General features: G+C 44.7%; 1 protein-coding gene across 1 annotated transcript; it reads right to left on the bottom strand.

The window, feature by feature from the left end:
* Positions 1-22,468: 22,468 nt before the first annotated feature.
* On the bottom strand, positions 22,469-24,541 carry LOC116456125 (uncharacterized). Its single transcript, XM_032134720.2, has 4 exons — positions 24,491-24,541; positions 23,528-23,639; positions 23,019-23,207; positions 22,469-22,760 (listed from the first exon to the last, which is right to left on the bottom strand). The coding sequence occupies exons 1-4, from the start codon at positions 24,521-24,523 to the stop codon at positions 22,750-22,752; spliced, it is 345 nt and encodes a 114-aa protein (XP_031990611.1). The 5' UTR covers positions 24,524-24,541; the 3' UTR covers positions 22,469-22,749.
* Positions 24,542-71,930: the final 47,389 nt, after the last annotated feature.

A 71,930-nucleotide genomic window follows, 5' to 3' on the forward strand; every position in this document is an offset into this window, starting at 1 on the left:
ATCTGTTCCAGCCAAACCGCTCCTCATTGCCCCTCTCCAACCCCTGGAAACCACCATTCTACTTTCTGTCTCAATGACTGACTACTCCAGGTGCCTCAAATGTGGAATTATGCAGTATTTGTCCTTTTGCGATTGGCTTATTTCACTTAGCGTAATATCCTCAAGGTTCATCCATGTTGTAGCATGTGTCAGAATTTCCTTCCTTTTTAAGGCTGATATTCTACTGTATGAATATTCATGTATTGTATTGTTTATTCATTTATCTGTAGGTGAACACTTTGGATGCTTCCCCCTCTTGGCTATAGTGAACAATGCTGCTATTGTAACAGGATTTAATCCTCAGACACTGGATTAAAGAAGGAAGAGGTTTATTTGGCTGGGAGCATTGGCAGACTTGTATCTTAAGAGCCGAGCTCCCTGAAAAAGAAATTCCTGGCCTTTTTAAGGGCTTACAACTCTAAGGAGTCCACGTGAAAGGGTCGTAATAGATCGAGCAAGTGTGGGCAGTGTGACTGGGGGCTACATGCATCAGCTAACAGAACCAAAAGTTTTATGGTGCTTTCTCATACAATGTCTGGAATTTACAGATAACACAGTAGTTTTGGTCAGGGCTTAATATTATTATTATTATTTTAACCACCAGGGCCAGGTGGTAGCGCCAAGGTCATCTAGCTATTTATCTTACTTCTGTTTCTTTCCAACTTTTTGCTTTCTCCTTTTTCTCCTGTCTTATAAACTAGGGAAACAGGGACGGGGGGTGTGGAAAAGAAGGGAAGGTCAGCAGAAGTAGTGGTCTCATTCCATACTATTAACATGGGTGTGCAAATATCTCTTTGAGACCCTGCTTTCAATTCTTTTGGGTATATAACCCTGGATTAGTTTATTCTCACACTGCTATAAAGAACTACCAGAGACTGGGTAATTTATAAGGAAAATAGATTTAATTGACTCACAGTTCTGCAGGCTGTACAGAAGGCATGGCTGTGGCGGGGGGGCTCACAAAACTTACAATCATGGCAGAAAGGTGAAGGGGAAGCAAGCATGTCTTCGCATGGTGGCAGGAGAGAGAGAGAGAAGGGGGAGGTGCTACACACTTTTAAACAACCAGATCTCATGAGAACTAACTATCACAAGAACAACAAGGGGGAAGTACAACCGCATGAGTCAATCACCTCCCACCAGGCCCTTCCTCCAACATGTGGGGATTACAGTTTTACATGAGATTTGGGTAGAGACACAGAGCCAAACCGTATCATACCTAGAAGTGGAATTCTTGGATCATATGGTAATTCTATTTTTAATCTTTTGAGGAGCCTCCATATTATTTTCCATAGAGCCTGCACCATTTTATATTGCTACCAACCATATACAAGTTTCCACTTTCTCCACATCCTCACCAACACTTGTTATGTTTTGTTTTTTCAATAGTAGCCATCCGAATAGGTGTGAGATGATATCTCATTATGGTTTTGATTTGTATTTCCATAATGATTAGTGATGTTGAGCATCTTTTCATATGCTTTTTGGCCACTTGTACATCCTCTTTGGAGGAATGTCTATTCAAGTCCTTTGCCTATTTTAAAATTGGGTTATTCGTTTTTTCTTCCTGCTGTTGTTGTATTGTAGTAATTCTTTATATATTCTGGATATTAATCCCTTATCAGATACATGATCTACAAATATTTTCTCTCCTATTCTGTAGGTTGCCTTTCACTCTGTTAATTATATCCTTTGATTCACAGAAATTTTAAATTTTGATGTAGTCCAATTTATCTATTTTTACTTTTGTTACCTGTGCTTTTGGTGTCAAATCCAAGAAATCATTGCCAAATCCAATGTCATGAGGCTTTTCCCCTATGTTTTCTTCTAAGAGTTTTACAGTATTATCTCCCATATTTAGGTCTTTGGTTCATTTTGAGTTGATTTTTGTGTATGGTATAGGGTAAGGGTCCAACTTCATTCTTTTGCATTGCATATCCAATTTTCACAGCACCATTTGTTGAAGAGACTGTCCTTTCCCCATTGATTGGTCTTGGCACCTTTTTCAAAAATCATTTGACATTTTATTCTGGGCTCTCTATTCTATTACATTGGTCTATATATCTGTCTTTATCCCAGTACCACCCTGTTTTGATTTCTATAGTATGTTTTGAAATCAGGAATTGTGAGTCCTCCAACTTTGGTCTTCTTTTCCAAGACTGTTGTGGCTATTCAGTGTCCCTTTAGATTCCATATGAATTTTAAGATGGAGTTTTCCTCTGCAACAACTGCCATTAGGATTTTGGTATGAATTTCGTTAAATCTGTAGGTCACATTGGGTAGCATGAACACCTTAACTATTAAGCCTTCCAAATTCATAAACACAGGATGTATTTCCATTTAGTTGTCTTTAATTTTTTTCAACAACATTTTGTAGTTTCCAGTGTACAAGTCTTTTGCCTCCTTGGTTAAGTTTATTCCTGATAATTTTATTCTTTTTATGCTATTGTAAATGGAATTGTTTTCTTAATTTGCCTTTTGGATTCTTCATTTTTAGTGTAAGAAACACAACTGATTTTGTGGGTTGATTTGGTATCCTGCAACTTTGCTGAACTCATTGATTAGTTCTAACAGGATTTGTTTTATGTGTTTGTGTGTGTGTGTCTCTCTGTGTGTGTGTGTAATCTTATCATCTGCAAATGGAAACAATTTTACTTCTTCCTTTCCAATTTGGATGCCTTCATTTCTTTTTCTTGTTTAATTGTTCTGTGTAGGACTTCCAGCGCTATGTTGAATAAAAGTGGCAAAATGAGCATCTTTACCTCATTTCTAATCTTAGAGGAAAAACTTTCAGTCTTTCACCATTGAGTATGGTGTTAGTTGTTGGCTGTTTATATACAACCCTCATTATATTGAGGTGGTTTCCTTCTAATCCTAGTTTATTGGGTGTTTTTTCTTATCATGAAAGTATGTTGAATTTTAGCAAATGCCTTTTGTGCATCAATTGAGATAATCATGGGGTTGTTTTCCTTCGTTCTGTTAAGTTAGTGTGTTACAGTGATTGATTTTTGTATGTTGAACCATTCTTGCATTCCAAGAATAAATCCCATTTGGTCATGGGGTATAATCCTTTTAATGTGCCATTGAATTCTGTTTGCTAGTATTTTATTGAGGCTTGTTGCACTGATATTCACCAGAGATATTGGTCTGTAGTTTTCTTTCCTTATAATGTCTTTGTCTGACTTTAGTATCATGCTAGCTTCATAGAATGAGCTATGAAGTGTTCCCTCCTCTTCAATTTTGTGGAAGAGTTTGAGGAGGGTTGGTGTAAATTCCTTAAATGTTTGGTAGAATTCACCAATGATGCCATCTAAGCCTGAGTTTTTCATTGTTGTGAGGCTTTTGATTACTGATTCAATGAGGCTGCCTTCTTAGAATGAATGTTATAAATTTCATGGCCAAACAAATTTCCTTTTTGAGGAATAGTTCTTTACTTTGGAAGGTGATGTACCTTTTATAACTATGTGCTTTTCTCAGATTTTTAGAGTATCTTTTTGGAATAATAAGTTTTGATGACTTTATTGCCCTAGTTTGTTGCTATTACTTCACTTCATTGCCAGTTTGCTTTCTTTTTCTTCTTTTTTTAGACAGAGTCTCGCTCTGGTGCCCAGGCTGGATTGCAGTGGCATGATCTCGGCTCACTATAGCCTCTGCATCCCGGGTTCAAGTGATTCTCTTGCCTCAGCCTCCTGAGTAGCTGGAATTACAGCTGGAATTACAGGCGTGCACCATTACACCTGGCCAATTTTTGTATTTTTAGTAGAGATGGGGTTTTGCCATGTTGGCCAGGCTGGTCTTGAACTCCTGGGCTCAAGCAATCCACCTACCTCGGCCTGCCAAAGTGCTAGGATTACAGGCATGAGCCCTGTGTTCGGTGCTGCTGTCTTCTTTTTTTTATTTTTTTTTGAGACGGAGTCTTGCTCTGTCACCTAGGCTGGAGTGCAATGGCGCAGTCTCGGCTCACTGCAAGCTCCACCTCCCAGGTTCATGCCATTCTCCTGCCTCAGCCTCTCCGAGTAGCTGGGACTGACTACAGGCGCCCCCCACCACACCCGGCTAATTTTTTGTATTTTTAGTAGAGATGGGGTTTCACTGTTGTCTCGATCTCCTGACCTCGTGATCCGCCCGCCTCGGCCTCCCAAAGTGCTGGGATTACAAGCGTGAGCCACCACGCCTGGCCAACTGCTGCTGTCTTCTTAAACAGAAGTAAACCCAGATATTAGTCTCTACCTTATGCAACTTGACACACATTACTCTTGGCTCTTGTAGATATCAAATCCACACTTGAAGATGAAAATTTCCTACAATTTCAGGTATGTAACAGCATGTGCTACAGGCTTGTAAATGAGTTCTAACTCACAGTAAATTAGCTTATGACTAACAACAGATGGGTCCAGTCCCAGAATCTGCATTCTAATGGGGGAAGACAAACTGTAAATTTGTAAACAGTTGAGAAAGATCATTTCAGACAGTGATATGCTATGAAAACAGAAACAAGTGGGTAATGGTTTGGCCTATGCTGTCTATTACGCTAGCCACTTGCCACATAGACATTTACTTTTAAATTAGTGAAAATGAGAGATTCCATTCCAAGATGGCTGAATAGGGACAGCTCTGGTCTGCAGCTCCCAGTGTGATCGACGCAGAAGATGGTGGTTTCTGCATTTCCAACTGAGGTACCTGATTCATGTCATTGGGACTGGTTGGACAGTGGGTGCAGCCCATGGAGGGTGAGCTGAAGCAGGGTGGGGCATCACCTCACTGGGTAAGCACAAGGGGTCAGGGGATTTCCCTTTCCTAGCCAAAGGAAGCCGTGACAGACTGTACCTGGAAAATCGGGACACTCCCACCCAAATACTGCACTTTTCCAATGGTCTTAGCAAATGGCACACCAGAAGGTTATATCCCATGCCTGGCTTGGTGGGTCCCAAGCCCATGGAGCCTTGCTCACTGCTAGCACAGCAGTCTGAGATTGACCTGTGAGGCAGCAGCCTGGTAGTGGGAGGGGTGTCTGCCATTGCTGAGGCTTGAGTAGGTAAAGTAGGTAAACAAAGCTTCCCTTGAGTAGGGAAGCTCAAACTGGGAGGAGCCCACCACAGCTCTGCAAGTCCTGCTGCCTCTGTAGACCCCACTTCTGGGGGCAGGGCATAGCTGAACAAAAGGCAGCAGAAACTTCTGCAGACTTAAACATCTCTGTCTGACAGCTCTCAAGAGAGCAGTGGTTCTCCCAGCATGGTGTTTGAGCTCTGAGAACGGACAGACTGCCTCCTCAAGTGGGTCCTTGACCCCCGTGTAGCCTAACTGGGAGACACCTCCCAGTAGGGGCTGACTGACACCTCATACAGGAGGTTGCTCCTCTGGGACAAAGCTTCCAGAGGAAGGATCAGGTAGCAATATTTGCTGTTCTGCAGCCTATGCTGGTGATACCCAGGCAAACAGAGTCTGGAGTGGACCTCCAGCAAACTCCAATAGACTGCAGCTGAGGGACCTGACTCTTAGAAGGAAAACTAACAAATAGAAAGGAATAGCATCAACATCAACAAAAAGGACATCCACACCAAAACCCCAAAACCAGCATCAAAGACCAAAGGTAGATAAAACCACAAAGATGGGGAGAAACCAGAGCAGAAAAGCTGAAAATTCTAAAAACCAGAGCACCTCTTCTCCTTCAAAGGATCACAGCTCCTCACCAGCAATGGAACAAAGCTGGACAGAGAATGACTTTGACGAGCTGACAGAAGTAGGCTTCAGAAGGCCTGTAATAACAAACTTCTCCAAGCTAAAGGAGGATGTTTGAATCCATTTTAAGGAAGCTAAAAACCTTGGAAAAAGATTAGATGAATGGCTAACTAGAATAAGCAGTGTAGAGAAGACCTTAAATAACCTGATGGAGCTGAAAACCATGGCATGAGAACTATGTGACACATACCTAAGCTTCAGTAGCTGATTAGATCAAGTGGAAGAAAGGGTATCAGTGATTGAAGATCAAATTAATGAAATAAAGTGAGAGGAGAAGTTTAGAGAAAAAGAGTAGAAAGAAATGAACAAAGCCTCCAAGAAATTTGGGACTATGTGAAAAGACCAAATCTACATTTGATTGATGTACCTGAAAGTGACAGGGAAAATGGAACCAAGTTGGAAAACACTCTTCAAGATATTATCCAGGAGAACTTCCCCAACCTAGCAAGGCAGGCCAACATTCAAATTCAGGAAATACAGAGAACACCACAAAGATACTCCTTGGGAAGAGCAACCCCAAGACATATAATTGTCAGATTCACCAAAGTTGAAATGGAGGAAAAAATGTTAAGGGTAGCCAGAGAGAAAGGTCGGGTTACCCACAAAGGGAAGCCCATCAGACTAACAGTGGATGTCTCGGCAGAAACCCTACAAGCCAGAAGACAGTGGGGGCCAATATTCAACATTCTTAAAGGAAAGAATTTTCAACCCAGAATTTCATATCCAGCCAAACTAAGCTTCATAAGTGAAGGAGAAATACAATCCTTTACAGACAAGCAAATGCTGAGAGATTTTGTCACCACCAGGCCTGCCTTACAAGAGCTCCTGAAGGAAGCACTAAACATGGAAAGGAACAACTGGTACCAGCCACTGCAAAAACATGCCAAATTGTAAAGACCATCAATGCTAGCAAGAAACTGCATCAACTAACGGGCAAAATAACCAGCTAACCTCATAATGACAGGATCAAATTCACCTATTAACATATATAACAATATTAACCTTAAATGTAAATGGGCTAAATGCCCCAATTAAAAGACACAGACTGGCAAATTGGATAAAGAGTCAAGACCCATCAGTGTGCTGTATTCAGGAGACCCATCTGACGTGCAGAGACACACATAGGCTCAAAATAAAGGGAAGGAGGAAGATCTACCAAGCAAACAGAAAGCAAAAAAAAAAAAGCAGGGGTTGCAATCCTAGTCTATGATAAAATAGACTTTAAACCAACAAAGATCAAAAGAGACAAAGAAGGCCATTATATAATAGTAAAGGGATCAATTCAATTCAACAAGAAGAGCTAACTATCCTAAATGTATATATGCATCCAATATAGTAGCACTCAGATTCATCAAGCAAGTCCTTAGAGACCTACAAAGAGACTTAGACTCCCACACAATAATAATGGGAAACTTTAACACCCCACTGTCAATATTAGACAGATCAATGAGACAGAAGGTTAACAAGGATATCCAGGACTTGAACTCAGCTCTGCACCAAGCAGACCTAATAGACATCTACAGAACTCTCCCCTCAAATCAACAGAATATACATTTTTCTCAGCACCACATTGCACTTATTCCAAAACTGACCACATAGTTGGAAGTAAAGCACTCCTCAGCAAATGTAAAAGAACAGAAATCACAACAAACTGTCTCTCAGACCACAGTGCAATCAAATTAGAACTCAGGATTAAGAAATTCACTCAAAACCACACAACTACGTGGAAACTGAACAACCTGCTCCTGAATGACTACTGGGTAAATAACAAAATGAAGGCAGAAATAAAGATGTTCTTTGAAACCAATGAGAACAAAGACACAATGTACCAGAACCTCTGGGACATATTTAAAGCAGTGTGTAGAGGGAAATTTTTAGCACTAAATTCCCACAAGAGAAAGCAGGAAAGATCTAAAAATTGAGACCCTAACATCTCAATTAAAAGAACTAGAGAAGCAAGAGCAAACAAATTCAAAAGCTAGCAGAAGGCAAGAAATAACTAAGATCAGAGCAGAACTGAAGTAGATAGAGACAAACACACACACAAACCTTCAAAAAAATCAATGAATCCAGGAGCTGGTTTTTTGAAAAGATCAACAAAATTGATAGACCACTAGCAAGACTAATGAAGAAAAGAGAGAAGAATCAAATAGATGCAATACAAAATGATAAAGTGGATATCACCACAGATCCCACATAAATACAAACTACCATCAGAGAATAAACTAGAAAATCTAGAAGAAATGGATAAATTCCTGGACACATACACCCTCCCAAGACCAAACCAGGAAAAAGTTGAATCTCTGAATAGACCAATAGCAGGCTCTGAAATTGAGGCAATAATTAATAGCCTACCAACCAAAAAAAGTCCAGGACCAGATAGATTCACAGCCGAATTCTACCAGAGGTACAAAGAGGAGCTGGTACCATTCCTTCTGAAACGATTCCAATCAATAGAAAAAGAGGGAATCCTCCCTAACTCATTTTATGAGGCCGACATCATCCTGATACCAAAGGCTGGCAGAGACACAACAGAAAAAGAGAATTTTAGACCAATATCCCTGATGAACATTGATGTGAAAATTCTCAATAAAATACTGGCAAACCGAATCCAGCAGCACATCAAAAAGCTTACCCACCACGATCAAGTCAGCTTCATCCCTGGGATGCAAGGCTGGTTCAACATATGTAAATCAATAAATGCAATCTATCACATAAACAGAACCAATGACAAAAACCACATGATTATCTCAATAGATGCAGAAAAGGCCTTTGACAAAATCCAACAACCCATTCATGCTAAAAACTCTCAATAAACTAGGTATTGATGGAATGTATCTCAAAATAATAAGAGCTATTTATGACAAACCCACAGCCAATATCATACTGAACAGGCAAAAACTGGAAGCATTCCCTTTGAAAAGTGGCACAAGACAGGGATGCCCTCTCTCACCTCTCCTATTCAACACAGTGTTGGAAGTTCTATCCAGGGCAAACAGGCAAGAGAAAGAAATAAAGGGTATTCAATTAGGAAAAGAGGAAGTCAAATTGTCCCTGTTTGCAGATGACATGATTGTATATTTAGAAAACCCCACCGTTCTCAGCCCAAAATCTCCTTAAGCTGATAAGTAACTTCAGCAAAGTCTCAGGTTACAAAATCAGTGTGCAAAAATCACAAGCATTCCTATATACCATTAACACACAAACAGAGAGCCAAATCATGAGTGAACTCCCATTTACAATTGCTACAAAGAGAATAAAATACCTAGGAATCCAGCTTACAAGGGATGTGAAGGACCTCTTCAAGGAGAACTACAAACCACTGCTCAATGAAATAAAAGAGGACACAAATGGAAGAACATTCTATGTTCATGGGTAGGAAGAATCAATATCATGAAAATGGCCATAATACCCAAGGTAATTTATAGGTTCAATGCCATCCCCATCAAGCTACCAATGACTTTCTTCACAGAATTGGAAAAAACTACTTTAAAGTTCATATGGAACCAAAAAAGAGCCCACATTGCCAAGACGATCCTAAGCAAAAAGAACAAATCTGGAGGCATCATGCTACTTGACTTCAAACTATACTACAAGGCTACAGTAACCAAAACAGCATGGTACTGGTACTAAAACAGAGAGATAGACCAATGGAACAGAACAGAGGCCTCAGAAATAACACCACATCTACAACCATCTGATCTTTGACAAACCTGACAAAAACAAGAAATGGGGAAAGGATTCTGTTTAATAAATGGTGCTGGGAAAACTGGCTAGCCATATGTAAAAAGCTGAAACTGGATCCCTTCCTTACACATTATACAAAAATTAATTCAAGATGGATTAAAGACTTAAATGTTAGACCTAAAACCATAAAAACCCTAGAAGCAAACCTAGGCAGTACCATTCAGGACCTAGGCATGTGCAATTTCATGACAAAAACACCAAAAGCAATGGCAACAAAAGCCAAAATAGACAAATGGGATCTAATTAAACCAAAGAGCTTCTGCACAGCAAAAGAAACTACCATCAGAGTGAACAGGCCACCTACAGAATGGGAGAAAATTTTTGCTATCTACCCATCTGACAAAGGGCTCATATCCAGAATCTACAAAGAACTTAAACAAATTTACAAGAAAAAAAACAACCCCATCAAAAATGGGCAAAGGATATGAACAGACACTTCTCAAAAGAAGACATTTATGCAGCTAACAGACACATGAAAAAATGTTCATCATCACTGGTCATCAGAGAAATGCAAATCAGAACCAACCACAATGAGATAGCATCTCACACCAGTTAGAATGGCAATCATTAAAAAGTCAGGAAACAACAGATGCTGGAGAGGATGTGGAGAAATAGGAATGCTTTTACACTGTTGGTGGAGTGTAAACTAGTCCAACCATTGTGGAAGACAGTGTGGCAATTCCTCAAGGAGCTAGAACTAGAAATACCATTTGGCCCAGAGATACCATTGCTGGGTATATATCCAAAGGATTATAAATCATGCTACTGTAAAGACACCTGCACACATATGTTTATTGCGGCACTATTCACAATAATGAAAACTTGGAACAACCCAGATGTCCACCAGTGATAGACTGGATTAAGAAAATTGAGCATATACACCATGGAATACTATGCAGCCACAAAAAAGGATGAGTTCATGTCCTTTGCAGGGACATGGTTGAAGCTGGAAACCATCATTCTGAGCAAACTATCACAAGGGCAGAAAACCAAACACCACGTGTTCTCACTCATAGGTGGGAATTGAACAATGAGAACACTTGGACACAGGGTGGGGAACATCACAAACCGGGGCCTGTTGTGGGGTGGAGGGCAGGGTGAGGGATAGCATTAGGAGAAATACCTAATGTAAATGACTAGTTAATGGGTGCAGCAAACCAACATGGCACATGTATACCTATGTAACAAACCTGTGCATTGTGCACATATACCCTAGAACTTAACATATAATAAAAAATGAAATAAAATGTAAAATTCCATGTTTAGTTAACACTAGCCATATTTCGAGTGCTTATAGCCACATGTGGCGAGTTGACAGCATAGACACAGAAGAGTCTCATTGTCACAGAAAGTTCTATGGACAAAGCTGGATTAGACTCTATGGGGTGCCTGCTAGAGGGTGTTGGCTATACTAGCTACGATGGTCAGGGAAGGTTGCTCTGAGAAGGTAAATTTGAACTGGAACCTGACAAGGGAGTCAGCCATGTGAGACGCTGGGAGAGAGCACTGGCACCTGAGGACCAGCTGGTGCAAAGGCCCTGGGGCATAGATGACATCTAACTTAAGCCATCAAAGGAATGCTCTGGCTAATGGGTGGGGGCGGATGCATATGAAGGTGGAATGGGATGGGGTGGGCAGAGGAAGCAGGGATGCTAGTTTTCAGCTTTCATTAGTGGTCTTGGCTGGACATAAATTTGACTTGGGCTATTTTCTCTGCTACGCATTGCTGCTCCTATTGCCCTGGATGATTTTGTGTTCTCATTCTGCTACCGAGACGATACCAACCAGCATGATACTACTGTGTTCAAAAACTGCTGTTTGAATCAGCTTTGCTATGGAGAGGAAGAACCTGTTACAGTTGTGGGCTTTTTCTGCTTTTTTCAAAACTTAACTGACTCCAAAAGTAAAATATTTACTGCACAAACCTTAGCAAGTGCAGGTAAACAAGAGAAAGGAAAGTTAAAAAAATTTATGATCCCATCTCCTAAAGGCAATTATTGTTCTCATTTTGTGTATATGTTTCCACTTTTTTGTATGCATTTTTAAATTTGTTTTTTGTTTTGTTTTTGAGACAGAGTCTTGCTCTGTCACCCAGGCTGGTGTGGAGTGGCGTGATCTTGGCTCATCGCAAAGGCTCCTGGGTTCAAGTGATTCTAGTGTCTCAGCCTCCTGAGTAGCTGGAATTACAGGCATGCAACACCACGCCTGGCTAATTTTTTGTGTTTTTAGTAGAGATGGGGTTTCACCATGTTGGCCAGGCTGGCAGGCTGGTCCTGAACTGCTGACCTCAAGTGATCCACCCACCTCAGCCTCCCAAAGTGCTGGGATTACAAGTGTGAGCCACCGTGCCCAGCCTCTATGCATTTTTTTCATTGACACATATGTAATTATACTAAACCTAGTTTTGCATCTGTGTTTCACTCAACATACTGTGAGCAAGTGGTGGCACTCTTAACTCACTGCCATGGGCTTTATGGATGCTTCTACTGGGGAAACTGCTTTTTTGTTTCATCTTCCTCCATCATAGCATCGTCCTAGTTACCCTTTTGGGGTACCCAGTTGGAGGATCAATAGTTGTTTTAAATGATCCCATATCTCTGATGATTTCCTACCTGATTCCCTTCTCTAATGAATTCTGCCTGTGGTTACCAGTTACTGTCCTCTACATGGGCTGGATCATGTCACATCCCTCCTCAGGCACCTTCAATAGCACTGATATGGTTTGGCTCTGTGTCCGCACCCAAATCTCATCTTGAATTGTAATCCCCACATGTTGAGGGAGGGACCTGGTGGGAGGTGATTGGATGGTGGGGGCAGCTTCCTCCATGCTGTTCTCGTGATACTGAGGGAGTTCTCATGAGATCTGATGGTTTTAAAAGTGGCAGTTTTTCCTTCTCTCTTTCTTCTGCTTTGCTGTGGCAAGACCTGCTTTGCTTCCCTTTTGCCTTCTGTCGTGATTGTAAGTTTCCTGAGGCCTTCTCAGCTATGTGGAACTGTGAGTCAATTAAACCTCTTTTGTTTATAAATTACCCACTCTCAGGTAGTGTCTTTATAGCCATGTGAAAATGGACTAATACACAGAATTGGTGCTGGAAGTGGGGCACTGCTATAAAGATAATCTGAGGCTGGGTGCAGTGGCTCATGCCTGTAATCCCAGCAATTTGGGAGGGCAAGGTGGATGGATTCCCTGAGCTCAGGAGTTTGAGACCAGCCTGGGCAACATGGTGAGACCCCACTTCTACTAAAAATACAAAAAAAAATTAGCTGGGGGTGGTGGCCCATGCCTGTAACCCCAGCTACTTGGGAGGCTGAGGCACAAGAATTGCTTGAACCTGGGAGGTGGAGGTTACAGTGGGCCAAGATTGCACCACTGCACTCCAGCCTGGGTGACAGAGTGAGACTCTGTCTCAAAAAAAAAAAAAAAGATAGACTGAAAATGTGTAAGTGACTTTGGAACTGAGTAATGGGCAGAGATTAGAACAATTTGGAGGGCTCAGAAGAAGACAAGAAGATGTGGGAAAGTTTGGAACTTCCTAGAGACTTGTTGAATGGTTTTGACCAAAATGTTGATAGTGATATAGACAGTGAAGTCCAGGCTGAGGTGGTCTCAGATGAAGAAGAGGAACCTGTTGGGAACTGGAGTAAAGTCACTCAGGCTATGCATTAGCGAAGAGACTGGTGGCATTTTGCCCCTACCTTAAAGATCTGTGGAACTTTGAACTTGAGAGAGATGATTTAGGGTATCTGGTGGAAGAAATTTCTAAGCAGCAAAGTATTCAAGATGTGACCTGGCTTATTCTGAAAGTGTTCAGTTACATGCATTCAGAAATAGATGGTTTGAAATGGGAACTTGTGTTTAAAAGGGAAGCAGAGCATAAAGGTTTGGAAAATTTGCAGCCTGACCGTGTAGAAAAGAAAAACCCATTTTCTGGGGAGGAATTCGAGCCAGCTGCAGAAAGTTGCATTAGCAATGAGGAGCTGAATGTTAATAGCCAATACAATGGAGAAGATGTCTCCAGGGCTTGTCAGAGACCTTCATGGCAGCCCCTCCCATCAAAGCCTGGAGACCTAGGATGGAAAAATGGTTTCCTGGGCTGGGCCCAGGGCTCTGCTGCTCTGTGCAGCCTCAGGAGTTGGTGTCCTGTGTCCCAACAACCACTCCAGCTCCAGCCATGGCTAGAAGGGACCAAGGTGCAGCTTGGGCCATGGCCTCAGAGGTTGCAAGCCCAAGCCTTGGCAGCTTCCACATGGTGTTAGGCCTTTGGGTGTGCAGAAGGCAAAAGTTGAGCTTTGGGAGCCTCCGCCTAGATTTCAAAGGATTTGAAACGTCTGGATGTCCAGGCAGAAGTCTGCAGAGGGGTGGAGCCCTCATGGAGAACCTCTATTAGGGCAATGCAGAGGGGAAATGTGGGGTTGGAGGCCCCACACAGAGTCCCCACTGGGGCACTGCCTTGTGGAGCTATGAGAAGACAGCCACTGTCCTCCAGGCTCCAGAATGGTAGATTCACTGACAGCTTGCACTATGCGCCTGGAAAAGCTGCAGACACTCAATGCCAGCCTGTGAAAGCAGCCATGGGGGCTGTATGCTATAGAGCCACAGGATTGGAGCTGCCCAAGGCCTTGGGAGCTTGCATGAGCATGCCTTGCATGAGCACCCCTTGCATGAGCATGCCCTGGATGTGAGACATAGAGTCAAGAAGGTCATTCTGGAGCTTTTAAGATTTAATAAATGCTCTGCCTGGTTTTGGACTTGCAAGGGGCCTGCGGCCCCTTTGTTTTGGTGAATTTCTCCTAGTTGGAATGGGAACATTTACCCCTATGCCTACCCCCATTGTATCTTGGAAGCAACTAAATTGTTTTTGATTGTACAGGCTCATGAAGGCAAGGCAGAAGGGACTTGCCTTATCTCAGATGAGACTTTGGACTTGGACTTTTTAGTTAATGCTGGAATGAGTTAATACTTTCGGGGAACTGTTGGAAAGACATGATTGGTTTTGAAATGTGAAGAGGACATGAGATTTGGGAGGGGCCGGGGTGGAATGACATGGTTTGGCTCTGTGTCCCCACCCAAATCTCATCTCAAATTGTAATCTCCATGTGTTGAGGGAGGGACCTGGTGGGAGGTTGTTGGATCATGGGGACAGTTTCCCCCATGCTGTTCTCATGATAGTGAGAGAGCTCTCATGAGATCTGATGGTTTGAAACTGGTAGTTTTTCCTGCATGCTCTCTCTCTCCTGCTTCACGTGGTAAGACATGCCTTGCTTCCCCTCCACCTTCTGCCATGATTGTAAGTTTCCTGAGGCCTCCCCAACCATGTTGAACTGTGAATCAATTAAACCTCTTTTGTCTGAAAATTACCCAGTTTCAGTCAGTGTGAAACTGACTAAGACAGCACAAATAAGATGCATCCAGCTCCTCAGCAGGCCAGCAGGACCCTCTGAGGTCCGATTTTGCTTCCACTCCCTCTGCATCCCGCAAGGCCCTTCGTCCTCCCTGGCATCCCCAGCCCACATGGGCCTGCCTCTGCTCTTGCCTGCCTGTGCACTGGCCTTTCCCGACTTCCTCACCTACTGAAGTTCCACCCCATTCCAAATGCCTCTGTCAGTCTTCCTGTTGGAATCACTCCCTCCTCTGGATTCCAAGGACAGCATCTCTGCACTTCTGGGAAGTGTTTTCTCTGTCCTCTCCTGAATCCTTGCAGGCTGCTTGCCTGCATACAATCCTCACCTCCTGCTCCATTGTGCTGAGACGACCACGTCAGCCCAGTGTGCACAGCCAGGCTATGTTCACACCCACCTCCTCCACTTCCTAGTCCCCTTTGCAAGGAAGTGACTGAAACTGCATGCCACAGTTGCTGCATCTGCAAGGTGGGCGAATGATTGTGCCGCCTTTGTAGACTGCTATGAGAATGAAAGGAAAAGACGTGATTCGTTACGAATCTCCCTTTTCATGAATCTGTAATCCCTTTGGGGGCAGGAATGATGGAATATTCATCTTGGTGCCTCCATCTGCACCCCCAACCTAGCACAGCACCTGGTGTACAGTAGTCACTCAATAAACGATTGTGGTGCTGGGCTGTCAGTTAAGGTTATGCACTCCTTGTGTGACGAGCCCTTCCTGTATTTCCACAGGACCTGGGATATTTTAGGTACTCAGTAAATATGTTTTGAATCAAATACGGATGTATGCTTCTCTGGAGATTGAAAACATGCCCTCATTTTTTTCTCACAGGTCAGGATACTGTGGCCAGGTGCTAATTCATGCTGGCTTGTTTGCCCTGAAGGAGCAAAGAAAAGTGGCATGAAGACAAAAAGGGGCCATATGCCCAGCAGATTTCACTGAGACACTTGGCATCTATAATTATTCACTGTTTGCAGGGAAAAGACGGCATTATAATTTATGCACTTGGCATTCTCATTCTTGTCGTGCTGAAAACCTTCTGCCCAGCAGCACACAATGTCCACATGCTGCAGGGACTGATTTCGCCCCAAATATGCTGTCTTTCTCTCTCTCCTCCTTCCTTCCTTTTCTCCCTCTTTCCTCTCTGTTCTCTCCTTTCCCCACTTCCCTTCCCCCTTTCCACTTCCCCCCTCTCCTCTCCCTTTCTTTCTAATAATGCAGAACTCTCAAAAGGCCAGTTTAAAATGACTTTCAAATGAGCTCCTAGAATTATTAAGATCCTGCATGATGCATTACAGAAAATATCTTTTATCTGCAGTTGGCTACACCCAGAAAATGTAACCTCACCTCAAAAATTGTCTAAAGCCGTGATCTGTATCCATGCAAGAGGGGAGGAGGTCATGAAAGCAAACTAGATGCCATCCCTTCGGGCTCAATATTCTACACCCTACAGAACAGGCCAAGCCAGTCATGGCGCTAAATAAATGAGTTTATTTTGGACCCAAACTATGATTAGTTCTTCTGGATGTTGCTGAAGACTATAAAATATTCAGCACACCCACATTCAGACTTGTACACTGAATAATTTGTAGCCATTATGAATCTGTATTAAATCAATTATTTAAGCATTTATTAAGCACCTACAATATGCTTAATGATTAGCTAGGAGCTGTGAGGACTGTAGCAGTCTGAGATGATTCCTTTTACATGGTGGCTGGAGAATAACTTATGTAAAGGAAGCAAGTAAAGGACTTTATATAAGTTGGTGGTGCAGACCCCTAGTGCTCAGGCATGGTCCCTGGCACACTGTCGGTGCTCAATGATTGCTCTTGGCATGAATGAGTCTGCGGCACTTGCCCTTTACACAGCACCACCGTGTGGCTCTCTCATTTCAGGAAGTCAACAGGGCAGGTGGGTTTGTTGCTAGGGCTGCCTTAAGAAAGTCCCACGGATGGGGGCTGAAACAGCAGACGTTTATTGTCTGACAGCTCTGGAGGCTGGAAGTCCAAGATCGAGGCATTGGCAGGGCTGGCTCCTTCTGAAGGCAGTGAGGGAGGGTCTGTTCTGGGCCTCTCTCTGTGGCTTGTAGATGACATCTTCTCCCTGTGTCTCTTCACATCATCTTCCCTCAATGCCTGTCTGTTTCCGTGTCCAAATTTCCCCTTTTTGTAGGGACACCAATCATATCACACTAGGGCCCATCCTAATGACCTCACTTTACCTTGATGACTTCTGTAAAGACCCTGTGCCCAAATATGGTCACATTTTCAGGTTCTGGGTGTTAGGACTGCAACAGATATTTTTTGGGGGAACACAACTCAACCCATAACAGCAGGGGCGGTTACTTGTGCTGTGGGGTCCAGGAAAGTTAAAAGCTTGTCTAGGGTTGCATGACTAGGCTGAGCCCACATTGGAGTCTTTTGGGGGGAGCCTGTGCTTTCCCCACTGTCTCCTGAGGCCCATCCACAAGGACTAGCCAAAGGGACCACAGGTGCAGAGTGGAGGTGCAGAGCAAAGGCCAGCTGTGCCAGGAGGGAGCAGGAGCCACTGGGAGGAGACCCGCAACGGGACCCCCAGTGGGACCCATGTGGCGCTCAAGATCCTTTCCAGACTCATGTTGAAATCGAGATTGCTGGACCAGTTTCTTCCAAGGATGAAATCCTTTGTGATCAGGTTCTAAAATTAGGGTTAGCATTTGGGGGTGAGGAATTCCAGGATCCTAGATACCCCGTGTGGGCTCCAGGTGGGCTTGTGCCCTTGGCCTTCCCAGCTAAGTGGCTCTGCTGGAGGTGGTGGACCAGAGTGGAGCTCTCAAAGGGGCTGATGTGATCTGGGGGTTGAGGGAGAAGAACTGAGCAGTTTAGGTTTTTTACAGGGGAAAAAAGGGGGAGGGAGATTGGGAGTCCAAATGTGGGGTTAGGGGAGTAGTACATTGAGAAAATTGGTCAGTCCTGAGTCTCTAGTGCTGGAAGTCTTGGAAAAGTTCGAGGTCATGAATTCGGGCTGCAGAGAGAGGTTTCCTGGAGGAGAGAAAATAGAAGGCAGAAGGGACTTCTCATGCGCGATTAAAGCCCTGGGGAGAAATGAACCTTGAGCTGTCTTTCTAGGAAGGTGGGTCAGGCTAAGGGAGAGCTGGGTGTGTCCCCAGCGTCCAGGTTGGCATATGGGCCTCTTGGGAGAGGTCCCACCCAGCGGGCCAGGAGCACCTCCTGCCCATCAAAGTGTGGGCGCCCCAGGTGGGAGCCTCAGAGTTCCTGCTTCCCCCTGCTCTGTCCTCTCTCCTACCCGCAGATGTGAGGGGTGATGCAAGCAGAAGGGGATGACGGATTGCAGCTTCTTGCAAAGTGCTTGTGACCTCTTAGGAAAGCAGCAGTTTGGAGGCAGGCAGTGTTCCGAGCAGGCTTTGGTAAAGCGCTCACCTGGAGAACAGCATCAGCTTCCCAGCTGGGTCCCAGCCAGGCCCCTGCATCCATTAGGCTCAGGACCAAGCATCTCATGGGTCTCCACAAAAGTCAGGGGCCAAAAAAAAAACCCACATATGGGCTTAGCTGATTTTATGTCGATTTCACTAATTGGTTAAATTGAGTATTAACATAAAGCTATCTTGAAAACAATCACTGGGTTAAATTTTCCTACTTTGCAAGGATTCCTGAGGATAAAGTGTCACCCTTAAACTTGCACATTTGGGGGTCTCGGCCCAGGTCTCTGTGCCTTTGAGAGTCCCACTCTGGTCTGCCTCCTCAAGCAGAACCACTTAGCTGGGAGGGCCAAGGGCACGAGCCCACCTGAAGCCCACACCAGGTGTCTTGGATCCTGGGATTCCTCACCCTCAAACCCTAAGCCTTTTTCTAAGGACTGTGCAGGTCTCTTCCCTGGGTCTCCCCTGTGGGCAGACCACACTGCTGGAATGTTCACCCTGGACCTGAGGTGGGGTGGGGTTGGGAGAGCTGATTAAGGGGCAGGGTGGATGGAGCTCCAACATGAGGGCCGAGATGCCCACAGCCATGCATGTGAGGCCTTTACAGATGTGGGACCAGCCTCCGTGTGTACCCTGGTCCCAGCCTCACGAAGATGAGGAGTGAGTCTATAGGTGTGCACAGTCATTGTCCACAGATCACAGCCGAGAGTTGATGAAATGTATTACAGCCAAGGAACTTCAGAAAAAAATTAAAATTTTTTTTTTCCGAATACATATTCTACAATGGAAGAATGACATTTCCGATACAGATTGTGGTGTTGACCAACAGAAAGAAACGGAAGTGAAATTAACACAGGTAGAGAGTTTATTTGGGCCACAGTTGAGGACTGCAGTCCAGGAAGCACTCCCAAGTTACCTTGGAAAGTGCTCCAGAGAAGAGAGTCTCGAGCTTTTAAATACAAGAGGACAAATCAGGAAAGGGGTGATTGCAAAATTGTTTTTCAGGCATTCTCATCGGTTTACAGAAATAACATTGTTGAGTGATTGTCTATACGTTGTTGAACTACAGGGCACGGGTTATTGTGTCCAGTGTGTGGCATTGTTAGGTTGATCCATAGCTACTGGTACCAGTCAGCCTAGAGCCCACACAGCAAGTGGCCTCGGGGGATTTCTTTTCTCAGGTGGGGCAGTGAGATGTGACAGCTGTCTCATTCCAGTGCCTCTTTAGGCCTGATGACTTAAAGGGGGCTCGCGTTCCTCAGATAAAAAGTTTCTTTTCTTTGTAGCGGGTACATTTCAGTGTGCTGGGTCTGATGCACACTGGGGCTTCTCACACTCTGAATCCTACAGCTTCTGAAGTGGCCACCATGCCCTTCCCAGAATCTATTTCTCTTTCCTTCAATTCCACTGTGCCCAGCAGGCAGCACCACCCCTTGAAAACCCAAATCTTAGCTGAGCCCGGTGGCTTACGCCTGTAATCCCAGCACTTTGAGACGCCAAGGCAGGCAGATCGCCTGAGGTCAGGAGTTCAAGACCAGCTTGACTGACATAGCAAAATCCTGTCTCTACTTAAAAATACAAAAATACAGAAATTAGCGAGGTGGTGGGCACCTGTAGTCCCAGCTACACAAGAGGCTGAGGCAGGAGGATTGCTTGAACTTGGGAGGTAGAGGTTGCAGTGAGCCGAGATTGCGCCACTGCACTCCAGCCTGGGTGACAGAGCGAGACTCCATGTCAGAAAAAAACCCTGAAACCAAAAAAAAACCAAAAAATGAAAACTCCAAAATCTTATGGTGTTACTGCCCTCCTGAAATCCCTTTAGTAGCTCACCACGGCCCTCAGGATGAAGTTCCACCCCTGGCTCGGCTCCCTAGGCCCCTGGCCATCTGGTTTCCACTGACTTCAGCTTCATCTCTTCCCCTCCCCACCCAGCCTTAGTTACACCGCTCGCAGCGCTCCTTGGGTTTCCACAGCTACACCCCTGCTGGAGGCCTCGAGTCACCCCACATCCCCTTGCGTCCCCCTGCATCCCCCCGCCTCAGCCCGCTCTGGCTGCTTCCTTCTCTAACACCTGACTCGGGCCTTTCCTGGGTTCCCTTAGCCCTGTTCTTCCCTTTTCCCTGTTACCGCCTGTCCCTGTGGGCAGGGATGACTCTTCTCCACCCACCTGTGACCTGTGGAGGGCACAGCTGAGTCTGAATCATCTCCCTGCCCTGGGCACAGCTTGGAGCACACTCAGAAGTGGGCCTTCAGTGCTGAGGATGGGAGTCTAAAAAAATGCATGAATTCTAACCCAGCCCGGTTGCTAGAAGACTAGAAACTAGCCTTAAAAACGATCTTGCATGAGTTTCCTTTGGGAGGGAATGGCTTTGGCTTAAAGCCCCGTGCTGGTTATGGTAGGAACCCTCACTGTCACGCTGGGCCACACTGTGTGGAGCCTGTCCCCCAAGTGGAGCCTTTGTTGTCTTCTGTGTCTGGTGCGGCTCCAAGGAGCATTGAGTAACCTGAAAGCCCCGAGCATGCTGCACACTTGCCTTCTTTCCTTTCATGCCACATCTCTGCCGATTTGACTCTCAAAGAAATAGCCCAAGGCTGCTGCATGTGAATCTCAACTGCAGTCTGTTTCCCATGCTGAAAGAGGGATGTGGGAAGATCAACCTGCACCTCTGGGAAAATGCTGTTTTCTGGGGAGCTAATCTACTCAGCTTCAGGAGCAGCAAGGGTTACTTGGAGGATGAATCTGCCCCGAAATACGGCGAAGTCACTCTTACCAGGAAAGTGGGAAGAAGATTAATCTGAATAGTAAGAAGTCAGAATTATGGATTATTATCGTCCAAGAAAATGCATGCTCATTAATTGTAAGTTCATAACACAGACAGTGATGGCTACTAAATTCACAAAGAATCATCTAGCAGGCCTCCTTAGAGACAAAGTTTAAGGAAAACACAATGATTTACTATTCATACTTGGAAGGTATGTGTGGCAGGTTTCACTTTCCAAGGTGGCCAAAATAAGGCCTCCCATCCTGCATGCTCTTTTTTACAATGTGGCAATGATAGTCCTCCTGTTGAGAGGTAGGACTATGTTCGCTTCCTTGAAACCGGGCTGGCCTGTGAGTATGGTAACTGACAAAACTAGGCTGTAAAAGGCAATACACCTTCTGCCCACCTCTCTCAAGATGCTGGGCCTCAGAACACAGCCGCCATGCTAGGAGGAAGCCCAGTCCACACGCAGAGGCCAGCACTCCCAGCTGGGATCCCAGCCAACAGGCAACACCAATGCCAGCTGTGTGAGTGAGGAAGCCTTCAGATGACTCAAACACAAGCCACTGACTGCAATTGGATGAGAGACCCAGATAAGCTGAGCCTAGTCAGCCCCCAGGGCTGGGGGAAATAGTCATCCAATGCTTGTTACAAAACACTCATGGCTGTCTTAAGCCACTTGGTTCTGGGGTGATTTATTAGCCAGCAAGAAGTAACTGGAAGGCCAGGCATGGTGGCTGATGCCTGTAATCCTAGGACTTTGGGAGGCCAAGGCGGGCAGATCACCTGAAGTGAGGAGTTCGAGACCAGCCAACGCATGGTGAAACGCCCCCTCTACTAAAAGTACAAAAATTAGCTGGGCGTGGTGACGTGTGCCTGTAATTCCAGCTACTTGGGAGGCTGAGGCACGAGAATTGCTTGAACCTGAGAGGCAGAAGTTGCAGTGAGCCAATATTGTGCCACTACACTCCAGCCTGGGCAACACAGTGAGACTGTAAAAAAAAAAAAAAAAAAAGGAAAAAAAAAAGGAAAGAAGTAACTGGAATAACATGAAAATGGTGCTTGTAGGACGGGAGCCAAGCAGATACACGCAGTTGATTTTGTACAGTTGTTTACATAACGCACGCTTCTACATGCACGTGTACCTTGCATATTAGATGCATAATTACATCTGCCCCACTTAATTTTCAGACGCTCTCTGAGATGGGTGGGGGGTGCGATGGCACAGAAATGCATTACATCGCCAGAGTCAAGGCCCCACTGGCAATGCGGGTGCTCATTAGTTAAGCAGATATTATTAGGCATGTTTACCTGAGAGGAGAGGAACATTCTGTGAAATAATAAATCTGCTGGTTTCTATTCTTCTCCCTTTGCAGACTGAGTTTTTATTATTTTGATCCCAGTACCCATTAGAAACACACGGTATCTAAATATTGAAATGCTTTGCTTCAAAAGCTGCTAAGATGCAGTGGCAAAGGTAGCCTTGCAATGAGGTTTTATCTCCAGAGTCCCAAGTTTTTGAGACAACTCCAGTGACGCAGGTCTTGTGGTCAAGGGTGATGCAATGGCGCTCTGGGAACAATATCAGGCTCTGCGACTTGGGTGCCTTCTGGGTGTGTGGTGTGTTCTCGGTCTGGCAATCCCTAGAACAACCCTACGAGGTGGTAATTATTATTCTCATGCTGCAAGGGATATCTCCCACCTCCTAGGTGGACTCAGGTCTTGTGGGGCTTAATGCTTTTAAACTTGGGCTGCCTTTTGAAGGGAAAGACTACAAAATTATGAATTCAAAATGAGGTTAAGGTCTTGGGACGGGCCCGTGCAAGCTGGAGGCTCTGCAGGTAAGCTTGTTTAGCTTCCCAGCAAATCCACCTCTGAGCTTGCAAATTATAAAGCTGGAATTTGAACTCACATCTGCTGGATGCAAAGTCCGAGGTCTTCCTGTAGCATGATCGTCTTCCTGTGTGATGAGAAACATCAGGCTGTCGAGGCCAAACAGTGGGTGTGTCACTTTCCAATGAGGCAGGTGTTCGGGACAGGAAGTGGGAGGTGCTCCTTGCAGGGGAGTGGCTGCTGCCAACATCGCAGCTGGTACCTGTCCCTGAGAATGGTTTGGCAGGTGGGGGCCACTTGAAGTCTCTGCTCCTACACCCCCTCACCCCTCCCAGGCTGCTTTCAGAGGAGGGCAAAGGGTATTCATTCCAGCCTCCAATTTCTTCCTCCCACTCCTCGAAAGCATTTAAGTGAGGAAGGCGGGGAAAACGTAGATGATTCTGCTATTGACAGGAGGCCTTTTCTTTCCTGCTGGAAGCAAAAGGAGACACTCTAGCTGGGCAGCCGGCCCCACCCTCCAGGGCTCCATCTGGCCTGGCTGAGGCTGGCCAGCCCCTGCTGTGCATGGAGGGGTGCTGGGAAGCCTACCTTGCTTCACACTTTCCTCTTCCACACCCGGCCTGTGACTCATGCCTGAAACGCCTCCGTTCAAGCAATTCTTCCTTTTATTGTGAAGCACTGCTCTCTTCCGGCTCCTCCTCTAAGTCATTACATAGGGGAGATTTAAGGGAAAGGTTATTTCCCTACCGTGTTCAGGGACAACCCTGTGATCATGGTTTTGGTCACATAGCTTCCAAGTGAGTATTGTGCAAACATTTGCTAGGATCTCTCGGGGAGCGTGTTAGAAAAGAAACTCCCGAGCCTGCCCCAGAGCTTCTGTTCAGCAGGCCTGAGGTGGGACCAGACACCTGTCTTTTCAGCAAGCCTCCCCCACCTCTGAGGATGCAGCCCAAAGCTAGAGAATTCGTGCTCTGAGCCATCTCTGAAAGCACCAAGAGCCAGGTTTGGTTTTTTGTTTTTGTTTTTTTTTGTTTTTTAATTACACCCAGACCTGGATACCTGAGCAATCGCTGTCTCTGGAATCACTGCAAAGTTACCGGGAGCTGCAGAGGCCCAGACAGACTGGAAGGAGAGGAGAGCTTGGCTCTAACCCATGCAGCCTCCCCATTGCCCACATCCACCCCCAGACCACCTCCCTGCAACCAACCACGAGCTTTGTAGAGGGCAGGCATGCCCCAGGGGCTCTCAGCATCACCCTCCTGCCCCTACCTGTGACCAGAGTCTCCCTGTATTCTCAGCTCTGTCTTCCCAACTCGAGGAGCTTGCCAGGCCCCACCTGGGTACCTCTGTCCATACTGGGCCTGGAAACCCTCTCAAGAAAGGAAGCTGGGTTAATTGCAGGCTCACTTGATTTTCCACATTCTCAGAAATCATTGTGCCTAGTTGCCTGATATCCAGTATATTAGTCTGTTCTCATGCTGCTGATAAAGACATACCCGAGACTGGGTAAATTATAAGGAAAAAGAGGTTTAATAGGTTTAATGGACTCACAGTTCCATGGGCCTGGGGAAGCCTTACAATCATGGCAGAAGGTGAAAGGCACATCTTATATGGTGGTGGGCAAGAGAGAATGGAACCAAGTGAAGAGGGAAACCCCTTATAAAACCATCAGATCTCGTGAGACTTGTTCACTACCACGAGAACAGTATGGGGGAAACCACCCCCATGATTCAAATATCTCCCACCAGCTCCCTCCCACAATACATGGGAATTATGGGAGCTACAATTCAAGATGAGATTTGGGTGGGGACACAGCCAAACCATATCATCCAGTGTCTTCAGAACTCTTGTTTTATATATTTGGTCCGATTTATTTTGATTTTTTTCAGGCAGGAGAGGAAATCTAGTCTCTATGATTCCATCTTGTTTCGGAGTAAAAGTGTTCATTTTCTTTTAAAACAGACAATATCCTTCCCAATCTGTAGTTAGTTCACTCATCCATCAGTCATCCATAAGCACTGTTAATATTTTGGTCTACATTCTAAGATTTTTTTTCCTGTGCATATATGTGCATGTAGTGGGGTCACAAAATCACTCACAATACATCAGATGTGCAAAGAAAATAGAGTGTCTTCATTTTCCTACTTAATTAATCTGATCTTTCTTGAAAGGTACTCTCTGCTGGGTAATACAATGGGGAAAAACATCCATTCTAGTAACCTTGGTCTAATACAAACATTTAAACAGTTCTTCGAGCAGCTCAGCATTCTGAGGCTGAAGTGTTTGGCCAGTGGGGCTTCTGATGGCTGCCACTGTCTACTACTCTACTCCAAATTGTGTCTGGGCACACAGCAGGTGGGCTGCAGGATTTGGGGGTTCTTTTGGTAGCCAGGAGGAAGGGGTCCTCTGGTCCACACATGTTCTCCAAGTTTCCCTGACTTTGGCTGCAGAGTAGTTGGCCTGGGCTACTCTATGGAATGGAGTTGTGGCTGTCGAGGAGCAATGAATCATGGGAGATCAGGTCACATAGGGTCTTGTGGCCACTGCGAAGACTCTGGCTTTATTTGTGTTTTTTGAGACAGGGTCTCGCTCTGTCACCCAGGCTAGAGTGCAGTGGCATGATCTTGGCTCACTGCAGCCTCGACCTCCCAAGTTCAAGCAATCCTCCTGCTTCAGCACCTCAAGTAGTTGGGATTACAGCCATGCACCCCTACACATGGCTAATTTTTATATTTTTTGTAGAGATGGGGTTTCACCATGTTGCCTAGGCTGGTCTTGAACTCATGAGCTCAAGTGATCTGCCCATCTTGGCCTCCCAAAGTGTTGGGATTACAGGCATGAGCCATTGCACCTGGCCAAGACTTTGGATTTTATCCCAAATGAAATAGGGAAGCCACTGGAGGGCTTCAATGTGGTGGTAGGAGGCAAATACTGATTGAAAAGTGTTCAAGAGAAAATGGGAGGAGAGAAATTGAAGATAGTAAGAATAGATACTTCTGGCTGGGTGCAGGGGCTCACACCTGTAAGCTCAGCACTTTGGGAGGTTGAGGTAGGGATTGCTTGAGGCCAAGAGTTCCAGAGCAGCCTGGGCAAATAGCAAGACTCTGTCTCTACAAATATTTTTTAAATATTTTTTTTGACCTGTCACCGAGGGTGGAGTGCAGTGGTGCAATCTCAGCTCACTGCAACTTCCAACTCCCAGGTTCAAGTGATTCTCCTAACTCAGCCTCCTGAGTAGCTGGGATTACAGGTGCCCACCACCACACCTAGCTAATTTTTTGTATTTTAGTAGAGACAAGGTTTCACCATGTTGGCCAGGCTGGTCCCCAACTCCTAATCTCAGGTGATTGACCCACCTCGGCCTCCCAAAGTGCTGTAATTACAGGGATGAGACATCGCGCCCGGCCTACAAAAAATTTTTACAAGTTAGCTGGGTGTGGTGGTGCGCACCTGTAGTCTCAGCTACTAAGAGGCTGAGGTGCGATAATTGCCTGGGCTCAGGAGATGGAGGCTGCAGTGAGCTGTGAGTGTGCCACTGCACTCTGGCCCAGATGGATACTTCCAAAGAGTCTTGCTATAAAGGAGAACAGAAAGAGAGAGAGAGATATTTTTAGTCCGTTCTCATGTTGCTAATAAAGACATACCTGAGACTGGGTGATTTATAAAGGAAAGAGGTTTAATTGACTGACAGTTCAGCATGGCTGGGGAGGTCTCAGGAAACTTACAGTCATGGCAGAAGGGAAAGCAAACATGTCGTCCTTCTTCACATGGCGGCAGCAAGGAGAAGTGCCGAGCAAAAAGGAGGGAAAGCCCCTTATTGAACCATCAGATCTCATGGGAACTTATTATCATGAGAACAGTAGCATGGGGGTAACCACCCCCATGATTCAATTACCTCCCACTGGGTCCCTCCCATGACAAGTGGGAATTATGGTAACTACAATTCAAGATGAGATTTGGTTGGGGACACAGATAAACCATATCAGAGATCAAGTTTTAATTTTTTTAATGAATGAATTATTATAATGGGAGATGATGGGAATACTCCAATAGGGAGGACAAATCAACAATTGGTGGTGGTGGTGGAGCGCTGCTGAAATGGGGGAAGCCAGAGCCTGAGTGGAGGGTCAGAATCTTTGCGTGTTTTCCTTCAACCTTGTTCAGCTTAACAGGTGCTGGCACAGTGTTGTAATTGACCAGGTTGGAGGTTTTTTCCAGGCGAGTATGAGGAAATGAGAGAAAGGTGAGGGGGCTGAAGGTGCACAGGAGAGAGGGGTGGCACAATGGACCATGGAGTCCACATGGGAAGAAGGGGAGTGAGGACAAGAGGTAAAGAAGGTACAATTATATTCTATTTAACCCAAATGCATCCCAAATGTCACCTCAACATGTAATCAACATTAACAATTATTAGTGAAGTATTTTACATTTTTCCCCACGCTACGACTTTGAAACCTTGCATGTGGTTTACACAGACAGTGCCTCTCGCTTTGGACCAGGCTCATTTTTAGGGGTTTGTGGCCACTCTGTTGAATGGCACATAGGGATCTAGAGGAGCGTGGGAGAGGTGGCCGAGCACTGGTAGAAGGCAAGATCATTGGAGGAGCAAAGTCAGGGAAGGAGAAGGATCATCTCTGTGGAGATTTAAATCGCCAAGAATTAGGACAGGGATTTAGCGAGAGTGACAATGAACCGGGGGTGGGAATCATCTGGAAACAAGATGGAGGGGACTAGGGTCTGCAGAGAACCAGACAGGAAAGGTGGCACAGAGCATAATATGATGGCACCAGCTTCAAGGCTGGCAGGTTTGGGGAAGGTGGGGGTTGATCTGGAAGTAACCACAATGGAGGACGCTCCAGGGGCCTGGGTTCCAGTCGGAGAAAGCAGGTGGAGAGAAGCTGTGGGAAGGAGGAGCTTTTGCTCACAGCGTGTCTCAAGCTCCAGAGGAAATGGTGAGGGTTTTGAGAATAAGGAGGCCTTACGGGGGATTAGGGCCTGGTGTGAAGTGACAACCTGGGTGTCCTGGGTCTTTGGCGAATGAGGAGAACAGAGTTTGCAGCTGCGCCCTGAGGCTGAGTTAGAGTGCACTCGCACTCTTTGACCTGACGTGTAGCCTTTGACACTTTCCATGGTGTAAATACTCCCACCATGGCTCATTTCAAGCTACCAGCAGGCTTGTGGAATATTTAAACATTTAACAATGGGCTCTTGCAAGCTGGTGCAAACCAGTTCCTGTAGCAGATAGCTGGGTGTAGGGCACCGTGGGATAGGTCCTGGAGGTCTCCACAGCAGATAGGGGGAGGGATGTGAGAGCTGAGGGTGTGAGTTGGGGGAGGGAGGCATGGAGATATTGTCAGAATTACTCAGAGCTCTAATGCCCTTTCTTTTTTTGAGACAGTGTCTTGCTTTGTTGCCCAGGCTGGAGTGCCGTGGCACGATCACGGCTCACTGCAGCCTTGACCTCCCTGGCTCCAGTGATTCTCCCGTCTCAGCTTCCCAAATATCTAGGATCACAGGTGCACGCCATCATGCCTGGCTAATTTTAAAAATGTTTTTATGAGTCAGGGTCTTGCTGTGTTACCCAGGCTGATCTCAAACTGTTGAGCTCAATCAATCCTCCTGCCTGAGCCTCCCAAAGTGCTGGGATTACAGGTGTGAGTCACGATGTCCGGCCTTTTAACCCTCATTTGACCCCCGTCAGGGAGTCTGCAGAAGTGGGCTGCGTATCACAATGACTGCTTTTTTTCAATTTTTTTTTTGTTGTGGTAAAATATACATAATAAAACATTTACCATTGTAACCCTTTTTAAGCCTACAGTTTGTAATGTGCAAACATCACCAGCCATCTCCGTAACTCTTTTCACCTTGCAAAGTGGAAATTCCATACCCGTTAAATGCTAACTCCCTATTGCCCCTCCCCAGCCCCTGGTCCCCACCATTCTCCCTTCTGTCTCTATGTTTTTGACTACTCTGGGTGCCTCATATAAGGAGAATCATCTAGTATTTGTCTTTTTGTGACACAGTGTCCCCAAGATTCGCCCATATTGTAGCAGATTGCATAAAGTTCTTCTTCTTCTTTTTTTTTTTTTTGAGATGGAGTCTCGCTCTGTTGCCAGGCTGGAGTGCAGGGGCGCAATCTTGGGGCTCACTGCAAGCTTCACCTCCCGAGTTCAAGCGATTCTTCTGCCTCAGCCTCCCAAGTAGCTGGGATTACAGGTGCCTGCCACCACATCCAGCTAACTTTTGTATTTTTTTTTTTTAGGAGAGATGTGGTTTCACCGTGTTGGCCAGGCTGGTCTCAAACTGCTGACCTCATGATCTGCCTGCCTCAGCCTCCCAAAGTGCTGGGATTACTGGCGTGAGCCACATGTCCTTCTTTTTTAAGGCCGAGCGATATTCCCTTGTCTGGATGGGCTACTTTTCACGTATTCACTCATCCATCCGCAGACACTTTGGGCTGCTTCCATGTTTTAGCTATTGTGAATACTATTGTTATGAACATGGGTGTGCAAATATCTCTTTGACTGCCTGCTTTTAATTCTTTAGGGTATATACTCAGAAGTGGAATTGCTGGATCTTATAGAAACTCTATTTTTAATTTTTTGAGGGATACCTATTGTATTAGGGTTCTCTAGAGGGACAGAACTAATAGTATATATATATATATATATATTTATATACACATATATGATAGTTTATTAAGGAGTATTAACTCACACAATCACAAGGTCCCATGATAGGCCATCTCAAGCTGAGGAGCAAGGAAGCTAGTCCGAGTCCCAAAGCTGAGGAACTTGGATTCTGATGTTCAAGGGCAGGAAGCATCCAGCACGGGAGAAAGATGCAGGCTGGGAGGCTAGGCCAGTCTAGTCTTTCCACGTTCTTCTGCCTGCTTTGTATTCTGGCTGCACTGGCAGCTGATTAGATGGTGGCCACCCAGATTAAGGGTGGGTCTGCCATTACCCAACCCCCTGACTCAGTGTTAATCTCCTTTGGCAACACCCTCACAGACACACCCAGGATCAATACTTTGCATCCTTCATTCCAATCAGGCTGACACTCGGTATTAATCATCACACCCATATTGTTTCCACAGCAGCTGCACCACTGTAATTCCCACCAACAGTGTACAAGGGTCCAATTTCTCCGCATCCTCCCCAACACTTATTTTCTGTGTTTTTTTTTTTATAGTACATCTTAGTGGATGTGAGTTGTTATCTCATTGTAGTTTTGATTTGCAGTTCTTTAATGTCAGTGACTTTTAATTTTAATTTTAATTTTTTAATTTTTTAATTTTTTTATTTTGTAGAGACAGGGTTTCACCATGTTGTCCAGGCTGGTCTTGAAATCCTGGGCTCAATTGATCCTCCTTCCTCGGCCTCCCAAAGTGCTGGGATAACAGGCATGAGCCACTGTGCCTCTGGCTTTTAATAAACATTTTTGTGTATCTTCACTGTGATGAGCCACCTAGATCCTCCTTCCGGGAAGGACTTGTTACCCCAGCTGCTTGGGGTGGCTTCAACTCTCAGTCCCTTCAGAGACTGTTCAGCTGCAAAGAGCCACCCTGTCCAAAGCCAGGACTCTTTCTGGGCAACTGCATTCAACGACACCTCAATGTGGCGGTCATCTCTGCCCGAGTCAGGGAGGTCTCCTGGGACCACTCTAGCTCGGAGGCTCCTGTGGGATCTTTGGGGCTATCACTGGGTCCGCGTGGTAGTTTGCCTTCTTCCTCGTCCAATCCTGCTTCTCTCTCCTCCTTCCACCGATGCCGAGGCAAGCCCCTCGTAAACATCCTGTGGTACCTCCCTAAGAACCCAACGTGCCAGGCTCGCTTTACGTAGACTGGCGACCGGAGGCTGATTTCTTTGGCATCTGAGTCAGCTTGATGGGGTGGGAAGATGTCCGTTTTAATTTGCATCTCTTTGTTAACTGTTGAGGTTGAACATTTTTTTTTTTTTTTTACAAGCATTGACTGAATGACTTCCTTTGTGGATTGCCTTTGCGAATGACTTCCTTTGCCTGTTTTTCTACTGAGATGTTTGTCTTTTTCTTATTGGTAAGAGTGCACATATATATTACCGTCATAAAGATATAATCTTTGCTTTTCGGATATGGTTCACAAAATGTTCTCACGTTCCCCAGTCGGCCGTGTGCCTGTTACTTTTGTGGTTCGGGGCACAGGCGTAGCCACACTGCCCTGCCACTTCCTAATTCTGTAGCTTTGGGTGCATTGCTTCACCTACCAGAGCCTTTGCAGTACCTTGTAGGTTTGTTGTGGGAATTAAATGAGTTAATAAAGTACTTATAACAGGGCCTGGAATACAGCAAGTATGAGATAATTATTTGCTATTTTTATTAGTGTCTATGTTATTTTTCTTATTGGCCATATATATAGTATTGCATTTTATGTAGTTAAAGCTATCTTTTGTGGGTTTTGTCTTTGGAGTGATATGTAGAAATAACTTCTTTATTTTATTTTATTTTTGTAGAGACAGGGTCTCATTATGTTGCCCAGGCTGCTCTCAAACTCCTGGGCTCAAGTGATCCTTCTGCCTCAGCCTCCCAAAGTGTTGGGATTATAGGCGTGAGCCACTGCTCCCAGCCAGCTTCTTTATTTTAAGATTATATAAGTATTTACCTCCATTTTCTCTTTAGTACCTTTATTACCGGTAGAAGGTGTCCAGGTTCTTGGCGTCTTGAACAAAGAAGTGGACAAAACGCACAAACAAAGCAGGGAAGGAAGGAAGGGATTTATTGAAAACAGAAGAACGCTCCACAGTGTGGGGGCAGGCCTGAGTGTAGAGGCTCAAGGGCCCTGTTACAGAATTTTTGGGAGTTTAAATACCCCCTAGAGGATTGCACTGGTTACTTTGGGTATGCCTGATGTAAATGGAGAGAACGAAGTAAAGTTACACAGTCATTTAAGGCATATGCCCTATGGAGAGGATGTTTCCTGTTATAGCTGAAGTGTGAATCGGCCTTCTGTTCCCTGCCTCCAGACTCTATTTTCCTGTCATGAAGCCTTCATGCTTTCATTAATATATAAATATATAATATGTATTATTAATATATAAAAATATACATGTTAATACATATTATTTATATATATATATCTATATGTGTGTGTATCTCTATCTATCTATCTATCTATCTATCTATCTATCTATCTATCTATCTATCTACTATCTATCTGGAGAGAGAGAAGAGACAGAAAGAAAGAGACAGGGTCAGGGTCTCGCTCTGTTGCCCAGGCTGGAGTGCAGTAGTGTGATCTCGGCTCACTGCACCCTCCACCTCCTGGTCTCAAGTGATCCTCCCACCTCAGCCTTCCAAGTAGCTGGGACAACAGTCACACACCACCATGCCTGGCTAATTATTAGTATTTTTTTTATTTTTTGGTAGAGACAGAATTTTATCATGTTGCCTAGGCTGGTCTCGAATTCCTGGGCTCAAGCCATCCACCTGCCTCAGCCTCCCAAAGTGCTGGGATTATAAGCGTGAGCCACTGCGCCTGGCCTAAAAATACATATGTTTGGATCTTACATCCATCTGGAATTCAGAATGTATTTTGATGTGAGGTATAATAGATCCATATTTCTTGAGTATCCAACGTTCCTTTTCGAGCCCAACTGGCCCCCTCTTTAAAAAAAATGGATACTGTTGAATAAACCTTTCCTTTGAGGATGGCTTTAGAGGCACAGAATCATTGTGAAGCTAGCACAGAGCGTTCCGTACCTCTCGCATCATCTCCCTTATTACGAACATCTCGCAGCATGTGGTACATCTGTCACCATTATGGCACCGTTATTGACACCTTAAGTCCACACTTTATTCAGATTCCCTTAGTTTTTCCCTAATGTCCTCTTCCTGTTCCACGATTCCACTCAGGACCCCGTGTGACATTCAGGTGACATGCCTCCCTAGGCTCCTCTCGACGGTGACAGTTTGAACGTGACAGTTTTGAGGATAAGTGGCTGAGTGCTTTGTAAGATGTCCCTCAGTTGGGATTTGTCTGATGTTCTCATGGTTAGACTGGGGTTATGGGAGGCCATTTCATCACATCAAGGTCAAGGGTCCGTGCCATCAATGCCACTTATCCCTGTTGATTCTGGCCTTGACCACTTGGCGGAGATCACCTTTACGGGGTTTCCCCTGACAATAAAAACGGAGCTCCTCCCCCTGGCCCGCCCCCGTGCTGTCCTCTTGGGATGTGTCTCTCAGTGCAGCCCATGCTCCCGAGTGGGGAGTTCTGCTGCTTCTCCTTGAGGGAGGTGTTTCTGCATACATTAGGTGGAATTCTTCTGTGGGAGATTCACCTCCTCTCCCCTCTTCAGGTGTTTATCCAGTCATTGATCTGTATCCCCACAGACTCAAGGACATTTGCTTTCTGCTTTGGGTCATAATCCAGTAGTGTTTTATTTTGTGGCTCCAGTTGTCCCAGCCTAGGCCATTGAGAGCTCCTTCAGGGGCCTCCTGGGTCCTTCGTCATCTCTGTGGGTTCCTTCTGAGCTCCGTGTTTCCTGTCTGGCCCCTGTGATCCACTGTGTCCTGTGTCCCGTCATCCCTGTGTCCTGTGTCCCATCATCTCTGTGTCCTGTGCCCTGTTGTCACTGTGTCCTGTCGTCACTGTGTCCTGTCGTCACTGTGTCCTGTGTCTCGTCACTATGTCCTATTGTCACTGTGTCCTCTTGTCACTGTGTCCTCTTGTCACTGTGTCCTGTGTAAGCTGCTGCTTGGCCTCTGTGAGTCTCTCAACAACTTAGCCCTGAGCTTCTGGAGGGAGTGCTTCCTGTCTATGGAACTTGCTGAGGGGATAGGTGCACACCTGGAGAGTCACTCCAGGACAGAACCCAGGGAGGAGAGGGCCGCTGGCAGAGGCATTCGTAGAAACAGAGAGAGGTGGGGCCGGAAGAGCCCTGGAGACTGCTGCGCCCAGATCTATGCTTGGCCTATTCAGTTCTTGAGCTAAGAATCCTTCCTACTCCCCTCCCCTCCCCTCCTCTCCCCTTCCCTCGTCTCCCCCGCCCCCCTCACAGCATATGGTACATTTGTCACCATTATAGCACCATTATTGACACCTTAAGTCCACCTTTTATTCAGATTCCCTTAGTTTTTCCCTAATGTCCTCTTCCTGTTCCACGATTCTACTCAGGACTCCACGTGACATTCAGGTGACATGCCTCCTTAGGTCCCTCCCCTCCCCTCCCCTCCCCTCCCTTCTCCTCCCCTCCCTCCCCCCTCCTCCGTTCCCCTCCCCTCCCCCTCCTCCCCTCCCTCTCCTCCCCTCCCTTCCCCTTCCTTTTCCTTCCCTGCTCCCCTGCCCTCCCCCTCCTCCCTTCCCTTCCCCTTCCCTCCCCTTCCCTCTCCTCCCCTCTCCTCTCCTTTCCTTTTTATTGACACAGGGTCTCACTCTGCCACGATCTTGGCTCCAGCCTCAACCTCAAAGGCTCAAGCAACCCTCTTACCGCAGCCTCCCGAGTAGCCGAGACTATAGGCATGTGCCAGCACACCAAGCTATTTTTTGGTATTTTTTGTACAGACGGGTTTCACCATGTTGCCAAGGCTGGTCTCAAAACTCCTGAGCTCAAGGGATCTGCCCACCTTGGCCTCCCAGAGTGCTGGGATTACAGGTGTGAGCCACCATGCCCAGCTGGAAATTTTCCTCTGGTTAAAGTGGTTTAATTTAAGTTTCTGTCATTTGCAACCAAACGATTTAATAGATAAGGCTCTGGGTGACATTTTCTTCTGCTCAGGCTGCCATAAGAAGTGCCACAGACTGGGTGGTTTAAACAGCAGAAACTTGTTTCTCACAGTTCTGGAGGCTGTAAGTCCACATCAGGGCGCCCATGAGGTTGGTTTCTGGGAAGGCCTCTCTTCCTGGCCTGTGGGTGTCACCTTCTCACGGCATCCTCCCATGACCTCTTCCGTGTGCACACTTAGAGGGGGTGGTCTCTGGTATCTTTCCTCTCCGTATAAGGATGCCAACCCTATTGGCTTGAGGCCCCACCATCGTGGCCTCATAACCTTAGCTACCTCCCTGATGGCCCTATCTTCGAATGTGGTCGCATTGGAGGCCATGGATTCAGCACTGGAATTTCTCCGAGAAATTCAGTCTGCAACAGGTTGAATTGTGTCTGCCAAAATCCATGTGTTGGAGTCCTAACTCCCAGCATCTCAGAATGTGAACTTATTTGGATACAGGGTCATTGCAGATGTATTAAAGTGAAGATGTGGTCATTAGGGTGGGTCCTAGTCCACCTGACCGATGTCTTTATCCAAAAGGGGAAATTTGGACACAGACACGCACACAGGGAGAGGGCCACGTGTGGATTGGAGTTCTGCTGCCCCAAGCCAAGGAACCAGCCGAAGCTCTGAAGGAGGCCAGGAACAGGCCCTCCCTAGCACCCTCAGAGGGAGCACAGCTCTGCCTGCACCGTGGCAGACTTCTGACCTCCAAAACTGTGAAGGGGTCGTGTCTAGTCCAAGCCATGATATTAGCCAGCAAGGGCTGCTCTAACAAATCTCACAGACGCAGGGCTTCAACCACAGAAATGTGTCCTCTCACGGTTCTGGAGGTCAGAAGTCTGAGACGAAGGTGCCGGCTGAGCTGATTTCTCTGGAGGCCTCTCTCCTTGGTTTGCAGGCGGCCGCCTGCTTGCTGCGCCCTCACATGCTCTATTTTTATGCACTCACACATCCCTGGTGTCTCTTTGTGTGTCTGAATCACCTCTTTTTTTTTTTTTTTTTAAAGGACGTCAGCCAGGTTGGATTAGGGCCAACCTAAGGGCCTCATTTTAACTCAATCACCTTTTTAAAGGCCCAGTCTCCAAATGCAGCCACATTCTGAGGTACTGGGGGTTAGGGCTTCAACACAGGAATCGGGGGGTGGGGGTGGCTGGGGGACACAGCCTTGTTATGGCAGCTCAAGGAAACTCTACCGCCTCTAGAGGATTGTCTTTAAGGGGCTGGACCCTCAAGCCGGCTCTGTGCAGTCCCAGGGCGGTCTCCTCTGGTCCTGCCCTCTATGCAGACCCTCGAAGCGACAGCCTGGACTGTGACTCCCAGTGCCGTGGCCCCTCCCTTCCTTCCCAGGTCCTCTCCACTCTCTGCCCACATTAGAATCTCCCCGGCTGCCCATTCACAGGCACCTCCTGCATCCCCACTTCCACTGTGCCTGCTGGATAACTGCACCTGTGCGTTCTAAATAAAGATGCATGTATTGAGTGTCTAGGGATCTGCCCTGGCAGTGCCCATGGTCTAAAAAGGAAGTCAGACAAGTAAAGACTGCGGGTTGTGAGATAATTACAACTGGGCACTGTCTGGGGCAGACACTTCCCTCCACAGCCCATGTCCTGCAGCCAGCAGGGGCGCCTTTTCCTTGTTGGCACAGAGACTCCTTGCAGGCCAGCTGAAGAGGGGGCACAGGGTGGGCATTCTGGGAGCCGAGGGTGGCTTTGCTGAGGAGTGCACACAGAGCTGGGTGTTGGTTAAACTCTCCTGTTGAGAGGCTGCCCAGGTGGCAGCGGGCAGCAGGGGGCTCTGACTTGGGAGTGTGGGCAGGTGCAGCGGTGGGAGAGCTGAGAGGTACAGAGCTGGGTCAGGGACCTGGGAGAGTGCAAGGGAGAAACACGCGAAGGCATGAGCCGAGGCAGCCACTGTGGGAACGAGAGGTTGACACGGGTGCCAGAGGAATGGAGAGCTGGTGTCCTGCAGGGGTGACCGGGGCAGGAAGCTGTCCCCTGGCAGGGCTGCTGAGGGGCTGGGATGGGTAAGGTTAGTGCCGGGTCAGCGGTTCCACCGCAGTCTGTGTCAATTTGAAATTCTATGCCTGCGGAAGAGGGAGAGCCTCCCAATCTTCAACACTGCAGCCAGCAGGGGAGGGGATGCAGCCCCTGGTTGGTGTCTTGGCTTGGGGTGGGACAGGCAGGTCATGGGGTGTTGATCAGACCCAGTGGACAGACCTCGATGAGTTCTCACCAGTGTGACTGTCCATGCTGGCTGCCCCCCACCAGCCCTCACTGGCCATGTCCTGTTCCATACTCAGGTTTCTGACCCATGATATGGTTTGGATCTGTGTCTCCGCCCAAATCTCATGTGGAATTGCAATCCCCAATGTGGAGATAGGGCCTGGTGGGAGGCAGCTTTGCCAGGCCTGGAGGTCACCACCTGGTCAGCCATTGGATTTATTCATCCCAAAGGGGACTCTCGGCTTCGCTTGGGGTGCATGTCCGCAGGTCCCAGATGACCCAAGAGTGGAGGCTGGAAGTGGAGCAGCCCTTGGAGACAGGCCGGTGCTGGAGTGCTGTAGTCTGTTCTTGCGCTGCTGTAAAGAAATACCTGAGACTAGGTAATTTACAAGGGAAGGAGGTGTCATTGGCTCGTGGTTCCACAGGCTATACAGGAAGCATGGCAGCATCTGCCTCTGGGAAGGCCTTGGGGAGCTTTGACTTATGGCAGAGGCCAAGCAGGAGCACCAAGGGGTTGGTGTTAAACCATGAGAAACCGCCCCAAGATCCAGTCACCTCCCACCAGGCCCCACCTCCAGCACTGGGGTTTGCAATTGCAGTATTCTCACCTCTCCCCAGGCTTTCTCGGACAAGCACCTGAAGACCCGCAAGGCAGGGAAGCAGATGCCCCCGAAGCTTCCACTCACAGCCCTGCGATACCTGGGCTGCCTGCCTCCCTCTGTAGTATCACACACATTTAACTCATCAACCCAAGAGTGAGATCAAGATCTTCTTCACTGCTTGTGCACGCATGAGGGGAGGGCGCCTACAACTCAGATGATCCAAGCACTGGCACCAAAGGCTTAGAATCCTCTGGGCCAGTTCTGCCCAATAGGAATGGCCGCAGAATTAGCCACAAGTGTGAACCGCATAGGTGATTAAAAAATTCTTAGTGCCCACATTTAAAAAGTAAAAAGAAAAAGGTGACATTGATTTTAGTAATACATTTAATGTAGTCCAAAATATGCTCAAAACATTATCATCGCAACATGCCATCAAAATAAAACTTATTAATGAGATATTTTGCCTTCATCCTTTTTTCCTACTAAATCTTTTTTTTTTTTTTTAAATTGAGAAGAGGCTCACTCTGTAACCCAGGCTGGAGTGCAGTGGCCTGATCATAGCTTACTGAAGCCTCGACCTCCCAGGCTCAAGGTATCCTTCCACCTCAGCCTCCCGAGTAGCTGGGACTACAGGTGCCTGCACCATGCCTGGCTAATTTTTAAAAATTTCTACAGAGACAAGGTCTCGCTATGTTGCCCAGACTGGGAAATTTTTTTCTAGAAATGGGGTCTTCCTATGTTGCCCAGGCTGGTCTCAAGGGATCTTCCCGCCTCAGCCTCCCAAATTGTTGGGATTATAGGCATGAGCCACTGCACCCAGCCTTTATACGGAATCATTACACTCCAGTGTATATTTTGCATTTTATAGCACATCCCAATTCATACTGGCTCAGTAGCCACATGTGGCTTGTAGCTGTGTCTTGGCTATAGGTGTTACGGACTAAATGTTTTTCTCCCCCCAATTCATGTGTTGAATTCCTAACCTTCAACACAAGGATATTCAGAGGTGGGGCCTTTGGGATGTAATTAGGTCATGAGGGTGAGGACCTCATGATTGGGATTAGTGCCCTTATACGAAGAGACAATGGCGTTTGCTCCTCCTCTCTCTGCTGTCTGCCATGTGAGGACACAATGAGAAGGTGGTTATCTGCACACCTGGAAGTGAGCTCGTATCAGACAGTGGATCTACAAGCACCTTGATCTTGGACTCCCCAGACCCTAGAATGCTAAGAAATAAATCTGTTATTTAAGCCACCCATTTAATAGTAGTTTGTTACCGCAGCCTGTCTTAGTCCATTTACTGTGGCTTATAACAGAATACCTGAAACTGGGTAATTAATAAACAAGATTTATTTCTTACAGTCCTGAAGGCTGGGAAGTCCACGGTTGAGAGGCTGCATCTGGTGAGGGCCTTCATGCTGGCAGGGACTTTCTGCAAAGTCCCAAGGCAGCCCAGCGCATCACAAGATGAGGGGCTGAGTGTGCGAGCTCAGTTCTCTCTTCTTGTTATAGAGCCACAAGTCCTACTCCCAAGAACATCCATTAGCCCATTACTCACTGAATGGAGTAATCTACTCGTGAGGGAAGGGGACATACGACATAATCACCTCTTAAAGGCCCCACCTCCCAATACTGCCATGTTGGGGATTAAATTTCAACATGAGGAAGGAGACAAATATTCAAACCATAGCATAGTGCAAGCCAGGGAAGACAGTAGGTCTAGTATGGCCTGGGATAAGAAGGGAAATGCTAAAACCATGCATGAGCAGGAGACAGCCAGTGAGACAATAGAACCAGCCTTTGTAGTCACAGCAATGGACCAAGAATACCCAGCATCTTCTCACCTGTTTGTCAAGACATTAGAAAGAAAAGCGGTGCTGCAAAATTATAGTTGGGTGAGATCTCAGTGGGTGGGGAGAGATGACAGTGGGTGGGGAGAGATGACAGTGGGTGGGGTGAGATGACAGTGGGTGGGGTGAGATCTCAGTGGGAGGGGTGAGATCTCGCTGGGTGGGGTGAGATGACAGTGGGTGGGGTGAGATCTTGGTGGGGTGAGATGACGGTGGGGTGAGATAGATCTCAGTGGTCGGGGTGACATCTCGGTGGGTGGGGTGAGATATCAGTGGGTCGGGTGAGAGCTCAGTGGGTAGGGTGAGATCTCGCTGGGTGGGGTGAGACTGCAGTTGGGAAGTGCTGAGTTCTGGGTGGGGTGAGACTGCAGTTGGGAAGTGCTGAGTTCTGGGTGGGGTGAGACTGCAGTTGGGAAGTGCTGAGGACTTGGCCTGTGAGGGGACAAGGCAGGAGTGGCTGTCCCATAGCCACAGTGGAAGCTTCCAGTCAACCTCTGCTGAGTGTCTAGACCCAGCCCCAGCTGCTGCTCCCCTGTGGCCCTCCTTTGGCCACCACCCCTCCCCACACTGGCTGCCCCCCTTCTCTGGCCCTGCAGCTGGGGCAGCAGGCTCTGTGCAGGGGGGTCCTCATGCCGCCCCTCTGTCTGCCTCCCTCCCTTCGGGGAATGAGTGTGGGTCTGTGGCAGGGGGTTCTGCAGGGAACACAGTGCTGGAAAGAGCCTGCCTGGTGTCTATGTTGTCGTGGAGGGTGGAGGCAACAGGGTAAAGGAGGAATGCTGTTTCCTGTGTCCTGGAGATACATGAAGCTGGGAAGGGAGGTGATGCCTGGGAGGGGTGAAATTCTCAGTGGAGTGGCTGGGCTGGCCTCTGGGACATTCAAACATAGACCTCCCTGCACTTCGTCATAGGTGACAGCAGATGACCAGATGGGGCCTCCACAGGCAGGCAGAGGCCCGGCTGTTTCCTCATCCCCAGCACTGGATGGCCCGGTGGTTGAGTGAGGGGGGTGGATAGGTGGCCCCGGGAAACGTGGTCTGCGGGGTTCCAAGCCTCTTGTCTTTCTGAGTCCTCCCCAGAATCGCCCTTAATGGTTCCTTCATGGCAGTGTAGGCGTTTTGTGGCAGGTACCCCCAAACTCTTCCAGTTCCAAAGCTGCTTCCACGTTTTTAGGTACTTGTTACAGTAGTACCCCCTATCTTGGTGCCAATTTCCTCTTAATACCATCGCCTGGGAGTTAGGATTTCAACACATAAATGTTGGGGGGACACATTCAGACCACAGCACCCCCTTCCTTTGAGTTACTGGCATCTTTTTGGTAAGCCATGGAGAGGCAGGTGGAGCTGATCCATGGGCTGCCTGTCCTGGCCTCTTGCCTGCTGTCCGTAACGGGGCAGTCACTGGAGGGGGACAAGCCCAGTGAAGGAGGCCGGTGAGGCTGCTACCCAACCGCTGTGTGCCATTGGCTGTATAGTGGGCCTCTCTGAACCTCAGTCTCTTCTTCTGTACAAGAGGGGTAGTGAATCTGGCCTCACAGTGTGGTTTTAAGGAATGAGTGGGCTCCCAGCGTTCTCACAGGCAGAGTGCCCTGACTCCCAGTGAAGTGAACACTAAGTGGGCTCGAGGCCCACCCTTTGGCCAGAGCAGCTCTGCTCCTGCCTCTTGGTGTTTGGGTTCCCCTGAGATGTTTGTTGGAGAGGAGTCTTCTGGACCTCAGCTCATCTCTGAGCCTACTCCCTCTCCAAACACCTCCCATGGGGGAACAGATGCTGATTGGATTGGTGGAAGCTGAGTCACTGGTTGGGCTGCGTTTAGTGGTGGGCGTGGCCAGCAGGTGTGGTCGGTGGGCAGGGTCACTGCATAAAAGGCCCCGCCTCCCCAGTTTTCGCTTCCTGGATCCCTGTGCTGACCCACAGGAAGAGGGACAGGTCCTGTGTGCTGGCCTGGGCTACAGGCAGGGCCTCGGTGATCCGGCCGGTTCACCTAGGATATATCTGGGGCTGATGTATCCTTCATTTCCTTCTCGCTGAAGCCAGGACCTCTCTCCTGCAGCCTCGGCTGGTCTAGCAAAGGTTCTGGAATGGTCGTGGTGGCTGGTGTTGGCCAGCTGGGGCCGATGTGAGATTATGGGGTCAGGCAGACCTCATTCCATTTAAGGCAGAACTCAGCTGTGAGCTGTGTGTTGGTGAGTAGACCGTTTGGTCACAGAGGCTTTTTTTTAAACCTCCATATACCCTTTATCTTTGAGCACTCTGGCCTATGGCACCTGAGAACCCAGGACACCAAGCTGTTGGAACCTCAGTGGAGGGCACTGCTAGGTGGCACTAGCTTGGCCTCCTCCGACGAAGTCCTCCTCCTTCTGTTTGGCACAGCATCTCCAGCCAGGGAGCAAGCTGTTTTGGGGGCCCTTCGCCTCCACCGATGTCCCCACCACATGTTCTCAGCTCCTCTCCGACCTCAGTTCTTCCCTTTACCTACACTGGCCCCCGTGGAGCTCCTACCTGTGTGCCAGCAATGCCCAAGTACCTCTCCCACCCACCTCCGGCTGTCTCCTCGACATGGCTAATGATGTCGAAAATACCACAAAACTGCAGTCCTCGCCTTCTGTCCCTCCCCTATCCCCTGCCCCTGCCCTGTTTCCCTGCATCCTCCTCATCTGAGAATGAAGGCAACAGAGGCAGCGTGGGGCTGGTGTCCAACACAGCTGCCCAGGCCTGCCCTGCTGCATCTAGGCAGTGAAAGGAGGCGCTGGCAGATAGGACCCTTCCCCAAACATTTGTGCAGCTGCAGGGTGGCAGAAGCAGCAGACAGACACCCTGGGGCAGGCTGGGATCCAGGGTGGCAGGGCTGTGTCCCAGTGGGGATTATTTTCCCATGTGTTTAAAAGTTGAACCAGCTGTCTAGACCGTGCTCCTCGGCACTGAATGCGAAGGCCTGATTTGGGGTGGCCGTTTCTGCCATCTGGACGTCAGCCAATGGCTCCTCTAAGGTACTTGGGCTTTCAAACGTGTCCTGGTCCAAGTCGCTAAACTGCGTCACGCTCTGATTCTTCACTCCTTTACTTGAACGCCTCTTGGTTCCCCTGCCCTCAAGACCTTTTAAAAGTGCAGTCTGACCATGCTGCCCCTTATGGACAGTAGTGTACTTACGTGTAAATGTTTAACGACTGCTCTGGATAAAAAGCCCTGATTGGCAGTGTTTGCCAGTTTCCGTGGTGTAAATCTGCTTGTCATGGCCAATTTCAAACTACCAATCTGAAGTCACTGACTTGCCGTGGGGAAGAGATCAATAGCACATCGTCACACAGGCTCTACTATACAGACACACCACACAGAAATAACCTCAACGGCAGAGAAAACAATACAGTAAAATGTTAGAAAGTTTTGAGTATTTATTACCTGTTTTTGAATATAATTTAATCTTTAATAATGGCTGTGCTTAACAACTGATCTGCAAAATTCCTGAAAATGTAATAGTCTGCTTGTGAGCTGGCACAAGCACACCCTGCTACAGGGTCAGAGCCAGACTCCTGGGACAAAGGCTAAATGGGTGGCCCACTGCTGTCCAGACTCACCCTCCTCCACAAGCCACGCCCCATGCCAGCTCCCTGGGTCCACTTGTGGGGCCCAGATGGACTCTGCTGGTCTTTGCCCCTTCCACCCTCTGTCTGAGCCTCCCTCCCTTCATCCTTCCCTTTCTCTTTCTCACCCTCTTTTTTTTTTTTTTTTTTTTTGAGACGGAGTCTCGCTCTGTCGCCCAGGCTGGAGTGCAGTGGTGCAATCTCGGCTCACTGCAAGCTCCGCCTCCCGGGTTCACGCCATTCTCCTGCCTCAGCCTCTCCGAGTAGCTGGGACTACAGGCGCCCGCCACCACGCCCGGCTAATTTTTTGTATTTTTAGTAGAGACGGGGTTTCACCGTGGTCTCGATCTCCTGACCTCGTGATCCGCCCGCCTCGGCCTCCCAAAGTGCTGGGATTACAAGCGTGAGCCACCGCGCCCGGCCTTCTCACCCTCTCTTTACCTCTGAGTATTTATGGAGCCCACTGCTATGTGGCAGGGCTTTGCAAAGCTGGAGGATGCAAATATGGCCCCCACCCTCTTGAGCTGGGGTCCTCTCAGAGCCAGGTCTCCAGAACTATATGAAACTTCCAGATTTGGGTGAATAGGGAAGACTCCTTGGCTAGAGCCGTGAGGCCCTTTCTCAGCTGCTAACCCTACAGTAGCCCCCAGATCGGGCCCAGGATCCCCTCAGTCACCTGGCCAATACCCTGTGTGTTTGCCTGCTCTCTGAGCCCACCCTGGGGCATGCATTTCCAACAGCTCAGAGGCGGAGCTCCTGGTCATATTCCCTTCCCAGATGGCCTGTATGACGGCTTGGGGAGGTCCAGGACGGCTGTCCTTGGTGATCAGGAGCATGTGAGCACTGGTGGGGATGAGGGAGCCCAGAGGGTCCTACTACGCACCCTGCACTATAATAGTCTGCTTGTGAGCTGGCACAAGCACACCCTGCTACAGGGTCAGAGCCAGACTCCTGGGACAAAAGAGGACTTTCCTCTCTGCTGTACTGTGTGTGCCCCTAGCATTTCAAATTAAAGTTTGGCACCTTATACAGGGAGATATTTTGCTAGAACATGAACTTAAATGCATGCACTATCATACAGTTTGAACAGGAAGCAGTATAGGGGGTGCACCGTGCCGCCTCTGGAGACAAGACCTGGGCTTGGTCCTGCCTCTAAGAGTCACTGCTGTGTGACCTCAGCCAAGTTACTCAAATACTCTGAACCTCAGATTCTTCGGCTGTGTAAGGGCAACAACAAATACTTCATGGCTGGTTGTGAGAATTACTTGAGCTGACACAAGAAACACGCAACAGTGGCTTGCGTGTGCTGAATGGGCAGGAAGTTTTCTGCTGCGTAATTTGCGATACTAAAAGCAAAGATGATTATTGAGCGCCCTCTGGTGGCAAAATGGTACAATTACACCTTAGATTGCGCCTAGCTGCGTAATTTTTTATGCGGGTCTCAAGGACTCACAGGCCCTCCTGGTGGTGAATTGCCTGCGGCCCCTTCTTGCTCCATTTCAGTTCCTTGGCCCCTGCGGTAGGCAGCCTCCTCATTAAAGGGGAGGATTTCACGGGACAGGCATCTTCATTACACCTGTCCCGGACTCTTCAGAACTAGCTCCTGTCTCTAATGCTCGAGGGGGATCATGGTCCAGCTAAGGAAGCTGGTCCCTGCTAAAGCTGGGCTGGGGACTGCCAGGGATTCGGGGGCCTTGGAAACGGAGACCACAGACCCTGCTGTGTGTGTGTGGCGCCAGACCCAGCCCTCATGTCTCCAGGTGAACCGCAGGGCCTCATTCTGGATTTTAAAAACCTAGTTGTTACTGGGCCCGTAGGTCGGCTGTATCCCTGCGGGTTCTCTGCAGTCCCTGCCCCTGTGGGCAGTCATGCTGCGTGCCAGGCACTGTGCTGGGTGCTGGGGATACGGCACAGCACCTGGGGCTTAGGTTAGAGGGGGAGATGGAGGGGGATTTGGGCGGGGACTTCTGGAGTCCTGTCCCAGGGTGTGCAGGCAGTGGGTGTAGAGGTCTCCTTCCCTTCCCGCAGCGCTTCCTCATGCACGAGGCCTGTGCTGACACCTGGGTCACTCTGCCATGTTCCCTGCGGCCTTGAACTCAGTGACAGCCAATATTTACCGGCTCTGCCCACGGGCCATGCGTGGTAGGTGTTTCCTGGAGCCCTCGAGATGGCCTTGTGAGGTCGGTACAACCTCCTGCTAGCACCACACCCTCCATTCTGTGGAGGAGGAATCTGACCTGGAGCGGTCATGTCCACAGGCCAAGGGAAGTCAGGGTCAGGCTCTCAGAGCCCAGAAGCTCTTACCCCTCGGGCTGTGGTTCCTGCTGCCCCCGCCCAGCCCTTCCCTTTTTGCCGGGGAGCCTCCTCTCTTGGCCTGGGCCTCATGAATTTCCTCCTGAAGGGAGTTAGGGGCGGGCAAGAATCCGGCGTCAGCAGCTTCTCACTCCTCCCAGGGCTGCATGTCAAGCTGGGGCAGAAGAGGAGGCCCTCGGCGCACGTGCCTCCAGCGCTGCCTGCAGCGGCCTCGCCCAGGAAGTGCGGCTCAGCGGGAGCTCGCCCCTGTCCCTGCCTCCGGGGCGGCGCCGCCACGGCATGGGAAGGAGGCCGAGCCCCTGCTCCCGCGACCCCTGCATGGGCAGGGGAGGTCCCAGGCCCCAGGCCCCAGCTGAGACCAGGCTCCCGCTTTTTCAACGAACCGCCGCTCTGGGCCTTTCACCCACGTGCTTTCCCTGCGGCGGCTCAGCCTCCAGCAGGCGGGAGGGTGCGTGTCGGGTCCCGGCTCCTCCTGCGCTGGGGACAAGCGGCCCTGCGCCTCCTGTCACCCCACGGAGGCCTTCACCTCCCCGTGCCTGGCCGCGGCGTACCGGGGGAGCTGCGGGCGGGCAGCAGAGGAGGCTCGGGGCACGGCGTGGGCCCAGGGCCGGGCTCCAGGGAGGGCGAGGAGGACGGCGCCCCCTGCCGGCTGCGGTCCCGGCTCCTGGTCCAGGTTCAGGCTTCGGCTGCTCCCGGAAGCCCCGGGCGGGGAGCGGCCGCTTGCGGGGAGATCTCGCGCCCCGGCCGCCGCCGGGCTGCGCATGGACGCCGGGACCTGTGCAGCCTCCAGCGCCGGCCCGCAGGGTCCTGGCTTGGGCACCGCCCTCTCTCTCCCCAGGGCCCAGCTCGAGGTGCTCACCCGTGGTGAATATGCGCCGGTCACAGAGCACGGGGCAGGCATAGAAGCCACACTGTCACTTCTGGGGACTGGACAAAAATGTCCAAATCCATGGAAAAATGAGATGCCTAAAAAATCTCATAATTCTTCACAGTTAACATTTTGCCTTCTTTTGTCATGTTCGTTCTCTGTCACTCTTTTTATATATGTACCTTCCCCCCCCAACCCACTGGAAAATAATATTCAGACATTGTGACACTTCACTTCTATATAAATTTCCCCTTAAACGTTTACAGCATTAAATATAGAACATTAAAGATAGAACATTAAAGCTCTGTAGTAGAAACAAAGAAAGGTCTCTCATCAATTATCTAAGCTTCTGCATTAAGAAACTGGGAAAAGAAGAGCCACAGAAGTCCAAAGCAAACAGAAAGCAGGACATAATACATATAAGGCCGGACGCAGTAGCTCACACCTGTGATCCCAGTACTTTGGGAGGCTCAAGGCGGGCGGATCACCTGAGGTCAGGAGTTCGAGACCAGCCTGGCCAACATGGCAAAACTCGTCTCTACTAAGAATAAAAAAATTAGCCGGGTGTGGTGGCGGGCGCCTGTAATCCCAGCTACTCGGGTGGCTGAGGCAGGAAAATCACTTCAACCCTGGAAGAAGAGGTTGTAGTGAGCCGAGATTGTGCCACTGCACTCCAGCCTGGGCAACAGAGTGAGACTCTGTCTTAAAAAACAAACAACCGCCTCCTCCCCGCAATTAGTTGGGCACGATGGCACACTCCTATAACCCCAGCAACTCAGGTGGCTGAGACAGGAGAATCGCTGGAACCTGGGAGGCAGCAGTTGCAGTGAGCTGAGATCGTGCCACCACTCCAGCCTAGGCAACAGAGCAAGACCCTGTCTCAAAAACAAAACAAAACAAAACAAAACAAAACAAAACAAAAACCACCAAAAAACAGAAGAACCATATGAGAGCAGAAACTAACTCAATTGAAAACAAAAGAGAAAACTTTTCTAAAAACATCTCTACTATTTAGATCTACAATCTGTCTAGAATAGATTGTGATACAGGACAAGCAAGCCCCGAAATTGGGGCTTAGCCCTGGGGGGTTCCTGGCTTCTGCCAGGTAAGAATTCAAGGGTGAGCCAGTGGTGTTAGCCAGCAACATTTATTGAAGCAGCAATGCATAGCAGTGGTGGAGGGACTGCCCCCTTGCAGAGCAGAGCCACCCCTTAGACAGTGAGCCCAGAGCAGCAGCTCAGAGGCAGGTCTGCACTCATTATTTATACCCATGCTTATTATATGCAAATTAAGGGGTAGTTTATACAGAGATTTCTAGGATGAGGGAGGTAACTTCTGGGGTTATCAGGTTGTTGCTACGGAAAGCAGTGGTAAATCCCTGGTGTTGCCATGGCAAGAAGTCCCAAGATTTGCAGTGGGCAAGGTGGAGACCCAGGAGAGCTGCTGATCCAAAGGCCAGCAGCCTCAAGACCCAAGAAGAGTTATGTTTCTCTCTGAACCTGAAAGCCTGTAAGACCAATGTCTCAGGTCAACAAGTCTGGCAGGAGGCATTCGCTCTTACTCAATCTTTTTATTCTACTTAAGTCTTCAGTTGATTGGGTGAGGCCCACCCACATTGGGGAGGGCAATCTGTTATGCTCAGTCTACTGATTCAAATGTTAATCTCATCCAGAAACACCCTCACAGACATACTCAGAATAATTGGCCAAATATCTGAGCCACCTGTGGCTCAGTCAAGTTGATACATAAAATTAACCATCACAAGTGGTGAATTACTCTGATTTTTTTTTAGATTTACAGAGAAGTTGCAAAGATGACACAGAGTTTCTCATATGCCCTTCATTCAGTTTCCCCTATTGTTTTTTATATCTTATTTATTCATTTATCTTTAATTTTTGTGGGCACATAGTAGTGTATATATCTATGTGGTACATGAGATATTTTGATACAGGCGTGCAATTTGTAATAATCACATCGGGGAAATGGGGTGTTCATCACTTCAAGCATTTATCATTTTTTTGGTGTTACAAACAATCCAATTATACTCTTTTAGTTGTTTTAAAAATGTTTAATACATTATTGTTGACTTTAGTCACCCTGTTGTGCTATCAAATACTACATCTTATTCATTCTATTTGAGTGTATCTTTGTACTCCTTAACTGTCCCTACCTCCCACCCCTTTCTACCCTTACCAGCCTCCAGTAACCATCATTCTACTCTCTATCTCCATGAATTCCATGGTTTTAATTTTTAGCTCCCACAAATGAGTGAGAACACGTAAAGCTTGTCTTTCTGTGCCTGGCTTATTAATGTCCTCCATTTCCATCCATGTGGTTGCAGATGACAGAATCTCATTCTTTTCTATGGCTGAATAGTACTCCATTGTGCATATGTACCACATTTTAATTATTCCTTTGTCTGTTGATGGACACCCGGGTTCCAAATCTTGCATATTGTGAATAGTGCTGCAATACTTGGGAGTGCAGACATCTCTTTGATTTACTGATTTATTTTCTTTTAGGTATATCCCTATCAGTGGGATTGCTGGATCATATGGTAGTTCTATTCTTAGTTTTGTTTTTGTTTTTGTTTTTTGATTTTTTTTTTATTTTTTGGGATGGAATCTCGTTCTGTTGCCCAGGCTGGAGTGCAGTGGTATGATCTTGGCTCACTGAAACCTCCACCTCCCAGGTTCAAGAGATTCTCCTGCCTCAGCTTCCTGAGTAACTGGGATCACAGGCACGCACCACCACACCTGGCTATTTTTTGCACTTTTAGTGGAGATGGGGTTTTGCTGTGTTGGCCATGCTGGTCTCGAACTCCTGACCTCAGGTGATCCGCCCGCCTCGACCTCCCAAAGTGCTGGGACTACAGGCATGAGCCACCGTGCCCTGTCTATTCTTAGTTTTTCGAGGAAGCTCCATGTTGTTTTCCAACTGGCTGTACTAATTTACATTCCCACCAACAGGGTACGAGGGTTTCCTTTCTCAACATTCCAGCATTCATTACTTCCTGCCTTTTGGATAAAAGCTGTTTTAACTAGGATGAGATGGTATCTGACTGGAGTTTTGATTTGTGTTTCTCTGCTCATCAGTGACGTTGAGCACCTGTTCATATAGCTGTTCACCATTTGGATGTATTCTTTTGAGAAATGTCTATTCAATCTTTTGCCCATTTTAAATCAAATTATTAGATTTTTTTTTTCCTGTTGTTTGAGCTTGTTATATATTCTGGTTTTTAATCCTTTGTCTGATGGGTAGTTTGCAAATATTTTCTCTCATTCTGTGGATTGTCTCTTCACTTAGTAGATTGTTTCCTTTGCTATGCAGAAGCTTTTGAATGATGTGATTTTTAAAAATGTGATTCCATTTGTCCATTTTTTGCTTTGGTTGCCTGTGCCTGTGAAGTATTACTCAAGACAACTTTGTCCGGACCAATGTCCTGGAGAGTTTCTCCTATGTTTTCTTTTAGTAGTTTCACAGTTTCAGGGCTTAGATTTAAATTTAAGTCTTTAATCCATTTTGATTTGATTTTTGTGTATGGTGAGAGATAGCGATCTGGTTTCATTCTTCTGCATATGAACATCCAGTTTTCCCAGCACAATTTACTGACGAGACAATCCTTTTCTCAATACATGTTCTTGAAAGCTTTGTTGAAAATGAGTTCCCTGTAGCTGTATGGATTTATTTCTGGGTTCTCTATTCTGTTCCATTGGTCTATGTGTCTGTTTTTATGTCAGTACCATCCTGTTTTTGTTACTTCATTGCTATAGCTCTGTAGTATAATTTAAAATCAGGTAATGGGATTCCTCCAGTTTTGTTTTTTTTTTTCCTCATGATGGCTCTGACTGTTCTGGGCCTTTTGTGGTCCCATATAAATTTTAGGATTTTTTTTTTCTATTTCTGTGAAGAATTTCATTAGTACTTTAATAGAGATTGCATTGAATCTGTAGATTGCTTTGGGTAGCATGGACATTTTAATAATATTGATTCTTCTAATCCATAAACATGGAATATCGTTCCATTTTTTGGTGTCCTCTTCAATATCTTGCATAAAAGTTTTTATTGTAAAGATCTTTCACTTCCTTGGTTAAGTTGATTCCTAGGTATTTTGTTTAATTTGTAGCTATTGTAAATGGGATTACTTTCTTGATTTCTTTTGCAGATTGTTTGCTGTTGGCATATAAAAATGCTACTGATTTTTGTATGTTGATTTTGTATTCTGCAACTTTACTAAATTTGTTTATCAGTTCTAATAGCCTTTCGGTGGAGTCTTTCGTTTTCTTCAAGTATAAGATCATGTTATCTGCAAATAAAAATAATTTCACTTCTTCCTTTCCATTTTGAATGCCTTTTCTTTCTTTTGTCTGATTACTCTAGCTAGGACTTCCAGTACTATGTTGAATAACAGTGATGAAAGTGGGCATCCTTGTCTTGTTCCAGATCTTAGAGAAAAGGCTTTCATTTTTCTGCATTCACTATATTAGTATGATCAACTTTATATATATGCACATGTATATTATATATATGAAAGCTGCCGGATGCAAAAACTGGGTATAGAAGGAACATGCCTCAACACAAAAGCCATGCTTTTTATTGTGTTGAGGCATGTTCCTTTTATACCCAGTTTTTGAGTTTTTTTTTTAAATCATGAAAGGGTATGGAATTTTATCAAATGCTTTTTCAGCATCAGTTGAAATGATCATATGGTTTTTCTCCTTTATTATGCTGATATGATCTCTCACATTGATTGACCTGTGTATGTTGAACCATGCATGCAGTCTTGGGATAAATCCCACTTGGTCATGATGAATGATCTTTTTAATGTGTTGCTGAATTTGTTTGCTGAATTTGTTTGCTGGTATTGTGTTGAGTATTTTTGCATCAATGTTCATTGGGGATATTGGCCTGTAATTTTCTTTTTTTCATGTGTCTTTGTCTGGTTTTCATATCAGGGTAATACTGGCCTCATAGAATGAGTTTGGAAGTATTCTCTCCTCCTCTGTTTTTTGTAATACTTTGAGTAGGATTGGTATTAGTTCTTCTTTAAATGTTTGGTAAGATGTAGCAGTGCAGCCATTGGGTCCTGGGCTTTGCTTTGCTGGGAGATTTTTTTTTTTTTATTACGGCTTTGATCTCATTACTTGTTACTGATCTATTCACATTTTGAATTTCTTCATGGCTCAATCTTTGTAGATTGTATGTGTCTGGGAACTTACCCATTTCTTCTAGGTTTTTCAATTTATTGGCATATAGTTGATCATAATAGTCTCTAATCATCCTTTGAATTTCTGCGGTATCAGTTGTAATGTTTCCTTTTTCATCTCTGATTTTATTTATTTGGGTCTTCTTTCTCTTTTTCTTAGTCTAGTTAAGGGTTTGTTGATTTTGTTTATCTTTTCAAAAAGCCAACTTTTTGTTTTATTGATGTTTTGTACATTTTTTATTTCAATTTCATTTATTTCTGCTCTGATCTTTATTATTTCTTTCTTCTACTAATTTTGGGTTTGTTTGCTCTTGCTTTTGTAATTCTTTAAGATGCAATATTTGGTTGCTTATTTGAAATTTTCCTACTTTTTTGATGTAGGTGCTTATTGCTGTAAACCCTCTTTTGAGTATTGTTTTGGCTGTATCCCACAGGTTTTGGTATATTGTGTTTCTATTGTCATTTCTTTCAAGAAAATTTTAAATTTTCATCTTAATTTCTTCATTGACCTACTGGTCATTCAGGAACATATTGTTTAGTTTCCATGTGTTTGTATAGTTTCCAAAGTTTATCTTGTTACTGATTTCTAGTTTTATTCCGTTGTGGACAGAGAATATACTTGATATAATTTCAGCTTTTTTGAAATTTTAAAGATTTGTTTTGTAACCTAACATATGGTCTATCATTGAGAATGATCCATGTGCTGAGGAGAAGAGTGTGTATTCTGCAGCTATTGGATGATATATTCTGTAAATATCTGTTAGGTCCTTTTATTCTATAGTGCAGATTAAGTCTGATGTTTGTTTGTTGATTTTCTCTCTGGATGATCTGTCCAATGCTGAAAGTGGGGCATTAAAGTCTCCAGCTATTATTGTATTGGGGTCTATCTCTCTCTTTAGATCTAATAATATTTGCTTTATATGTCTTGAGGCTCCAGTGTGGGGTGTATATGTATTTGCAACTGTTATATCCCCATGCTGCATTGACCCCTATCATTATTAGTAAACTTCTTTGTCTCTTTTTATAGAGTTTTGTCTCGATATTATTTAATCTGATATAAGTGTAGCTACTGCTGCCCTTTTTTTGGTTTCCATTTGCATGGGATATCTTTTTCCGTCCCTTTATTTTCAGTCTATATGTGTCTTCATGTGTGTTTCTTGTAGGCAACAGATCACTGGGTCTTGTTTTTATAAAATCCATTCAGCTACTCTGTGTCTTTTGATTGAAGAGTTTAGCCCATTTACATTCAATGGTATTATGGATAAGTAAGGACTTATTACTGCCATTTTGTTATATGTTTTCTGGTTGTTTTGTGGTCTTCTCTTCCTTCCTGTCTTCCTTTTTGTGAAGGTGATTTTCTCTGGTGGTATGTTTTAATTTCTTGATTTTTGTGTATCTGTTGTAGGTGTTTTGATTTGAGATTACCATGAGGCTTGCAAAAAACATCTTAAAAGCCATTATTTTAAACTGATGACAACTGAACACTAATTGCAAAAACTAACAAATAAGCAAAGAGAAAATGAATAAAAATTACACTTTAACTTCATCCCCCGTACGTTTAAACTTTTTTCTATTTATATTTTATTATACTGTCTGTATCTTAAGAAGTTGTTGTAGTTATTATTTTTGATAGGTTCATCTTTTTGTCTTTCTACTCAAGATATGAGTAGTTTACATACCATAATTACAGTGTTATAATACTGTGTGTTTGTGTACAATATTAAGAATATTACCAACGAGTTTTGTACCTTCAGGTAATTTCTTATTGTTAATGTCCTCTTCTTTCAGATTGAAGAACTCCCTTAACATTTCTTGTAGGACAGGTCTGGTATTGATGACATCCCTTGGCTTTCGTTTGTCTGGGAAAGTATTTCTCCTTCATGTTTGAAGGATATTTTTGCTGGATTTACTATCCAAGATAAAAGTTTCTTCCTTCAGCACTTTAAATATGTCATGCCACTCTCTCCTGGCCTGTAAGTTTTCCCCTGAGAAGTCTGCTGCCAGATGTATTGGAGCTCCTTTGTATGTTATTTGTTTCTTTTCTCTTGCTGCTTTTATGATCCTTTCATTATCCTTCACCTTTGGGAGTTTGATTATTAAGTGTCTTGAAGTAGTCTTATTTTGGCTAAATCTGCTTGGTGTTCTATAACCTTCTTGTACTTGACTATGGGTATATTATGGTAGATTGGGAAAGTTCTTTGTTATTATCCCTTTGAATAAACTTTCTATCCTAATCTCTCTCTCTACTTCCTCTTTAAGGTCAATAACTTAGATTTTCCCTTTTGAGGCTGTCTTCTACATCTTGTAAGCATGCTTCATTCTTTTTTATTCTTTTTTCTTTTGTCTCCTCTGACTATTTTCAAACAGCCTGTCTTCAAGCTCACTAATTCTTCCTGCTTGGTCAATTCTGCTTGTGAGAGACTCTGATGCACTCTGCAGTATGTCAGTTGAATTTTTCAGCTTCAGGATTTCTGCTTGATTTTTAAAAATTATTTTAATTTCTTGGTTATGTTTATGATAGGATTCTGAATTCCTTCTCTGTGTTATCTTGACTTTTGTTGTGTTTCCTCAAAACAACTACTTTTAATTCTCTGTCACATATATCTGTTACTCTAGAATTGGTCATTGGTGTCTTATTTAGTTCATTTGGTAATGTCATGTTTTCCTAGATGTTCATTGATGTCCACCTCGGCCTCCCAAAGTGCTGAGATTATAGACATGAGCCACTATGCCCGCCAGCGTCCCTCCCCCTTTTTCCTATTGGGAATATCCAAAACTTGTTGCAGAAATAATTATCTTTTAACATAAACAAATATGTGCCTGGTATCATTCAGATCACTTACCCTAATATTTGAACAATGTTTGAGGTAGTAAAAAACTGTAAGATGAAAGAAATCAGAGTTTCAGATCTTCCATAGTGACATGGCTAGACAGGCAGAATGCAGGTTTCCAAATACAGATGCTAGCCCTGAAGTGTGTGCTCTTAACCATCGCGTTAGGCCACCTCTCTTGAAGCCATTACTCTTTACAAAGAAGTATTCTAGAGATTATATAGAGCATCTCCATCTAAAAAAGTTTTTGTTCAAGTGTTACATATATAAAGCTACACAAGATACAGGTGTACAGTTTGATGGATTTTATTAAATAGACACACTTCTGTAACCAGCATGCATATCAAGAAAGATAATTACCAAACCATGAGGGGCCCTCCTTAAGCCATCTTATGGTTTTCAAACCTCCCAAAGGGTGATCTCTCTATAGATGTCTAACACTACAGATTATTATATAATAATTTTGTTTGTTTGAACTTTTCGTAAATAGAATAATTTTGTACGTACTCTTCTGTCTTCTCTCAATACCATTGGTTTGAGATTTGTCCGTATTGTGTGTAGTTGCATTTTGTTGGTTCTCATTGCTGAATAGTATTGCATTGTGCAAGTAGAACACTATTTATTCATCCTTCAGCAGATAGACATCTGTTCAGTGCCTAGGTAGTAGGGCTAACATGCAGAGTTTCATATATACGTCATGTAAGTCAAGCTTGCTGATTTGTTGTTTAGCTCTCATATATTTACTTATTTTTTGGTTTGTTTTAGTAGTTATAGCCATTTTTTTTTTTTTTGAGACAGGATCTTGCTCTGTCACCCAGGCTAGAGTGCAGTGGCATGATCTTGGCTCACTGCAGCCTGCACCTCCCAGGTTTGAGCTATTCTCGTGCTTCAACCTCTCAAGTAGCTGGACTACAGGCGTGTGCTACCATGCCCAGCTAATTTTTTGTATTTTTAGTAGAGACAGGGTTTCACCACATTGCCCAGGCTGATCTTCAACCCCTGACCTCAAGTGATCCACTTAGCTCGGCCTCCCAAAGTGCTGGAATTACAGGTGTGAGCCACTGCACCTGGCTGTTATAGCAGTTTTAAAATCTTATATTCTGATAATGAATTTGTCTATTTTTCCTGCTAATTATGCCAATTCTTGTTTCACTTATTCCAAGTTACGTTCTTTAGGGCCTCTAGATTTAGGATGTTGGTATATTCTTGGTGGATTGACCCCTTTGTTTTGGTGAAAAGTCCTTCTTTTCCTCTAGTAATGGTTCTTGCCTTAAATCTTATCTGGTATTAGCACAGTTGTACCTGCTCTTTCCATCTTGTGTTTGCCTACTAGGCCTTTTCTCATCCCTTTTTTTCAACCTGTTTGTGATCTTAAATTTACATTAAAGTTGTACCTCTTATTTTTTTAGAGATAGGGCCTTGTTCTGTCACCCAGGCTGGAATGCAGGGGCAGAATCATAGCTCACTGCAACCTCAAACTCCTGGACTCAAGCAATCCTCCCACCTCAGCCTTTCAAGAAACGGGGACTATAGGCACATATCACCATGCCCAGCTTATTAAAAAAAAATTTTTTTTTTGAGATGGAGTTTTGCTCTGTCACCCAGGCTGGAGTGCAGTGGCTTGATCTCAGCTCACTGCAACCTCCGCCTTCCAGGTTCAATCAATTCTCCTGCCTCAGCCTCCTGAGTAGCTGGGACTATAGGCACGTGTCACCACATCTGGCTAATTTTATGTATTTTTGGTAGAAATAGGGTTTCACCATGTTGGCCAGGCTGGTCTTGAACTCCTGACCTCAGGTGATCCACCCACTCGGCCTCCCAAAATGTTGGATTACAGGCGTGAGCCACTGCACCTGGCCGAAAGTTTTTTTGTAGAGATGGAGTCTCGCTGTGTTGCCCAGGCTTGTCTCAAACTCCTGGCCTCAAGCTATCCTCTCACTTCAACCTCCTGAATTGCTGGGATTACAGGCCATAGCGCTTGGTTGTGTCTCTTCTACGTAATGTATGTTTGGGATGTTTCTTTATCACGTCTGACAATCTTTTTTTCTTGTAATTACTAATATAGTTAGGTTTGTATCTATGATACGATTATTCATTTTATATTTTATTCACCAGTTTTATGTTCTTTTTTCTCCTCTCTGGCTTTTCTCCAATATTTACAATTATTCTATTTTTCCTTCTATTTGCTTGTAAGTTATATATTCTCTTATTAGCTTTTTAAAAGTTACCCTAGAGATTACAGCACTTTTTTTTTTTTTTCTGAAACGGAGTCTCGCTCTTGTTGCCCAGGCGACGATGGTGCAATAGTGCGATCTCGGATCACTACAACCTCCGCCTGGTGGGTTCAAGCAATTCTCCTGCCCCAGCCTCCCGAGTAGCTGGGATTACAGGCACTTTCCACCACGCCTGGCTAATTTTTTGTATTTTTAGTAGAGATGGGGTTTCACCATATTGGCCAGGCTGGTCTCGAACTCCTGACTTCAGGTGATCCACCCATCTTGGCCTCCCAAAGTGCTGGGATTACAGGTGTGAGCCACCACACCCAGCAGAAATTTTTTTTTGTAGAGATGGAGTCTTGCTGTGTTGCCCAGGCTTGTCTCAAACTCTTGGCCTTAAGCTATCCTCTCACCTCAACCTCCTGAGTTGCTGGGATTACAGGCCATAGCACTCAGCTTTGTCTCTTCTACATATGTATGTTTGGGTTGTTTCTTTATCACGTCTGACAATCCTAATATTTTTCTTGTGATTAATTATATAGTTAGGTTTATATCTATGATATGATTATTCGTTTTGTATTTTACTCATCTGTTTTAGGTTCTTTATTCTCCTCTCTGGCTTTTTTTCAATTTTTACAATTATTCTATTTTTCCTTCTATTTGCTCGTAAGTTATATATTCTCTTATTAGCCTTTTAAAAGTTACCCTGGAGATTACAACACATATATATTTTTTTGAGACAGAGTCTTGATCTTGTCGCCGAGGCGATGATGGTGCAATGGTGCGATCTCAGCTCACTGCAACCTCTGCCTCTCGGGTTCAAGTGATTCTCCTGCCCCAGCTTCCTGAGTAGCTGGGATTACAGGTGCCTACCACCATGCCCAGCTAATTTTTTGTATTTTCAGTAGAGATGGGGTTTCACCATGTTGGTCAGGCTGGTCTTGAACTCCTGACCTCAGGTGATCCACCCGCCTCAGCCTCTGAAAGTGCTGGGATTACAGGCATGAGCCACCGCAACTGGCCACAGCACATATTCTTGACTTGTGATCTAGTACAGCTTTTTACTCTTTCATTTCACCAATAATGCCAAGCCATCATGATATTTTTAACTCCATGATTCCTCCCCACCTTTTGCTTTATTATTGTAACATATTTTCTTTCTGCATGGATTTTAAACCTGACACAATATTTCTGGTTTTGCTTGGCACAGTCAATATTCATGTAGATTTGACCATACAATTATTCTCTCTAGTGCTCTTCATTCCTGCCTGAGTTTCCATGTTGTTTTGATTTGCATCATTTCCATTGATCTGAGGAACTCTATTTTTTTTTATGCAGACCCTACTGACAACAGATTCCCTTAGGTTTTTTTTTTTTTTTTTTGTCTAGAAGTGTCTTTATTTATCAGCCCTTAGTGCACCCAGATTGGCAAGTGCTCCCAGGAGAAAGTGGTTGCAGCTTGTTAGTGTCAGCTCGTACTCCTGGAGGTCTTCAACTCTCACTCGTCCTCTGGGGCCTTCTCCAGCAGGTCTTTGTCACCTAAGCACCATGAGGTTGAAGGATATTCCACTGTGCTTTTCTAAATTTGGTGAATTATTTAGCCTCTCGCTTGTGAAGCTACAGGATCCAGCCTTTTTGAGGCCCTTAGTCTTGGATTTTTTTTATCTCAGCCTCCCATGACCACTCGTATCTCTGCTGGTTTTGCTTTTTGCCACAATTGACCTGATTCCTGGGGCAATCTAAGATGGGCCAAGTTGAGATTGTACCTTATTTATTGTCCTAGAAGCTTTGAGGGGAGGAAGCTGTGCACATCTTGAGGAAGGCAAGAACCATCGTGCAAAGCATTTGCCTTAGGAATGGGCTTTGCAGGGTCTTTAGGCGAAGGAAGGCAGCTACCCTTTAACAAGCAGTGTGCATGATTTCCACAGGACTGGAGGATACGGGGGACTCTGGGTATTCAAATTTCCCAAGTGCACCCATCCGATGTGCCTATCCCAGGTTTTAGGGTCCCACATCTCCCCTGGCAGAGCCTTGCGTGTGGCAGAGATTTGCCAGGGATATGAGGTTGGGCTTCTCTGTAATTCTGTCCCCCTCTGCATCAGGTCTTGCCCTCCATCGACAGGAGAGGAGGTCACTTTCTGCGTTTTCACAGAGGCCTCTACCTCTTACATCGTTCCATGTGTTAGTGGTTGGTTGACTTGAGCCATCATTTTCTCCCCTGTAGCACATCTCAGGCACTTCACAGCACGCAGACACCTCTACCACACTTAAAACTCCCCATTCCCTCTGCATCTCTCACATGCTATGGACATTTCACAAATGGGAAGGGGTAGGGTTTGGATTTGTGTCCCCGCCCAAATCTCATGTCGAATTGTACTCCCCAGTGTTGATAGAGGGGTTTGGTGGGAGGTAATTGGATCACGGGGTGGATTTCCCCCTTGCTGTTCTTGTGATAGTGACTGAGTTCTCAGGAGATTTGGTTGTTTAAAAGTGGGTAGCACCTGCCCCTTTGTTCTCTTCCTCCTGCTCCAACCATGTGAAGATATGCCTGCTTCCTCTTCACCTCCCCAGCCATGCTTCCTGTACAGCCTGTGGAACCATGAGCCAATTAAACCTCTTTTCTTTGTAAATTACCCAGTCTTTCTTTATAGCAGTGCAAGAACTGACTAATTCAGGAAGGTACAACCTTTTCTCCCTGTATCTTCTCCCAGCTCAGCATAGGTGACAGCCTCGTGATGGCAATGCTGTGACATGCCCCATAGGGTGATGACAACCCCAATCACACCAGTGGCCCTGTGGCTAGTGGTCTCATTCCAGGGTCCCACTAGAGGATGTGCCTCCTACTCCTGGCTGTAAGATTTGAAGAAGGAAGAAAGAAACATGAAAAGTGGCTGAGTAGTCAAAGACAGGTTTATTTCAGAGAATAAACCTGAGAGGGCCTTCTGGCTGAGTTAGGTCAAGAGCACTCTCCCTTACAGACTAAGAGTATTTAAGGGTTCAGGGCGGGAGAGCTTATCACAGGCTTGAAATGTTCTGTGTCTCTTTGTCTTGCTTATCTGGGAGGGAGAGTTCTGTGTCTGTTCCCATACACCTTCCTGCAGCTGCAGGCATACCCCCGAGTTTACCTTTAGTTTCCCTATCTTAGTGCACCTGAAGGGAAAGGAATGTGCTTATTAGGACCCACTGTTTTACTGGGGCCCATTGTATGAGTGTGAAGCTTGATGGTTACCCAAGAGACTTTCCCCTCTCCCTCCGTGCCTGAGCTGTCTTATCTGTGTTTTACCGTCTGCTCTTTCTGGCTGCTTGTTGTTAGAAGAGAAGTGATTTCCTTGAAATGCATGAGGTTAGAAAGGGAGCTGGAACTTAAAATGGTGGTGTTTGTCCAAGATGGCGGTGCTTCTGCTCTGTCACTAACACCAACGGTTATAGATTGCATCCTTCCCAAAGTTGATCCTGAGGTGAAAATTTGAGAGCAGGATGTTTATTTGGGTGAAGAAATGATACCTGGAAGGGGATACAGTCAATCAAAGTTGTGTCATTAAGCCAGCCACCACAGGGGAAACCAGAGCTTAACACTGTTGGGAGATGCTGGGAAGTTGTGTAACACACACATCTTAGAGTTATCTCACTTGGAGGAGGGCCAAGGGAGCTGAAATATTTATGCACCAACTTTCATCAGTCATTGGCACAAGCTGTTTCAGAGGGTTGTTAATAGCCCAGCACTTCCGCTTCCCCCACGTGTGGGCAAAATGCGCCCAGGGTGGAGATGCTGAAATTGCAATGGGAAGTCACCTGGGGCATAGTGAGTGGAGAGTCTGAGGTAAGTAGGTGAGGCAGTGATGATTCTGCTCCATCCAACCATGTTTCACCTAGTGCTCTTATTCACTAATGACCCTCACCTGAATCAGTTATTACACTGGTGGTTGCAAAATTGTGATTTTCTAAATCCATGACTTCTAGGTGAGTTAACTGGCATTCTTTCACAAAAAGCTCCCCACCTTTTTTTTTTCTTTCGCTTTTTATGAACGCCACTACGGATGAACTCTGCTTTATGCAAATTGTTCATCAAATGTAGTGTCAAGCTGGCTTCCGTGTCTTCTTTTTTTTTTTTGAGACGGAGTCTCACTCTGTTAACCAGGCTGGAGTGCAATGGCGTGATCTTGGCTCACTGCAACCTCTACCTCCTGGGTTCCAGCGATTCTCCTGCCTCTTAGCCCCTCGAGTAGCTGGGATTACAGGCACATGCTACCACACCTGGCTAATTTTTGTATTTTTAGTAGAGATGGGCTTTCACCATGTTGACCAGGCTGGTCTTGAACTCCTGACCTTAGGTAATCCGCCTGCCTCGGCCTCCCAAAGTGCTGGGATTACAGGCGTGAGCCACCGCGCCCGGCCAGCTTCCATGTCTTTTTGGCAAGAACCAAATAGTCTTTGGCTTTTTCCTTGATTTTAGCACAGATGCCCTGACCTATCTTGGGCACCCCGTGTCCTGCACCTCGAATCAGCCACTTCTCTAAAGAGCTACTGGCTGGAAGGATTCAGTCTTTAAGATCGGATGCTCATTGTGCTCACTGGAACTGAGGAATTGTTTCTTGTAGTCTTTTCATGGGTCCTTTTATGATATTTTCCCAGTGATCTCTGTTAGTTTTAACAGTGGCCTTTATTCCTTTAAACATTTTGCACACATTTTTTTCTTTTGTTTTGAAAATATTGTTATTTTGAATAATATAGCATAAATTAAGACTTTCAGGCTGGGTGTGGTGGCTCATGCCTGTAATCCTAGAACTTTGGGAGGCTGAGGCAGGTAGATTGCCTGAGCTCAGGAGTTCGAGACCAGCCTGGGCAACACAGTGAAATGTCGTCTCTACTAAAAATAGAAAAAAATTAGCCGGGTGTGGCGGTGTGTGCCTGTAGTCCCAGCTACTCGGCAGGCTGAGGCAGGAGAATTGCTTGAACATGGGAGGCAGAGGTTGCAGTGAGCCGAGATCGCGCCACTGCACTCCAGCCTGGGCGACACAGCGAGACTCCATCTCCAAAAAAAGAAAAAAAAAAAAAGACTTTTAAGGAACTTAAGTACATATTTCCTGTGTCAATATATTTTGTTTATTTATTTTTTAATTGACAAGTAGAAATTGTATATATTTGTGGTGTACAACCTGACGTTGTGATGCACTATGGAATGGCTAAATCAAACTATTTAACATATGCGTCACGCCACATACTTACCATTTTTTTTTTGTGGTGAGAACACTTAAAATCAACTGTCTTAGGAATTTCCAAGTATATAACACATTGTTATCAACTGTAGTCAGCATGATGTATGATAGATCTCTTGAACTTATTCCTCTTATTTCACTGAAATTTTGTATCCTGCGACCAATATCTTCCCAATCCCCCAACCCCCAGCATCTGGTAACCACTATTTTACTCTCTGCTTCTATAAGTTTGACTTTTTTACACTCTACATACAAGTAAGGTTATGTATTTGTCTTTCTGTGCCTGGCTTATTTTACTTAATGTAATGTCCTCTAGGTTTATCCGTGTTGTTGCAAATGACAGGATTTTATTCTTTTTAAAGCTGAATAATATTTCATTGTGTACACATACTGTACTTTCTTTATTTGTTCATCTATCAATGGACACTTAGGTTGATTCCTAACTTGCTTCTTGGGAGTAATACTGTAGAACATGGGAGTGCAGATGTCTCTCTGACATGCTGATTTCATATCCTTTGGATTTGTACTCAATGTTGGGATTGCTGGATCATATGGTAATTCTATTTTTAATTTTTTGAGGAACTTCCATGCTGTTTTCCATAATGGTTGTACCAAATGTACATTCTTGTATATTGTACCTTGTACAACAGTGTACAAGGTTTCTCTTTTCTCCACATCCTTGCCAACATTTATCTTTTGTCTTTTTGATAAGAGCCATTCTAACAGGTGTGAGGGGATATCTCAGTGTGGTTTTAATTTGCATTTTCCTGATGTTTAGTGATGGTGAGCATTTTCTTCCTACACCCGTTGGCCGTTTGTATGTCTTCTTTGGTGAAATGTCTATTCAGGCCCTTTGTCCATTTTCATATCAGGTTATTTGTTTTCTTACTATTGAGTTGAGTTTCTTATATATTTTGGATCTTAATCCCTTACCACATGTATGGTTTGCAAATATATTCTCCCATTCTGTAGATTATCTCTTCACTCTGTGAAAGGAAAATAAATCTTGGGCCCCCAAATCACTAAGCTAAACGGAAAAGTCAAGCTGGAAACTGCTTAGGGTAAACCTGCCTCCCATTCTATTCAAAGTCATTCCTCTGTTCACTGAGATAAATGCATATCTGATTGCCTCCTTTGGAGAGCCTCATCAGAAACTCAAAAGAATGCAACCGTTTGTCTCTCATCTAACTGTGACCCGGAAGCCCCCTCCCTGCTTCGAGTTGTCCTGACTTTCTGAATGGAACCAATGTACATCCTACATATATTGATTGATGTCTTATGTCTCCCTAAAATATGTAAAACCAAGCTGTGCCCCAACCACCTTGGGCACATGTCATCAGGACCTCCTGAGGCTGTGTCACAGGCGTGCATCCTCAACCCTGGCAAAATAAACTTTCTAAATTAACTGAGACCTGTCTCAGATATTCTGGGTTCACATTTTGGTAACCACGAAGGGATTCTGAGTGGAGGTGCCCCTGACGTTTGACACATCTCCAATTCGTGCTTGGTACCAGCCTGAGCTATCTTTATGGCTCAAACCAATGGGACAATTTGCTGAGGCCTGGAAGCAACCCCTCCGGAAAATCCCTGATCTCCCAAAATTTGGTCGAGATCTAAATTTTACTTTGCTGTACGACTCCTTTTGTGGAGTTTTACTTGCTTCCAACACAAGAAAGGCAAGTTTTTCCTGCTTCCATCACGATGGAAGGCAGGCAACTTTTTATGGAGTTTGAACTCACTCCCAACAGGGAAGATGAGTTTGAGTTTTTTCCTGCTTCTAGGATGGTGGAGAGCAGTCTTCAGCCTGAGACCCATCTTTATCTAAGTAACTGAATGGAGGTTTGTTTTGGCTCAAGTTAAGATTAACAACCACCTGGTCTTAATTTCTCCTTACCATTAGAGCACTCAGTAATCATACACATTGTGTGATTATTTGTTTCCCTTAATTGTTTTTTGTCGTTGTTTGTTTGTTTTTGTTTTTGTTGTTGTTTTGGTCTTTTTCCTTGATCAAATCCGAAGGAAAGTTCCAAATTTTGGGGAACAGGTCCTCTGAACTGGCTAAATTCCACCCCCCACCCTCACACACAAAAGGTGATGCAGTGGGGAGAGAAAAATAGCACAAGGAAAAAAAAAAAAAAAAAAAGGAAAGATTTTTTATTTTGGCCACTTAAGGGGCTTTATTTTTTTACACAACAGGGCTATGTTTTCGCTAGCCAGTCCAAACTGAAAGAGCAATGGCTGTCCCCCCATGCTGCAGTTTCATAGCTAAGGTTCTGCCTTCTTTTTTTCCACTATGACAGCCTGGATTTGGTTCCTAAATCAAGCCCTTTCTGGTTTGATACTTGGTACTTCTGAAATAGCAGCAATTTGTCCTAGCTAAAATATGGTAATGAGGTTTAAAAATATTTTTTTAATAGGAGCTCAATGGTTAAAAGTCAGCTTAATTGAGGATAACGTCCAAGATGTGTGTTATGTGTGTATGTGTGCATGTGTGTGTATGTGTGCATGTGTGTGTGCATGTGTATGTGTGCATGTGTGTGTGCATGTGTGCATGTGTATATGTGTGTGCATGTGTATATGTGTGTGTGCATGTGTGTATGTGTATGTGTGCGTGCATATGTGTATGTGTGCATGTGTATGTGTGTGTGCATGTATGTGCATGTGTGCAGGTGTGTATGTGGGCAGGTGTGTATGTGTGCATGTGTATGTGTGTGCGCGTGTGTGTATGTGTGTGCACATATGTGTGCATGTGTATGAGTGTTCATGTGTATGTGTGCATGTGTGTATGTGTGCACACATGTATGTGTGCATCTGTGTGCATGTGCATGTATGTGTGCGTATGTGTGCATATGTGGATGTGCGCATATGTGCATGTGTATGTGTGCATGTATGCATGTGTGTATGTGTGTGCATGTGTATGTGTATGTGTGCATGTGTATGTGTGCATTGTGTGTATGTGCATGTGTGCATGTGTATGTGTGCTATGCGTGTATGTGTGTGTGTGTACGTCTATGTGGGCATGTGTATGTGTGAATGTGCGTGTGTGTATATGTGCATGTGTGTGCATGTGTATGTGTGCTTGTGTGTGCATGTGTGCATGTGCATGTGTGTGTATGTGTGCTTGTGTTTGTGTATGTGTGCGTTTGTGTGCATCTGTGTGCATGTGTGCGTGTATGTGTGCAGGTGTATATGTGTGCGTGTGTGTGTGTGTGTTTGCATTTAACAGGCTTTCATGTTTTTGTTTTTTTCCCTCTCCTAGCACCTTGTCTTTTTTTGAGCAAAAGTTTTTTCTTCTCAGTTGATTGAATTCTATTTTCTCCATTTACTTCTGCTGTCTCTCCTTTCTCTTGCATGCTCTGCTGCATGAGGGACCTAAAATAGTTTATAATAGCCTGGATTTCCTTAAAGAAAATGGAGAAGGCACCAGGCTCCCTGTTTTTCCTCATGGAATCCCAACAGTGTAAACAGACAAGTTTGTCTCAGCTCTTAAACTGCTTGCTTTTGTATTGTGTTACCTGATTTTTTGACTAAAATAGCTATTGTAACAGGCTACTCTTGAGTTTTTAAGGAAGACTGTAGTGTAGACACTTGGAAATGTCTTTGACTAAAAAAAAATTTTTTTTAAGTATACTGTGAAAGCATCACGTGTTCTAGCCTCAAGTCTCCCCTTTTGGAGACCCAGGATTCAGTGTGGGCTCTTCCCAGAGCTCAGAGATCCAGTTAAAAGATAGGTAGTTCCCAGCCAAATAAAATTGGTCTCCTATACTGTCCTATCATAGATTTCTATAATTTCATGTTTGATTTGGCATTCATATTTAATCTCCCTCTGGCTCCACCAGACCTTTTCTCTCTGTACCTTGAGATATAAATTTTGCCATTTGATTTTTCTTCTAAGAGTTATTTCCTTCAATATGCAGACTTAGGGCTATTTACCTGATAACTGCCAGGGTAATGAAACATGTTGTCAAGAGTTTGAAAGTCTAAGGTAAGAAAAAAAAAGGTCTTAGGAATCTATAAGATGTACTTCTATTGGCATGCCTAATACATCTATGTATTTATGTGTTGTGTACACGTTTCACTACTAAACATATATAAAACAGCTCTAATTAATTGGCTTAACGGAAAATAAAAGCACTTAAATCAAATACTTTATCAGAAAAAAGGAAATACTAGTCAAATGCTTTTTCAAGTTTACATGACTTAAGTAAAATCTTTAATAAATAAGCTAGCTTTAAAATTATTGGCAAAGTAATATTAGAAATGTCTTAAGAATTTCCAGCATACATTTTTGTTTGCATTTATTGATCAAGCAATTGCATACTTATCCCTGCCAAATACTATAAGGTGTCAAAATTTGGCATCAGGGTTACAAAACTATAAACCCAGCCCAAAACTGAATGATCTTTGCTTGTGTAATTTTTAATAATTAAGACATTGTTACTGGTTTAGTGAAAATAGTCATCTTGAATTATCTAGTAAAATTACCATAACTTCTAATCTTGTGGCTTTAGCAGCCTAGCCCACAGGCAGAAAGGAGATTTGTTTTGGGAAAGGACAGTTAGCATCTTTGTTTCAAACCTAAACTATAAACTAAGTTCCTCCCAAAGTTAGTTCGGCCTATGCCCAGGAATAAATAAGGATAGCTTGGAGGTTAGAAGCAAGATGGAGTCAGTTACATCAGATCTTTTTCACTGTCTCAGTTATAGTGGTTTCATAAGTTTAAATGATGACTATCACAGTTTTCACAAATAATCTAGATAAATGATTAAAATAAAATAATTAGGTAAATTTAATGGGATAAATACTTGTAGGCAAGCTTGTCATAATTTAGAATCTAAAGTTAAACAGTAGATATTTCATTATTAGGGTATTTTCCAATAAAAATATATTGTAGGAAAACATGCTTTCTAAAAAAAGTCCTTTTAAAAAGGTGAATTGTTTTTGTCTAATTCAAAGCTTATTTAGAGGTTATGTATAAAACAAAGTAAAAGGGACTAGGAAATAAGAGAGATGTAAAGAAAGTTATAGAAATAAAGAGGTTTTTTTTGGTAAGAAAGTTTAAAGAGAAATAATTTTATATGAGAAAGAATGTTGTATGGTAAATTTTGTCCTAGAATAAAATGACTGGTTGTTTAAGAAAGAGGGTGTTCAGGATAAATCAGAAAGTCCAAACATGTCATGAATGATCTGTATAAGTCACAATAAGTAGATTTATTAAAAAAAAAACCCTCAAATGAGTTCATGTCTGTTGCAGGGTCATGGATAAAGCTGGAAACCGTCATTCTTAGCAAACTAACACAGAAACAAAAAACCAAACACCCCATGTTCTCACTCATAAGTGGGAGTTGAACAATGAGAACACATGGACACAGGGAGGGAAACATCACACACCAGGGCCTGTCAGGGGCTGGGGAGCAAGGGGAGGGAGAGCATTGGGACAAATACCTAATGCATACAGGGCTTAAAACCTAGATGATGGGTTGATAGGTGCAGCAAACCACCATGGCACATGTATACTATGTGACAAACCTGCACATTCTGCACATATATCTCAGAACTTAAAGTAAAATAAAAAGAATTAATTCAATGAACTAAAAAATATACCAAAAAAGCTTTAAAAGAAAACAAAAAAAGAACCCAAAAAGTTTTATATGATCAAATTGTTTATAACTAAAGGGAAATTATAATGACCTTTCTAGAGATTGGGTTTAATGTAAAGAAAATCACTTTTACATTAAATAATTGGTTAGAACAATGAAATTTTCTCAAGTGGTTGATTTGCTCTTAATAAATTATAAGATATTTTAATTTTTTTTTTTTTTTTGAGATGGAGTCTTTCTCTGTCACCCAGGCTGGAGTGCAGTCGTGCGATCTTGGCTCACTGCAACCTCCGCCTCCCAGGTTCAAGCAATTCTCCTGCCTCAGCCTCCTGAGTAGCTGGAATTACAGGCACATGCCACAATGCCCGGCTAATATTTTTGTATTTTTAGTAGAGATGGGGTTTCACCATATTGGCCAGGCTGGTCTTGAAGTTCTGACCTCAAGTGATCTGCCCACCTCAGCCTCCCAAAGTGCTGGGATTACAGGTGTGAGCCACCACGGCCGATATTTTAATTAAAAAAAATTTTAACCCAAAGTTCAATTTTTATTGCATCTCATCATTTTTGGTTTCCTCTCCCCTTTTAAAAAGTGCAAAATAACACTGTCCTTCAACTCATTTTTCAGCTTATGTAAGTTTTGTTCGCATTGGGTTCTGTTTGTTGTGGCCTGATGCTAACAATGTTTTCTTAAGGGTATAAAGAAAATGTTTTCTTCCAACATAATATTCTGTGCATTGCAGAAGGTCTTTTATTTTGCCTCTTGGTAACTGGCCTAACAGATTTTTACGTTTTATCAAAATAATTCCTATGCCATTATTATTAAGTTTTGATTTGCTTAGAAAAAAACTGAGATTAATTTTTTTTTTAATTATGGCTATTACATCTGCATATCTTTTTGTATGTGCTTTTAAAGTCCTTGTGACACTCAGTTGTGGGGCTTTGACTCCTTGGCCCAAAAAGGACACCAAGTCCTGCTAAATCTTTTTTTTTTTTTTTGAGATGGAGTCTTGCTCTGTCACCCAGGCTGGAGTGCAGTGGCGCAATCTCTGCTCACTGCAAGCTCTGCCTCCCGGGTTCATGCCATTCTCCTGCCTCAGCCTCCTGAGTAGCTGGGACTACAGGCACCCACCACCATGCCCAGCTAATTTTTTGTATTTTTAGTGGAGACGGGGTTTCACCACATTAGCCAGGATGGTCTTGATCTCCTGACCTCATGATCTGCCCGCCTCAGCCTCCCAAAGTGCTGGGATTACAGGCGTGAGCCACCGCACCCGGCCAAGTCCTGCTAAATCTTAAACACTGACAACAATTAAAGCCTCATCTTCAGGCCTGGTAGAAGGTACCAATCAAAATAAACTGTGTTCCTGAGACACAGGGCCAGAAATTAAAGCTATTCAACTCCTCAAGGCCCGGAGACTATTGCAGAAGAGGTGGGTGTATGAGATTGTAAGGGCTGATTTTGAGAGAGAAAATAAGTTCAGTTTCTCTGAACTGAACTTAACCATTAATGTCAAAGGCCCACTGATGCAAGACCAGCAAATGGGCCCCTGTGTCAGATTAACAATTTTTTCTTGAAGCATTAACTGACTCCTTAATAAAGATTATAAAAGGCTTATGAAATTGTATCTTATGGTCAAGATGAACATTTTATAGATTGCTTATAAAATTAAAAAAAATAAATTTAATTGGCTTCATGCTGACTTTATTAAGGCTTATTGTTTGGAAAATTAAGTCTCCTCTCTCAAAGAATGAAGGTTTTTGCTTTTTTTTTTTTTGAAATCCTTGAGTTATCACTCTAAATGAATCACTTATTTTACAATGACCTGTGATCCTATTTAGTGATATCAAATGTTTTAAGCCTTTGATATTTGACAAATTTTCCAAAATAAAATTATAAATTATGTCTCTTTCTGACCTAATTAATCCTTTAAGATATTAGATTTCCTAAAGTCCAAAATGGCATATTTGGCTTATTTGGTATAAAATGCATACAGGAAGTATTCTCAAATATGCAATGGTGTTTGGTTTTCTTTGGGTTATATTTATATAAATATGTTATTGGTATGTGTTCCAAAATTATGAGAAACTCCTATAATTCTGATATGACTCAGTGTACATTATCAGTAATAATCATAATTGTCATGTGACATTATTGTATGCCACAGAGGTAACTTCCTTGTCAATTGTGTCTTTGACTATTGGTGCCCTAAAACCTTTTGTCATCCGTGGACAATTGTCTTGTTTTGGTCCTCTTTAGAAGGTGGTTTTATAATCAGCTATAAGGCAGGTTTCTGATAACTTTGGAGATGGTGACATCAGAATAGAGAAAAACCTTTCAGGACTCCTGGAAAACTGAAATGTTCATGAATATGAAGCAGAACTGCATAGACTGAACTAATAGAAAACTGAAGTAGTTTTTTTGACTTTCTGCTTAAAATGTTGCTGATCCTTTGTTTTTCAGAGTCAAGGAAACTTTTCTTTTGAGCTATTAACAGCTTTTAACAATTAAATGTACTCTATGAACAAAATTTGAAGCATATTTGCTTCTACCTGATTCTCCAGAATTTGGAAACTGTGAGTGTTCTTAACCTATGGCTATATGGTTATTTGCAAAAGTGCAATGAGAATCTGTTTTCATTTGTAATAGGACACAATTGGAGAATCTGGTTATTTTACCAAGGCTTTGACTGGAATGGTAGGCTTTCCTTTAAGGAATCAAACTTGACTTATAGAGCCAATAAAAGCCCTTGAGGAAAACTGACCTCATACCTACATAGTCCCTGTACAGGGTTCCTGACCTGTGATAAGTAAGAATGTCACTTTCTAACAGGCCTAGGATCCCCAGGTTATCTTGGGATCTCAAGAGGAGAGGAATTCACCCAACTTATAGGTATTTGATGGTACCTGTGGCTGGGCTCAACTTTAAGAAAAGTCTAATCTGAGATTCCTTCAATGGAACAAAGCTCCATCAAAGCCAATTTAAAAAGCCTATGTTAAAAATCATTATTCTTGCTGTACTTTATACAAACAATCTGGCCAAGTATAACAAGGCAAATCAATCATAACATGATTTGTCTTTAGTAAAAATGGGAAAATGGAGAGAGAAAAATTATGTTTCAAAAACTATGGTACACCTGTTGTTAGATTCTAGTCTTGCCTAATGTTTTTCAATTTTTATTATTTTCTACAGTCTGGATTGAATTCTATTTTTTCCTGGCTACAAATCTCCAAGATAATGTTTTCAATTTTTTCTTCTTTCTTTTCCTTATTTCACCCATTTTTCCTAATTTAAAATCACTGAAAACTAAGCTGTGCTTTCTTAAAGCCTTACAAACTGACACTAGACAACTTAATCTCTGGAAGAAAATAACAGCAACATTTTACGTACATAAGCCACTTTCATACCTGTCTATTGATGTATGGACTTAACAGTAATGTGAACTATATTGATTTTCCAGGATTGTTCTTTTGTTTATTGTTGTTTTTCTTCCTTCCTCCCCCTATTTTCTCTTCATAGGACATGAGACTTTACAACCTGCTAAAAATGAGCTTTCCTAATAACTTGGAACCTACCCATTTAGGAATAAACCATCTAGCTGTGAGAGATCAGATGAAACCTGAGACCAGAGATTCATTTTCTTCTAAAACGCTTTCTCTAAAAGATTTTAAAAAGAAAAGGGAGGAAATGTGAAAGAAAAATAAATCTTGGGGCCCCAAAATCACTAAGCTGAAGGGAAAAGTCAAGCTGAGAACTGCTTAGGGCAAACCTGCCTCCCATTCTATTCAAAGTCATCTCTCTGCTCACTGAGATAAATGCATATCTGATTGCCCACTTTGGAAAGGCTAATCAGAAACTCAAAAGAATGCAACCGTTTGTCTGTCACCTACCTGTGACCTGGAAGCCTCTTCCCTGCTTCCAGTTGTCCTGCCTTTCTGAATGGAACCAATGTACACTAAAATGTATAAAACCTAGCTGTGCCCTGACCACCTTGGGCACATATAGTCAGGACCTCCCAAGGCTGTCTCATGGGCTCGTGTTCTCAACCTTGGCAAAATACACTTTCTAAATTATAATTATTAAATACCTGTCTCAGATATTCTGGGTTCCCAACTCTGTTGGTTGCTTTCATTTTTTGGTGTGCAGAAGCTTTATAGTTTGATATAGTCCTACTTGTTTATTTTTGCTATTGTTGCCTGTGCTTTTGGGGTCATACCCAAAAAATCATTGCTCAGACCAATATTATGTAGCTTTCCCCCTATGTTTTCTTATGGTAGTTATACAGTTTTAAGTTTTATGTTTAAGACTTTAAGAATCCACTTTGAATTCATTTTTGTATATGGTGTGAGGCAAGGGTCTAATTTCATTCTTCTGCATATCAATATCTAGTTTCCCCAGCAGCATTTATTGAGGAGACTGTCCTTTCTTTATTTCGTTTTATTGGAATCCTTGCCAAAATGCTGTTTTGATTCCTATAACTTTAAAAAAATGTAAAACAAAATTAATTTTTTTAATTTTTAAAAAATCCCCTGGGTTTACCATACTATAACTTTTTAGTAGATTTTGAAATCAGATAGTGTGATGCCTCTAGCTTTGTTCTTTTTGCTCAAGATTGCTTTGGCTATTCAGTGATTTTTGTGGTTCTATGCGCATTTTGGGATTTTTTTCTATTTCTGTGAAAAAGTTCATTGGAATTTTGATAGGAATTGCAATGAATCTGTAGATCACTTATTTTAACAATATTAAT

The sequence above is a fragment of the Hylobates moloch genome, unplaced genomic scaffold (genome assembly GCF_009828535.3).
Source record: "Hylobates moloch isolate HMO894 unplaced genomic scaffold, HMol_V3 SCAFFOLD_16, whole genome shotgun sequence".
In the NCBI taxonomy this organism is placed as follows: domain Eukaryota; kingdom Metazoa; phylum Chordata; class Mammalia; order Primates; family Hylobatidae; genus Hylobates; species Hylobates moloch.

Excerpts from the sequence above, each read along its gene's own strand:
- LOC116456125 (XM_032134720.2), bottom strand. The coding sequence starts at position 24,523 with ATGATTGTAAGGCTTCCCCAGGCCCATGGAACT. Across the intron at positions 23,640-24,490 it reads TTCCCCAGGCCCATGGAACT|AGGAGGAGCCGGAAGAGAGC; the intron begins GTGAGTCCATTA and ends GTAATGACTTAG. Across the intron at positions 23,208-23,527 it reads AGAGGAAAGTGTGAAGCAAG|GGACAGGTACCAGCTGCGAT; the intron begins GTAGGCTTCCCA and ends AACCATTCTCAG.